At 37.5% G+C, this 72,089-nt stretch overlaps 1 protein-coding gene across 1 annotated transcript; it reads left to right on the forward strand.

The window, feature by feature from the left end:
* Positions 1–2,155: 2,155 nt before the first annotated feature.
* Positions 2,156–30,853, forward strand: LOC149181356 (E3 ubiquitin-protein ligase DA2L-like). The gene is made up of 8 exons (XM_089416582.1): positions 2,156–2,817; positions 5,080–5,131; positions 5,246–5,291; positions 5,408–5,489; positions 5,629–5,791; positions 5,889–6,012; positions 29,720–29,786; positions 29,966–30,853. The coding sequence occupies exons 1-8, from the start codon at positions 2,626–2,628 to the stop codon at positions 30,743–30,745; spliced, it is 1,506 nt and encodes a 501-aa protein (XP_089272708.1). The 5' UTR covers positions 2,156–2,625; the 3' UTR covers positions 30,746–30,853.
* The last annotated feature ends 41,236 nt before the right edge of the window (positions 30,854–72,089 follow it).

The raw sequence follows: 72,089 nt of genomic DNA on the forward strand, positions 1-72,089 counted from the left end.
CAACCACCATTCTCAATGAAACCTTGCATTGATGCCAATGCATGCATCATAATATTACATAGTTGCCAAGTGTGCATGACTTTCAATCCCCACTCCCCACCATCTTGTCTTTTATAACACTTCGTCATAGTTGAGTGATACCCATGGCGCGGATTTTTAAATTGAAGGATATGAGGGTGTGATTTGATCCATTTATGTGTGCATGTTTCACAAGATGATGTAGTATATTCTCTATGGTTGTAACCACACGTTTGACCACTACTTCAAGGTGCCCCATGACTTTATGTTAGGCCCTTATGGAAATTAAATATTGCCCAATAACAAAATACTCCTTACATTCTACCATTAATTCTAACTCTTTTAAACTTTATTTATAAAATTTTTAGTATATATAGTGTTGCAAACATCGACAAAAAATTGAAAACATCTCATTTTTTTGGAGCTGCAAAAAAACTTGTAGGTAAAAATTGCCCTTTTTTCTCGATTTTTGTTGTTTTTTTTTTTCCCAATTTTTTTTTTTCAATTTTGAAAAGTTCAATATATCTTGTATTTTTTAATATCTATAACGATTTGCCAAAAATTTACCATTTTTTCAACACTATTTTATATATAAGCCTATAACTATAACATTTTTAATTAAAGAAAAATTAATTATAATTATTTAAAATATGAAATTTAAGTAAAACTTAAATAATTTATTATATAAAAACTCTATTTATTTATGTTTCAATAACTCACTACTTTAATGGGCCTGGAGTACGCCCTAAAACTGCTTCTGCTTGGCTAAGAGCTCTCTTCCTCGGACGTAAGGAAACAGGTTAACGGCCCAAGACCCAGAGGCATCTCGCAGGAGTGATAGCCTGCTCCCTTACGGACCACCAGCGGGTTATTTCAGGTGGCGTGGTTTTCCTTGATAACAGTGATGTGTCAACTGACATTCGCGGATAGCAGCCAGAGATGGCTGTCCTCAATGTTGGTTTGACAAAACTGAGTTTGATAGGTTTTTCCACCTTTTGAAAAAAAATAAAAATAACTCACTACTTTAAAGAATGAATGAAAGAAAAATAATTATAATTGTTAAAATATGAAATTTATTTTAAAGAAAAATAATTATAATTATTTAAAATATGAAATTTAAACAAAATTTAGATAATAGATATCATTTTGGGATTCAATCCTACTTCTTCACTTGTGATGCAATGAGTGCTAAAAACTTAGATAATTAATTATATAAATACTCTATTTTTATGTTTTAATAACTCACTACTTTAAAAAATAAAAAAAAATTAATAATTTTTTAGCTATGAAATTATAATAATTTAATAATTAAAAAATAAATTTATGAATTATATGCCGGTGATATTAGATGCGAAGATATCTATCAACATTTAGAGATGGATTGATAGAACAAAGAACCATATTTATAAATGAAATATTATAAATAATCATAATAAAATATCTTTAATCTTTAAAATAATTTGAAATGATTAAAAATGATATAATTAAATTATATAAAATCAATACTCAACAAATCGAGAGCAACATTTTACGTACACACGTTTACAAACCTCATCTCTCGAAATGGTGTGGACGCAAATATTCGGTTGACCCTGTACCTTAAATTATATGAAAGCCATGGCTTATGGGTTTTCAGAAGCCTTTAGCTTTAAAAAAATGAAAAAAATAAATCTAAAGAACATAGCCATTGTCTTTCGGGATAAAATATTCGCATTTTTGCGGGGCCCGCCAAAGCATCTTGGAGCTTCCTTGATGGCCCTGTAAAGGCACATTTAATACGCAAACAATTGTACGTAGTAAAATGTTACATCGTAAATAAAAATCACCGCGCTGCGGAATTAACCCGCTCGTTGTTTTACGACGACGATCGGAAAAGGACCGCCCTGCTGTTCGCAGGTTGCACTCTCTACCGTCCGATCTCTGGAAACGGTACGGTTCTCGATGACCTTCTGATGACACGTGTCATACGGACCCGACGATGACGTGGCACCGCTAGAAAGGCCTTTCTTCTTTCACCGCTGTTTTCTCACCTCCCCGATTTTAGCGTTAGACCCGCTGGTAACTTTAATCTGCCTTTTTATTTCACCGTCGGCATGTCTGCTTTTCCACGTCAGGTGACGTACATTTTTTTACCGTTCGTTGGGGAAGAAGCCGGGGAGACGGGGTTATATTCCGTGCCTTCGGCTTCCGAAGGTTTTAGTGTGGGCAGCATTCTTCAGGTGTGTGCGCGCAGAAAATACGAAATACGAAGCGTAAGGGGCGTGGATCGACACCGGATTCGCGTTCTATGTTGCCAGAGCTATCCATTGACACCAGTTTTGGCGCATTCGGCGAAGTTTCCGTTACATCTAAGCAAAAAAAAAAAAAACTACTGCAGTACGTTGCTTGCGTGCCATCCCCGAGGTCCGAATTGCGGTTTGATGGGAAGAAATTCGGTCAGTTTGAACTTTTTGAAGTCTTTCTATCTTCAATTTTTCTGCTTTCCGACCGTCCTTGGCTCTGTTTTGGTGTCTGTTTGGGGCCATGGAAGCAAAGAAGAGCGGTGGAGAGGTGTGCGCCAGGAGTTCTAGGGCTTAGGAGGGAATTGAAGCGAGTCAGATTGAAGCTATGGGAAACAAATTGACCCGGAAGCGTCATGTTGTGGATGAGAGGTATACGAAGCCGCAGGGTTTGTACCAGAACAGGGATGTTGATCACAAAAAGCTTAGGAAGTTGATTCTTGATGCCAAATTGGCTCCTTGTTATCCTGGAGGAGAGGAATCCACTATCGATCTTGACGAGTGTCCCATTTGTTTTCTTGTAAGTCTGCAGAAATTCAATATTCCGTCTACTTTTTCGGCTTCTATGATTTATCTTTTGCTTCTGGTTGCTGCGCTGATGTTTTCGTTGATGGATAGGGATGGAGTTTGGGGGGTTTTGCGGGTTTAGGGTTCGATTAGAAGAGGAAAACTGGAGTAAAGTTCAGCTTACATTCTAAGATGCTGAAGGTGATGTGGGAAAAGACTTAGTCTACAGGGTCATATTCGCTTGTTTCTTAAATACTCCCTGTTTAACGTTGTCTGTTGAATCCAAACTAGAATGAAATTCGTTTGTTGTCTAGTACCCCCGACTGTTGCCACTGGGGGTATGCTGCGTTGTCTGTTCATGGAACGCCGCTAGTTGAAATCCTTTGCCTTGTTCTCTCCTGGAATTAGGCCCTGGTCACGTAGTGTTGTGCGTTCGAATGGTTTATTGAGGCGTTTTGGTATATGTAGTATTTTATGAAAAAAAGATCATGCTTTGATTTTAGTGGGATTCTAGTATTCAGGTCATTGCTAATGGAATTGGCGCGTAAGCTGTGGTACTGAAATTGCAAGATTCCGGGGGGATGTGATAGTCACCGAACGGTTTGCATATGGCATTAAGGCACGGGGAATAGAAGTCCTTGCCAAATAGGTCCGATTGTGGCATTAGATGTATGCAGTCTTTTTCTGTAAGACTAGAAGTCTTGTAATTTATAAGAGGTTCACTTGACATTTCAATTTAAACTATTTACGGACAGTTCTAGGGGTATCTGTAGCTTTACTTGTTGAACTGATGTCTCTTTGGATTCAGCTTGTTTACTTTACATATTGAGTGACTAGCGGCTTATTGAAGTTATGTTATTTCAATATACTTTCGTTGCATTGAAATCTGTGATTTCTGTTCGGAGAATCCTACTATGCTGTTTTTGTTATTAAAAATGCCCTGCAGAAAGGCCTTGTCCCATTTAAAAACTGAGGCCAATATGTTGACATGTTATTATGATAAAAAATCATATTACTGATTCAGATGCATTCCTTTTTTAGAGTTGTGAAGATTGAGCCCCCAATTACCACGTTATGTTTTTTACTTTCTGATCTGATTGTTGAGTGCAATATTGGAAGACAGGTGGCAAATATTGACTGTCGACCTTGTTGCCCATGCGTTGCCGAAGGACAACAAACTAGAACATCATTACTGACTGTAGATTAACTAGTGGGGACATGGTGCTTTCGGACGATGGGTACCTCATTTTCAGCAAACAAAGACATCCTTTTCATACACTGTATTCACAAAACGAGCCTCTTTTTAATAGAAATGGAGCCCACCAATTTTGTTGAGGTGTAGAAAGACTGTGCTCCATTAACAAAAAGAGAAACCATATTTTCAAATATGGTTAATGGTTAATTTTCAAGTAATTTTGTTCCAGAAATTATCCCATTGTCACTAGAGTTTTTTCTCTAATCCAGGAGTGCTATGTGAGAAGGTTGAGCTTCCCCATAACCATGTATTTAGATTTTTCTGACTGATTGGAGGTGAACAAGTGTAGACTGTAGGGATTAAAGGGTTCATTGTGTCATAGTGCTTTTGGTCAATAATGCATCATTATATATTTTCATGTAACTGTTGGATTGCTGGGTACCCCATTTTCAACAAACAAAGTCATCCTTCTCAAACACTGTATCACAGAAGGAGCTTCTTTTTGATCAAAATGGTACCCTCCTATTTTATCGAGGTGAAGAATGACCATGCTCCATTAACAAAAAGAGCAACCATATTTTCAAATATTGGTAATTTTGTTCCAGAAAATTATCCTATCTTCGTTAGAGTTTCTCCTTTAATCCGGGAGTGCTGTGTGAGGAGGTTGAGCTTCCAATAACCCCGTATTTAGATTTTTTTCATTGAAATTTCATACTTGTTCAGCTCTCTGTTTTAGTATTTATTATTAAATCCCATTTGTTTTGATTTTCTCTATGGATGGATACCTTTATTTTTAAAACCTTTGAATTTCTGTTATTATTTAGCAGAAGCACCCTCTTCTTCTTAACCCACATTGACTATTTCACTTTTTTCTTTCATAAAGGGGACAATATTGTACGAGGTAAATCATAATTTTCTCCTCTAGAGATGTACATCTTGCATTATGGTTTTATGTAATTCACATTCTATTGACAGCTCAGGCTATGTCTCACTGGAAAAAGAAGAATAAATTTAGATTTCATTTATATAAGATATCTGTGAGACATTCTGACTCCCTTTAAATGTGGTGCTTATTTACAGTACTATCCAAGCCTCAATAGGTCAAGATGTTGCCTGAAAGGCATCTGTACAGGTATGCAATATAGATCTTGCAGGTTATTGGCAATCTCAATTTTATATTCCATAAAGAGTATGCCCTGCAGTTCAATACTGGATCTAGTTGTTCACTGACTATAGGATGTTGCAGAATGTTTTTTGCAGATGAAGCCCCCAAATTCCAATCGCCCTACACAGTATCCTTGGACAAGATATAATTTTCACCATTTAGTTTAGTTCGAGAATTGGGGACATTTAGATCATTATGCACAAAATTAAGTTTTATTCATATGTTTTTTCTTAATATATTAAGATGTCCCTTTTGCAAAACGTCAAACTATGCTGTGGAGTATAGAGGTGTTAAAACACAAGAGGAGAAAGGCATTGAACAAGCTGTAAGTTTTTATATAGGACCAGCCTTCTGGGAATTCATTCATTTGCTTATGTATACCCTATTTTGTTATTAATTTGTGTAATTTATTTCTTGGGTTTATAGAAATAGACACATAAAATGACTTGTTCTTTTGTGTTTAGGAAGAGCAAAAAGTGATTGAAGCAAAAATAAGGATGCGACAACAAGAGATTCAAGCCGAGGAGCAGAGAATGCATATAAGACAAGAGGCTATGCATGCTGGACTGACACTATCTTCTGAAGAAGTTGACAGACAGGATCTTCCTGTTTGCAATTCAATACCAGGTAGTGCAGAGAACTTCTGATGTGAAATGGCAGCTGTCTGTAATTGGTATGTTGTTGAGCTGGTCTTAAAGCAGGTGTGAAAAATGTTGATTTTTAGCAGATACAAATGGGGTCAATGCCACTCATGGTTCCTCGTCAGATCCAAATGGGATTCATTCAACTCATGGTTCATCTGGGGTTGCTGATACAAGGTCCCAACCTTTGCCTGGTCGATACAACAGGTACATAGTAGCCTTCTATTGTTATGTGCTAAATGCTTGTTTTTTTTAGTTGGGTCTAATGGAGCTCTTGTTTGTAACACTGTCCAAGACACATGCTACTTTGCACTTTCGTCTTTTTCAAGAAAGGTTTAATAAATAATGTATCTGTGTAAGTCAACATATTAGTTTGTATCACCCATATTTAATTTAGTGAGGTCATGCTAGATTTAAGCAGTCACATCCAAGCAGTTAGAGTTAGTGACAATAGGCGTATATACTTTCTTTTGGGATCTGCCACATGTGTGATGTCAATGAAGAAGCAAACTATGCTTGGGATAAAGACATGCAAATTTCCTAGTTTCTCTGCTCATTTGTCTCATGGTATGCTGTAGGGAAAGGATCATATAGATTGAAACTTCATCCATTTAAGTCAGTACTTACATGTTGGGGTATCTGGATATAATTATGCATTGGAGAGTACAAACTCATCCAAACTAGTAATAAGATACCTGTAAAGATGCTTGGTTATAGTATTTTTTTTTTGTAGTGATTGTGACCAACTAGTAAGAAGGTTTTAGTTGAATGGGAAAGTTTGTGTGCAAGGAGAGAGAAGTTGATGAATTTGTCAACTTGAGGTCTTCTTTTGAAATCATGGTTGTGAGGAATTGGAAATTTGATGTTGGACAACGTTCATTTTTAGTTGCAAAGATGGCAATTAAATTGTTCTTGTATCCATCTTTGGTCTTCCTTATTCAATCTTTTAGATCATTCATATATCACTTACTGATTTTTCCAATAAAGGCAAAAGGATTGTTATTCTATTCATATTTCTTGTTCAATCTTTTTAAATCATGTTATGCAAACTTGATTGCTACTAGATATGCACACTATCCATAGCCTAATCAGAAATAAATTATATACCTTGCGTATTCTTTATTGTCCTTTCTTTCCTTCAAGAGAGTTTTGTGTCTTGGCTTTCTTGAAGGGATTTTGTGGCTCTTGGCCCTTAAGCAATTTAGTATCTTAGGTCGCACTCTCTTTTCTTAATTATTAGAGTGTAGTTCTTAGGTTAGATTTGCATTGGGTAGCAGCAAAACATGTGCTTTAGGTACTTGAGGGGAACAGTGGAGTATGATTTGAGATATCTTAAAGATGTGAAATGAAGTTGCAGGGGTATTCAGATTTAGATTGGGCAAGTAATGCAACAGACAGGAAGAGCACCTCAGGACGTTGCTTCAACTTAGTTTTAGAACGAAGCAGACTTCAGTGGCACTTAGCTTGATAGAGGCAAGCCGCAAAATACATGGTAGTCTAGTACTGCTAGTAGTGAGGCCATTTGGCTTCCCAAGTTATCTGTAGGATTGTTTGATTAGGAGTTGCATTCCATAGTAACTTACTATGATCATTAGAGTTGCATCAAACTTTATGAAAATTTGGTATTTTATGACAAGTCCAAGCACTTAGAAATTAGAGATCATTCATGTGAGATATGATTTAGAAGGGAGAAGTGGAGTTCCAGTATATTCCCATAGGTCGGCAAGGAGTTGATATTTTGATGAATCCCTTAGCAAAAAGGAAGTTTGAAACATTAGCAGACAATATGTTGAAAATAGTAGCAAGAAATTTATTCCTTGATTTGTGCCTTAATTCAAGGAGTCAAATTCAAGTTCCTTCTTGTGCATGCTCGAGTTCCTAAAATTTAGGAGTGACCCTAAAAATTAGGACGAGTTAAGTTGCAGTTACCTGATGTGTTGAAATTGAAAGTTGAGTTCTTGATTTTCTAGTGTGAGTTAATTGAGGAAAAACACAAGTGGTTGACTTGAAATAGGACGAGTTGCATGAGCAGTTAACTCATGCTAACTCTAAAATCATTCCTTATTTAGAAAATTCTCTAATTTTAACCATTGGAATTGCCTTTAAAAGGGGGAACGGAGGCACAAATTTAATCATTGTCTTGTGAGCACGAGTTGGTGAGACTAGACAATAGAGCTCATGGACTTGTGAGCAGGTTGCACAGGTTTGTGTGTGTGAGCTTGTGAGAGAGATTGTGCAAGAGAAGCTCATGCACAGGTTGGTAGAGGGCAGCAGAGACCAACAGTCTTGCATAGGTTTCAAGCTTAGATCAAGCAGGAAAGACAAGTGTGTCTTTCAGATTGAAACAACAGTATTTTGTAAGAGATCAATTGCTCAATTTTTGCTATCAATAAAATTCCCATCAAGCAGAGGGTTTCCCAGTTGCGTTTCATAGAAAAATTATGTTGTTGAAATGTGTGATTGTGCAATGTGTATTTATTTTTGTTCCTATTCTGCTGCAAAGTTTAGTAGAGAAATTTTGTGGTTATATGAAAAAAAATTATATTTCAAATTGTTCATATTATTAGCAGATCAAAATTTTGTGGATTTTCTACACAATATTGGGTTGGTGCTGAAGTCGTACATCAGATATGTACAATCATATGTAGCTGTACAATCTTCCTTGTAGGCTATTTCATCTTGATTTTTGTGCATATCTGTTTCTGAGCTGATTTTGATAACTGTGCATTCTTTAGCAGCTTATGGAGGTTTCCTTGTAAGCTTTGAATAAGAAATGAAAAGCTGATTTTTAAAGGAGAAATTACATGTGTATGTATGAAACTATTTTATGCTTTCACTATTTTCTTTTCCAACTATTGTGTGGTTGATGCTATATGGTTTGAGGTTAATTTTTGCATTAAGTCAAATTTAGAAATTCATTTGTTTAATTGTGATCACAAGGACAACAATGATCTATGGCTATAAATTTTTGCACATGAAACTAAAACTACATTGTGGGAATGGTTACCTACTTGGTTAGTAGTTAGTATCATGTCATGATTAGATATAAACCACATATGTCTAAGCTTCTAGTTGAGCTATCATTAAACATACACATATTTGTCTTGTGTAATCGAGGGGTCCAAAATTAGGGTATTATATATATTCTTATAGATAGGATTATCAAATCTTGCTCATGAGGATTGGGAACCATGGCAGGCACTATCATTCCCGTTGACAGGGATCTTCCAAAGATGAGAAGACTTCATTAAGCCAAATTGGAGAACTTGGGATAAAGTTTAGGAACAACAAAATAATTACTCCTTAGCCACAATTCTTGATCTCCTCCCTTATGCTTGTATCCTTTTAGTGGTGCTGGTATTATATTCACGATGTACTAGTTTAAAACCAAAATACTTGTAGGGAATGGTTACCTACTTGGTGAGTGGGAAGTATTATGTCATTCTTGAATATAAACCACTTTTTAAACTTCTAACAATGTTATCATTAAGCATACATATTGTTTATCTCTCATATCTAGGGGTCAGAATTAGGGTATCACATATATTCCTATAAATACAAGTATCAAATAATGTTCACGAGGATTGGGAGCCATGGTGTGTTCTATGCAATCATATCCTTAATGTCATTATTTTTTGAAAATTATTTGTGTAACAATATTTTATGTTTAAGAAATTAACCCAATTGCATGGAAAGGGTGATGGAGTTGCACATTGTATCTCTTACATAATTTTTTAGATAAGATTTGATCGTAAGCAATCTTTATGGTCTCTTTCTCGCCCAATACCACAATGGATGACGATAAAGAGAAAGTCATAATGGATACCCAGTCAAGAAGGGTGATATATTATTATATTCTAAATACCTAGTCAAGAAGGGTGATATATTATTATATTCTAAATCCAACATATATCTTAAAAGGGATTCATAATTTATTAAAAGGTTTTTAAATAGCCCATATTATCAAGCTGAGGTATACAAGTCAATTTAGAAGGGATAAAATGGAATATATAATTCCAAGTCCAAGGGAGTATTATATATCAAGTTAAAGAGGGAATATATTCAAAAGTTAAAACTCAATAGTCTCCAATCAATTCAAGTGATTTGATTCCAACAAAATGATAAAAATTGGAAGTGAAATTTTATTTATTTATTTATTTATTTTTCTCTTTCTCTTTTACTATAAATCTCTATAATTGGACTTTCATATAAAGGAAGGTTGGTTTCTTCAAACCATGTGCTTTTGAATAATAAAATTTAAAAGGACTATTATAAAGAAAGAGATATAACACAACATTTTAAAATGTTTCAACAAAGGCTATTACTATAAAATATTTTAACTTTAGATATACTATGAAAGGGTTATAAAAGTGATCTTTAAGTTCCAATTTCAGTAGTTTAAAGAGGGAATATATTCAAAAATTAAAATTCATTAGTATTCAAAATTCAAAATTGGACATAATTATTGAGAAGTAGCGAGTAAAGGTCTTCTTGACTCGTGCCTTAGTCAAGATAGGCCTCACTCAAGTCTTCCTTAGCATGCACAAGTTCTTAGAAATTAGAACGAGTCATGAAGCAGTTAACTTATGCGCTGAATTTGGAGGCTCAGTTTTGTGTGTTCAAGTGCTAGTTTATTTTTGGAAAGGGACGAGTGAGAGTCTCAATGTCTAAATGAGGCTAGGATGAGTTACAAGAGCTAGTTTGTCTCAGTTAACTAATTAATCAGAAGTCCGACTTCTAAAACTAACGCGCCAGATTTTGCTGAGTGGAATTGCATAAAAGGAGGCCGAAAGGCACAATTGTAACATTATTGTTGAGCACGAGTTTTTTGTGTGAGTTGGTTGTGAGAAGAGAATTTCCTTACAGAATTGCACTAGGATTTAGGAGGAATTCCTAAATAATAGGGGTTGTCCAGTGCTAGGAAATAGGAGCCAGACAACACAAGGAAATAGGGAGTAGAGGTCGAGTCTTGCAAGGAGTTTTCTAGCTTAGTCCAAGCAGTGAGATCAATTGTATTCTCTGTTGAAACAATTGCCTTGTAAAGAGATCAGATTGCTCTATTTTCTGTCAATAAAATTCTACAGCTAGCAAAGGCTTTTCCTAGTTGGGTTCCCTAGAAAATATTGTATTGCGTGATTGTGTTTTTTTAATTATGTGTGTATTTTGCTGCAAATTTCGAGTTGAGAAATTATGGGTCTTGTTGAATCGAAGCCAGTTTGAGTTGGTTCATCAAGTAGCTTCAGAATTTCAAGGAAATTCTACAATAATAGCACAATTTTCCAAATATTACTCTTAAGTTTCAAAAAAGGTTATTACTATAGTCTAGGGGATCTTAGGTATTACTATAAACTAGCGGGTTATAAAAGTTCAACTAGCGAATATCTTGAAAAGTTAAAATTCACTAGTCTCCAATCAAATAAAGTCATAAAATTTGGAAGTGAAAAAGTTCTTTTCTTTTCTAAATGGGTTTTAATAAAACTGAAGGAAGGTATTTTATAAAGGTATTTCGACCATGTGCTTGTGAATAATAAAATTCATAGGGTCTATTTAAAAAAAGGAGATTAACATCATTAACATCTTTCTTTGTTAGCATGAGAAGGAAAATTACATTGACATAGAACTTAGTGAATCAATTATTAATTCTAGAGCCAAGTATAATTGAAAAGAAAAGAACATTTTGATCTACAACTAACAAGTGATGATTATAAATATTAAATTTATATCCCAATTCAATTTTACAAATATGCATAACGAAAACATTGACATAATTATGTGTTCAGCTTGGATGGAAACATTCAGGATGTTCTTCTTAAACATAAATAAGAGTCTTTTGTCATTGTCCTATAAGAACAAGAACTTAACATAATGAAGTTGGATTTATCATTAAAATACCTTGCAAATATCTCAAAGATGATCCTTTAGAGTAATCGTAGGTCGATACAAAGGATGTATAAAGAAGTTGAAAAGGTTATAATAGATAAAAATGAAGAATTTTCTTGCCTTGAGAGCCACAATGAAGTTTTTTAGGATCCTATAACAAACATTGTTTGGATATAATTTTAGCTACAAATCTTGTGTTGTTTGTATATGTGAGTAAAAGTGATCAACTCAAATTTCGGTTTATTCTCTTGTAGTTGTATGGCCAAAGGTTCAGGAGTAATATCCTCATTCTTACACTAAAATGATAAGCATCAAATCATCGTCAATTTGCAACCGATCGAGCCCTTTCGCACTTTCAACCTATCGAGTCATAAGCTTTATTAGATCCAATGCCCAAACAGGTTCTAAACTTATAGTAATGCCTCCCTCTGCAGATAGACCCCCCCGGATTGCTTTTATGATCATTTCCTTAACAAGCCCTTTTGAGAAATCTAGTGTAGTAAGATTAGGCTTTGATTTCTCTGTCTTGATAATTACTTGTGAATGTTTAGCCCCCTTGGATTGCTTTAATGTCATTTCCTTGACAGCCCCTTTTGAGAAATCAAGTGTAGTAAGATTAGGCTTGATTTCTCTGTCTTGATAATTACTTGTGAATGTTTAGCACTTCTTATTACTTATTGTATCTTTTTCATCAAGCAATTATACAAATATGCAAAAAATAAAGATCACAAAGAGACAAAGAACACTAGAAATTAGGCTCCAAGCGAGGGCAAAACCCCATATTGGGGAAAACCTAACAATTCTTTTCTTATAGAATTAGATCAAAATGAGATATCCAAGACCAAGACCCAAAACTGCCACTAAAATGTCAAGTCCAACCCCCCTCCAAGTCACCTCCAAATCTAGTCAACATTGAAATTTCAGACCTGTAGTGGGAGGCCGAAATTTGGCCCTGTGGCAACCTTGGGAAATTCACCTTCTTCACAGAAATCATAGTCATACTTGCGAGTTGCTCCAATGTCAAAATTTCGGTCAAACTTGGAATTTTCTTTATGCTTTTGATTTCGTCCTTCTCTCTCTTTGGACTTGCATTTACTCTACTCTGCTGAGTTAAGATATATCTTGTTGGTCGAACAAATGATCTTTTGTTGGGTCGAACTTGCCTCTAATATAGAACTGTCTAGGAGGTCGAATAGGTGGCTCTTAGGGGCCTAGCCGACTTGTTCCAAGAAGGGCAGACTTTGACCATTTTGGTGGACTTTGACTCGATATAAAATTCAAAATACTTTTCCTACAAATGTCCAAATGGGACATGACTCAAGTACATTTTTCTTTGACTCTAAATAATTTTTTTTTGACTCTATAAGCATGGCAAACATGCTTTGACTAAAATAAAAATATAATAATGAATATATTAAATACATCAATGGTAGTTTACATTTCCTAGTAAATGAACTTTGTTCATTTCACTTTTGATCTTAAAAGCATGGCTACTTGTATGGAAGAAATAAGAAAATTAATGATACATTGATTAGGAGCTTTGAATTTTGAACCACATGCAACTATATCATTTGTCATGATTGATAACAGGAGGAGGAGGCAACATAAAATGATATATTTGCATCTTTCCAAAATCCCCAATAATTTATGATAACTAGGGGCTTCGACCCTTGATCCACATGCAACTATATCATTTTTTATTGATTAATGCTAGAGGGAGTTATAAACATTGGATGTTGGATTTGCATCATTTCAAAATCTCATATGATAATTAGGTGATTGGAACCTTGAACCACATGCATTTATCATCGATTGATAATAGGGGGAGTGGGAAACATTAAATGATATATATGCATCATAAAAAAAAATCTTCCAATAGATCGACAATCAACTTTCCTTTACTTGTTTTCCCATTGACTATTAGTGGTGGACCAAAGAATTAGGTGTGGTTCGTGGATAAAAAGGATGTCCAAGTTTGTTCTTTTCTCCCCTTCTATTGTGGATTCCAATTTATTGTCTTGGGGGCCACATGAATTTGAAATGGCTTGAAGACACTGATTTTCGTCACTATTCTAGGGATCTCAAAGTCTTCCTAAGTTGCAGGAAACGTGGCCCTAGGGGGCGTTTCGCCAGGGGAAACGAAACGAAACGCGTTTCCCCGTACCGTACACGGCCTGGAAACGCGTTTCCGGCCGTACGGCCACGTTTCCCGAAACGGAAACGTGGCCGTACGGCCAGAAACGCGTTTCCAGGCCGTACGGGCCACGTTTCCCCCAAAAAAACATTTGTTTTTTAATTTTTTTTTTTTTTTTTTTCTAATGTAGATCTCTTACATTTGTTTGCCCTAGTGTTGATATGCAGTTCATGGTAATGTTAAATTCTTAAAGTAAAAGTGATATTCTCCTTTATTTTTCATTTTCATCCTTTTACTTAAATTTTTAACATTACCATGAAATGACTCAGGATGTTTGAGAGTGGTTTCGCCGTCATTGGATTTCATATGGAGAAAGTAGAATTTTAGATCTTACTCAAAATCCAGCAGACTTATCTGTTTTTCAGGATTTCAGGATTGGGGGGATTTCAATGTTTCCATTGGATTTTATCATGTACTAGGGTATGGAACTTGTATTTAATCGAGACAACAAATCCCTCTATGCAGGGGAGACTCCCAATAATCAAGAGAATGTAGGGTACTAGGGTATGAAACTTGTATTTAATCAAGAGCACTAAGGTCATTCGACTATGTAGGAGGAGACTCCCAATCAACCACGAGACAAAAAATTAGAAATTTCTCGTGGCTGATTTTGGATATTTCTATTTTCATTATGTGATTATTCATGAGTAAATGTGATGTAAATTTAGATACTTATAGTCTATGCATTGACAATTGACAATTTTATCATAATGTAATAAATTAGAATGTATCATATATGCTTTATGATTGCACATATTTCTTAAATTCCTAATATATATATATATATATATATATCTATATCGCGTTTCCCCGTTTCCAAAATTTGGGGAGGTCGCGTTTCGTATCGCTTCCCGTTTCGGAAACTCGTACCCGTTTCCCCGTTTCGTGCAACCTTCAACTTTCCTTGAACTATGCCCTAAGTGGCATTTGATCATGTGTATCTCCCCTCACTAATGAGTTTTCCTCACTAGTTGCCTTTGACTTTTTTTTGTAGACAGTTTTTCATTGGTGCCAAATTGGAGTCTTGTCTCCCTTGCCCTTAGAACCAAAAGATCCTTACATGAACAATACAAAGGAAATTGATAATACAAAACTTGTCTAAGATGTAAGGTGCTCCTCCAATTCCAATATGAGTGAGCACAAAAATTGGAAATGTCCTCTTCAATCCTTGAGCAACTTGGTAGACAACTTGCTGCTCTTCCAATGCCAATCTGAGGGATAAATGGATTCTTGTATAAAATCAGATGCAATTTAGCTCCAATAGTAAACATAATTTACTAAGTAGATTAACTTGAAACAATCTAAATGCATCCAATGCAAAGTGAAATGAGGTAAAATGAGGCAAGGGAATGGTTGTAGGTTTAGTCTTTTTGTTTTCTTCATTATCTATCTATATAACTCTTTTATTTTGTTCCTGGGAACCATCATCAAGTTACATGTTTAGATTGGAATGGGTGTGGTTGAGTTGGTCTTGATCTGGTTTTTTTTTTCAACGAGTTTAGTCAAACTTGGTCAACTTCTAGTTACTTGGTTGATATAATTACATTGTTTTGTATTTTTGGTTGTGAAACTATAGGAGTCTTGACCCCCAATGTTTGTTAATTTATCAACCTTAACAATAGTCTAATAAGAGACCAACAATCATAGATCTTGAGGAAATTTTTGTAAAAAATATTCAAACTTTTAAGAATTGTATATAGTTTAAAAAATTGGTGATTAAAATTAAATTAATTTTATGTTGTAGAGTATGGGCGAATCTTTTTTGGGAAAAATAGAAATTTAGCCAAATTATGACTTCTTCCCGTGTTGACTATTGAGCATATCATCAACTTCAATAGAATGCGTGTGGACAAATACTAGTTCTCTTCAAAGCTCTATTGCAATTGTTGAGATAGTTATATATTTGATCATTAAAGGCATATTCAAGTAGTAGTCATTCTTGTAGAAAAGGATGGAACATGGAAAATATGTATAATAAAACCATGGTCAAGAATATAAACCTAGTTTTTGAGGTTCAAGGATTTGGTTGATCAATGTTATTGAGTGAAATGCTTCTCTAAACTTGACTTGAAATTGGGTTATCACTAGGATGACATTTGAAAAGAAACCTTCACACTGGATAGGGGTTGCATGACTGGTAGGAATTGTTATTTGAACACCATCTATAATGTTCCAAAGATTAATGAATGATATATACAAACTCATTATTGTTAAAAAATCGGAAAGGCAGAAAGATTTTCTTTATGTTGATAATTGCTTGTGGTGTCTTTATATTCTTATTAAATTTCTTATGTTCTCTTTTGTCGTTGTTCAATAAGAAATTACCAAAACCAAAACACAAAGATCAAGGACACTAGATGTAGGCATTTAGAGAGGCTAAAACCCCTATATAGAGGAAATCCCAGTCAATGAACTCTTCCTTCAGTGATTCATAATGAGATGGGCCAAGACATTAGACCAATAGACCTTCCTCCTCCACCAAGTTAGCCTTCCAAAATATTCAACAACCTTCAATAGTCTCTTCTTCTCCAACAACAGTCCAAAAATTTGACTTTACAGCTTCAAAACTTAGACCCCCAACAGAAGAATTTCGGCCCAGAAGTAGAACAAAAGTTTTAATCCTTCCAGCAGCTTAGCAGCTTCACACGTGTGAGAGAGAGAATTTCGATTCTTATGCTTGAGATAGACCTCTTCACCTTCTTCCTTGAATTTCACACTTTTAACTGCCCCAACAATTGCAGATCGAACTTGGTGAGTGAGTGCTCCAAATGAGGCTGAGTTGCTGCCTTTATATAGGAGATTTTGCTCCTCTGTTTAGGTCGACTTGGTGGAGGAGGCCTAGAAGAGCTAAAATACAATAAAATAATTTTTTTTCTTGACAAATAAATCCAAAGAAGGGTTCTTTACATTATGACATGGACAAGGACACTTGACATAAACCTTAGAAGCCTGCAATGGAGGCTTGGACGTATAAACAAACGACCCAAGCATGAAACCCATGCTTTAATAATAAAATTTCTTTTTCTTTCTTTTGATAAATGCATTACATCATGACTCAAATACAATTATGAAGACCGACACTAGTTACGTTCTTGAACAATTTTTTCTCACCTCAATGATATTCCAATCTATAATCTGACATGGGTTGAGAACCTACATCATGTTGAAATAGAAGCTAAAACTTTAGGTGAATTTGAAAATGTGTTCATTTATTTGCTAAGGAATTGAGGGCCTAGTTGGGGTGCATTGTATATCAAGAAGGAGCATTCATTGACTTGGAGTATTTCATAGAGAGAAGGTTAAGAGTTGAATGGCCAGCATCGAGTTATCTATTGACCTAGAGAAGATCGAGTGTCGCATGAAAGATTTAGTTGGCTATTAGTGTTGCAGAACCAATTAGGAAAGGGTAATTGATTTTTTTTTTAATAGAACGGGTAGCATTTTCATTAGATAAACTAGAAAAGGGTCAGGTCCCATAAAATCTTGGAGAGCAAGCTCTCAGAAATGTTCATCATTTTAACCTAAAGAAGGACCCTATTACTACCAACGTTATTTACAAATGAGCTTTGTACATAGCCTATACTGTAGACTTTCCAAAAAACCCCACCATATTCTATAGACCGACAAAACATAGATATAACTTAAAAGAAAACTTCTACCCGCTGCTACCAGGATCAATTTCTCCCAAGGCTTCGTCCGCAGTCGTAACCAATTCTTCAACACCGCCCACCCCAGGTTCCAGGTCCCGAACAACAGTGTTTGCAACACCTTCAGCATGAGGGACAAAGTTGTCCCCAAATCCGAATACTTTTTTCAACACCCTGATTGTTACAGTCTTGACTTTGACTTCAATGTTCTCCACCTTTTGACCCAGACTCATCGCGTCTGTACTCAAACTCTTCATAGTTTTCTACAATAATTCCATGTCTTTGCCGAGACATTGACTTCAATGTTCTCCACCTTTTGACCCAGACTCATGACGTCTGTACACCAACTCTTCATAGTTTTCTACAATAATTCCATGTCTTTGCCGAGTCTCGAAAACTGGGCATATAAAACTGCTATGTTCTCGTTGATTTCTTTTACAATTTCCTTTATGACATGCTTGCAGGAGTTGTCAACCAAGCCTTCTAAATTACCCGAGTGTCTCGACCCAGCTCCACTACCACTTCCGTTGCTTGTAGAAGCCATTTTTGTGGCGATTCTACCCTAAATTGACAAAATCTTGTGATTTACCGTCTGCAACCAGCTGTTATAAATAATAGACTGGTTCATTCCAACATTCCTTCTCGTCTTATCCTTCATTAATGCGAATCGATTCTGCATCATGGCGAAACAACTACCCTCCATCTCCTCCACCGCCGAAACTAGCCTGGAGCGAATTGCGATGGTACCTGCCCACCCCACGAATGGAACTGTATTAAAACTCTAGGTAAATAACCAAGGACGCATCGCCCACCTGTCATAGATCATGGCCTTCGAACTACGATTGTCACACCTGTTCCATAACTTCCTACCAACCACCCCAACTCCCAATGCACTGCAAAGGGCCATCAGGGAGATAACCTTAATAACTACCAGTTTGATGTGCTGCAGACCCATACCCCAACTGTACTGCACCGACCTGAAGAATTTATTTCGAATCAAGGGATGTGAAATTCTAACGGAGTGGTTAATGCGTAAGGAGCCTTGCTCTAAAGCCACCCTGATGTTGCCTTGTGTGTTCGCCACATGGTTGTTATCCTGCAACACTCAAAACATTTTAACCTTTTCAAAATTTTTTAATCAATAATTTATCCTAATAATGATTGGGGAGGATTCAACATCGAGGAGGTTCTCATTCTCGGAGAGCTTCAAGCATTTTTGGATTACCGTCATAGAATCACCAATGATAATCAAGTTCCTGATACCATTAGAAACGCTGATGTTCAGACCCTGCCAAAGGGAGAGAGCTTCTGCTTGATTGTTTGTGGCATTGCCTAGTCCCCATGCAAACTTTATTTCAGCCTTTTCTTCGAGGTTTACTATTGCCCCTTCCACTCTAGCCTCTCCGTAAAAGGCCAATTGATTTATAACTAGGAGATTGTGTTGCATTACTTTGATGACATTGTGTCTAAAGGTCTTGACAATGGGGTATTGTAGCATTGTATGTTCATATGTGTGTGTAGGGGCAAGAAACAATAATGCCAATGCTTTGATGAATTGAACAAGTGAACTTGCAATGCTTTGTACTTGCATTTTCAACCTTATATTGCCATTTGATGTGGACACAAATATATTGAGTTGATGGGAGCCTTGTTCACCCAATAGAAGACTTATTTAATGTGATGACAAAGAATTCGAACTATTATAAAGGGAAGTATGTGATTATGCAAGTAATCATTGGTGACACTCCCATTGGAGGCATCCACACCACAAACACAATGATTGCTATCTGGTCATTGTTGATTTATTCAATAAGATGGTCATTCTAGTTTCATGTAAAGGATCATTACTGGACAATAGAGTGCAAGCAATTTTTTGGATCATGTTTGAGAGAATTCTGGGTTGCCAACTTTCATTATTTTTCATCAAGACGTTGGTTTGTTTAATAACGCTTGGAATGCATTTTCACTAATGCACGAATGGATAAATCGAGATTGTTAATTGAATGGTGGTACATCTATAGGGAATATGCAACTAATGACATTGGAAGACTTTGTATGAATAATTTCCCTATATTTTCCGATATTCAACTTAAATACATCGAAGCAATACATGACGCCATTGAGAAAATTCCAAATTGAAACATGTTTGGGGTTTCAACTTAAGGCACCCCTATATCTTGCTTGTGGAGAACACATTGCCAAAGGACGGGTGAGAATTGATTGCAAATTGATAGTGTTACAACAAAATCTAGCACCCACAAAGTTTGTAGTCTCAAGCACCAAAGTTCTAACTTTGTGTAACTAAGTAAGGTTGCCCATTGTCACCTTGGAAGCTCTTCCCCACACTTCATGTTGTTTCTTCTCCAATGCTAGGGAGGCTTTCCTAAGGTAGGATTGTTAAGGCTATGGAGTGGAGGCTCATGGTGAAGTTGAAGAGTAAGCCTTAATAAAACAAAGGTTGTAGTATATGGAAGGGAATGGAAATGCAATAGTGGATATGGGAAATAAGGGAAAAGAAAGAAGAGGGAAACAAGGAAATGGAATGGGTATTGGACTAGTGCTTATCGACCAATTGGGCTAATGGCTTCATGAAGTATTGCATGAAATGATATAAATAGTTTGTTACAATCAACTACTAAGGTTGCCCACTGTCACCTTAGCATTGCTTCTTCGCACTTTACGTTGACTCTCCTCCAACACAAAGGAGGCTTCCCTAAGGTAGGATTGCTAAGGAATGGAGTGGAGGCTCAAGGTGAAGCTGAACAGTAAGCCTTAACAAAACAAGGTTGTAGTATATGGAAGGGAATGTAAAATGGGGTAATGGATATGGGAAAGAAAGGAAAATAAAAAAGAGGAGAAAAAGGAAATGGGATGATATCGAACTAGTGCCTATTGACCTATTGGGCCTATGGAGTATATGGAAGGGAATGGAAATGGGGTAATGGATATGGCAAAGAAAGGAAAATAAAGAAGAGGGGAACAAGGAAATGTAATGATATTGGATTAGTGCCTATTGACTTGGGCCAATGGAGTGATGAAATATTGCATGGGATTATAGAACTAGTTTGTTACAATCAACTACTTTGGTTAGGCTATATGGTAGAAAGGTCGAGTTTGCCACTTTCAACCATCTAATGGATTAAAGAACTTGTTGACACATTCATCGTTTAGCTGTGTAATTGTTTCACCACACCACATTCAAATCCATGGGAAAAGGAACATAAGATACTACCTCTGTCAAACATCAAGTATTTTCCCACCCCACATTCAATGAAAAAGGACCATCTAGAACGCTCCCTCCTAGTGACAAACCAATAACACCATGGTGCATATTCAGTAGGATGCTCCAGAAAGTATGACACATGAAGTAGCAATCATCTATATGTCAAGAGAGTGATCCCTTAAATAAAGGCATGAAAGTAGCACCAAACCATGATGACCACCAACCATGACCACCGACCATGACCATCAAATAATCATCTCTCAAGAAGAGAAGAGGCTCCATAAAGTTGTGCATTGTGTACCCTCCAAATCCATCCAAAAGCTCAAAGTGTCCCGCTGCAAACCTCATCAATGTGATGAATATCACAATGTGAAAATATGAGGTGCATGAAAAGTTTGTCTAGCACATTATAGAGTGCGTTGATGGGTGTAGGAGATGTTACAAGAGAATCATAAGTTTAATGATTGGTATCATGACAAACAATGAATCGACAACATAATTTAGGTGAGGGGAATCTTGACCAATGTTGTAGTAATTGTTATCGGGATATTATCGGCGAGGGGAAAAAATTGGAAAAAATCGTAACAAAATCGTAACAAAATCTGGAAAAAATCGTAAAATACAAAAATATTCATTTTTTTTTTCAATTTTTTTAATATCTAAAGTATCTACAACATAAAATAAATACATTGACACATAAATATGATAGAACTATATATAAGATGTGTAATATCATTTCTAGTGCTACATCACACATAACAGTGAATCATGTCCTGAATAGTAAGTCTTGACTCCTGAGTCCCAACTCATCCTCAAAAATATCAACAAAAAATATAATAATGTATCTCATATCATGAGTCATAATGTCATATACAATGAAATGAACCAAATAACTAAAGTCTAATACTACTGATTTCCTTTGCCCCTCTAGATGTAGATGCCGGTGGAGTTGGCAGTGGACTCTGCCGTGCTCTAGAAGTTGAAGAACTAGGAGTTACAAGAGGTAGACCACGTTCTCTACTAGTGATAGGGGTAGCTTGGGTAGGTTGTGTCACCTCCTCCCTTTGTTGCTCCTCCTCAATTTTTGTTTGTTTGTTTGTTTGTTTTTGGTTTAATTGGTTATTTTTGTTGTTGAAATATTTTTTCCCAAAAAATCGCGATTTTTTGTGAAAAAATAGCGTAAAAATGGGGCGATAATATCGCCTAACTCAAAAAATTCGCTATTTTCCAATTTTATTGTGATAATATTGCGATTTTCGCAACACTAGTCTTCACAAGCACCAAATCAACAAAGTAATTCAAGGGGAAGAATTTACAGCTGAGATATTATGTCTCTGGTTATTCAAATTGCTGAATAGATGGGAGGAAATGCCTTCAAATTGTATTTGCTGCCAGAATAAATGATGGGAGGAAATGTCGTCAAGGTGAAGTTGAAACTCTCAAGGCATCAGTGCTTGATGAAGAGAAAAAGTGTCAAACTTGTCACATATAAAGATTGGTTGGATCTCAAAGATAGATAAACTTTCGCAGAAAATCACTATATCATTAATTGAAGAATGTTATCAATTATTGAAGACTGCACCAAGTCAATTGCAAGGGCAGTTGCTTTGAAACCATAATAGGTAGTTGGCAGCAGAGCAACTGTAAAGAGAATTTCCTCTGTTGTAGTACGAGAATTTCCTCCTTCAATTATTCAAAGTTGCAGGCTTATTGTGTCCTAGTATCGACATTAAATTAAATCAGTTGACTTGACTTTTATGGATCGATATTAACATTGTTATAGTCTATAGATGATTTGACTGGGGACTCAGGTTGACTTTAACTCAGCTAAATGATTCGACAACTTGACCTTGGTAGACTTGATTAAGTAATTCAACATGGACATCCACTCTATCAAAATCAACTTCAACTCAACATGTCATTTCCATTCAATTGTTTGAATCTTTGATTGGTAGATAGGTCAACTTTTGTGATAACGGCAGGCTTAAATTTTGGAGGCTGTTGCAAAAGACATTGCTTGTAACTGAATACAGGTGTACTTTTTTACCCTCATTTTATGATTCCCTGCTTTAATTAAGGCCGAGTAATAAATTCAGAAAATGAATCAATGTATTTATCATTCTTTCTTTGTACACTCTTTAAGTAAGGCTCTGACATAGAGTAAGCAGACAAAGTCCAGATTTCAGTCAGGTTAGTTTGGAAATGTAATTCCTACCCTGTTGATATGTATTTGGAATTTAAAAGTTTGCATAGTCAGGAAAATTGGCTATGTAATTGCAGTTCATATTGATCAATACCATTTGCAATTTTATTTTCTTCATGTGATTCTCATTAAACTCTATTGTTTAATGAGAGTGATGAATCTATAATGACACCTTGAATTTTGACTCAATTTGATTACTAGGATTAGACCCTAGATCCGATGGTTATTGTTATCTCAGACCTTCACTCAAAGATATTCATGTCACTCAAAGATATTCATGTTGCTCAAAGAAGGATAACATTAGAGGCACTTAGGAATATTGCACACTGACACCACAACAACTCTTCCTCCCGCTTTAATAAGGTTCTTTTCCAGCACAAGTGGGGGAAACCCTAGAAAAGATTGTTTATGATTCCTTTAGAAATAAAGGCGCAGTGGAACTTGCCATGACCAGCGCCTAAGCCATTGAGCTATAGAGTCAATATCTAGGAACAAGAGGGTTTGAATATAATGGGGAAGACATAATTATGCCATAATTAGTTGAAAACATATTTTTCAGGTTATGCAGGGACAAGTGAGAGCCCTTGTACAAGATGCATGATTACAACCGTGAAATTACAGCCAAGTAATAACATGCAACTGTATGAACAATTAAAGAAATAGCCACAATATGAAATCCAAGATGAAATAGACAAAGTATAGGACAGCTGTTGTATAGAACGAACAGCCAACAATATATCATATCCTCACATTTAATTTCATCCCAAGAGAATGATAAAATACCACAGATAATCTTCTTCCTTAGTTAAAACAACTCTCAAACACAGAATGAACAGCCCTAGACAGAAAATTAAATCATCAAAATCCTTCAGTTATCCAATGTTACATAAGGTATTAGGGAGGGTTTCACCTCAATCCCGACATCTTCATGTTGGAGCAAGACAACCCTTCAAAGATTATTTCAGCATGGCAATCCTTGCAAAACCTTAGTCATCCATGAAAAAGAAAATAGAGAGATGGAAAACCTCACATTGAACTTGCACCTTAGCTTGTTCCTCCCAAAAGATCCTCAAGAAACCTTGGAAGGGAACTCCCACAACTCCAACCATGCCTGGCAGATGAATCTCTCATTTGTTTATATCCTTCATATCAACCTAATTCATAAAATAATACTAAGTGCGACTTAGAAGCCCTAAAAGTAGGGCTCTCCTCGTTAGAGCACTTGATTAAATTAAAAGTTGACACGTGTCACCTTTTCCTTTGTGATAGCTCCAAATATGTGACTCATGTCTCAATTAATGTGTAATGTCTCATAAAATTCCCCTTGGACATGCTTGAATTGTCCCTTTGAGGAGGACGTCCCTCCTTTAGGGTCTAGAATCTTGACTAAATCCATAAATATCATCCTTTTCATATGCTTTGAGTAGAACATTCCTCTTTAAGATACCTTCCTTGACTATTCAAACACTTCTGCTGCCAAATGCATCACTCTAAGCAAGAGTGTCCTTCTCTAACCCTTTAGTTGCCACATGTCATGTTCCAGGGTTCCTCCATGTGGGATGTTTTGCTCCTTTTGCCTCTGAATGCATCCAAAGGGGTTCATAATGCCCCTGGCACCTCTTCATGCAAAGAGCTTTCCTCCAAATATGTGTCAAAAGCCTTGGACAATGTATCTTACTATCCTTGCCCCCAAATACCTCAAAAGGTGAAATATGCTTACTAATGTGTGGAAACTCCTCTAGAGGAGTTTCTTCCTGTGTTCAACATGCTTTAACAACATCCTTGAAGAGGGTGTTCAACATTTGATGCCCGTTAATGTGTTTACCTATATTGTGTCATGCTTTGGAGTCTAGATAAGGTAGGCATTTATCTCCTTATGTTGTGTTTGATTCTTGTATCTCCATAAACCATTCTCTAGGAATCTTCTGATGTAGGATGTTCATCTTCTATGGCTCCCTTGCTACTCATATCATCTATTCTTGCAGTCTCAGAAAGGTCCCCGTGAAGCCATCAATGATCCTCCACACCTTCGTCCTTGCCCCAGATAATGATAAGTGCTTAGGAAGCTAGAACAAGGTGCATGGCCTCCACTTCTTGCACTCTGTAACTGCCACTGAACTCCAATGGTCTTCCTCTGTGTTGGTGAGATAAGAAAGGCCCATGCAAGAAAGGTCCCCGTGAAGCCATCAATGATCCTCCACACCTTCGTCCTTGCCCCAGATGATGATAAGTGCTTAGGAAGCTAGAACAAGGTGCATGGCCTCCACTTCTTGCACTTTGTAACTGCCACTGAACTCCAATGGTCTTCCTCTGTGTTGGTGAGATAAGAAAGGCCCATAAAAGTGCAAAATGGACCATGTATTTTCAAGGTATAATGGTTATAAATAAACCTTGTGACACAAATTAAGTCTGACATTCCATCTGGCATTGGGCTTGAACGGGGGATTTGTTTTGAATCAATTTGTTTATCAAAGTTATAGAAAGGGCTTAATCCACATCATTTTTGGTATTAGAGCACAAATAGGTTGTGATAATCATCAGTCTCTAAAGTTCTTGTTCAAAACCATTTTAGAAGTTATGGAGGACAAGGTCAAGTTGATTTTATGCTTGGAAAAGTTTTCCTTGCTCTTGATTGTCCAGATGTAAATCCTTGTTCAAAAAATTCAGGGTATTAACTATTGGTAGACTATCACCATACACCATAATGTGATTTGAACTTGGTGTTTGATTTTGATATCTAGTCGACTTCTGCCAACAATTTACAAGTGCAAACTACGATTGAAAGCAAAACAAAAATCTGAAGACTTAAATAATCTTTTTGTTCGGCAGATTGTATTGATCAATATCATTTGCAAGTTTTTTGTGTTTTTTGTATATGATTTTGTTAAACTCCTGTTTGTTGTGAGTGATGAATCTGCAATTAGGCCTTGTTTCATTACATCATTGTGATGTCCTTAACGAATTGACAACCAATGGACTTAGTAGCCTTATTTATTCCTGTAGGCTATAGTCCTTCAAAAAAGGGGATAAAACCTCAAAACCCCCATTGTGGGTGAGTTTTGGGTAAGTTGGGCAAAAAACCCGAGTCTGGGGGTTTTGAGTAAGACACACTCAACCACTTAAGAGAATGAAACCCCTCAAGGAAGTCTATAAATAAAGGAGACTTGGATTTATTTTGGAGCATCATTGTGGATCATCTCATTTTGTTTTTGAGCGTTAGCTCTGAGGGTTTTAAGATCCCTTTCCTTGTCAATTTTGGTGGTGAAAGATTCCATCGTAGTTCACTACTTCTATCTTTTCTCACTGTGTAGCATAGTCCTATCTGAGGCAACAAATTCTTGAGTAATTGATTTGGTACAGGAGTCTCTGGAAGGCACCAAAGGATTTTTGTTGTTGTTGTTGTAGTTTGGGCATAAGGGTTCTTGGTTGGTCATCGAAGTCCTGGGTTTGTTCATTGATTAAAGGAAACAATGAGCAATTGAAGTAGCATAATCTCGTGTTCTGTATCAAAGTGAAGTTTTGCAGATTCTGTTGGTCTGGGCACAAAATGTCGTTTCCTGTTGAGTAGCAAAGATCTGTGGCAACTGGAACAAAATCTCTCTTGTTAATTCAGGGACGCCACGTTTATGTAGAGAATCATAACCCTAGGTTTTAACCAAAATAACCTACAAAAGCTAGACACACCACAATTTCGCGAGTTAAATAATTGAAGCAGAGATCTAGGCCTTAACTCAGGACAAAAATCGGTCGGCGAGTCTGTGGAATCTCATTGTGACATATTTGGAAATGCAAGTCGGTAAACCAAGACGAGGACTTGTTGTAGCTCGAAAAAACGAATTGTGACATGGATGGATTTTGTGGGGACCATGATTGCTTGCATTTGAAAAGTACACATTCGAGTCATCACCGTGGGGCACCTTAGGCGGTCCAAAATTTTGTCTTATAGTAGAGTCTTGGATTGACCATAGTGCAATCGAGTCATCACCACATCCCTTGCAACCACAATCCTTATCATCGCAACCTTACCAACTAATGCTCTCCTTGACTAAATTCGCACACTTCTTTGCTATCTTGACAGATAACTCGACCAAGCAAGTGGCAAAACTATTCTTCAAAGAAGTATTCAGATTACATGGGTTGCTGAAGAACATAGTCAACGACCATGATAGAAGATTCATGGGTGCATTTTGGCAGGAACTTTTCAGACTAGTTCGAATTGAATTAACCCCTAGCACCAGCGATCATCCACAAACTGACGACCAAATGGAAATTGTAAATAAATGGATTGAAGGGTATTTGCGCAACTATGTGACAGGTCAGCAGAAGGCATTGATCAAGTTGTTGTACCTTGGAGAGCATTGCTACAACACCACGTGCCACTTATCCATTGGAATGACACCCTTCAAGGCTCTGCATGGTTATGAGGCACCCTCCTTCATTGATAGAATCTTTGGAGACAACAAGGCACCTCTTGCCAAGGATTGGATACAAGAGAGTCAGGACATTCTTATGTTACTCAAGGAGAATATTCAGGTTGGTTAGAATCAACAGAAGATGTACGCAGACCAGCACCGGACAAAGCGCAGTCTTGAGGTAGGGGATCTTGTTTTCCTGCGATTGCAGCTTATCGACAGTCTACACTCAAGAAGACTGTAGACTCTCGATTGAAGATGAAGCCAAGGCTTTATGGGCCTTACAAAATTCTCCGAAGAGTGGGTGAAGTGGGGTATGAGTTGGAGCTATCGAGTGATAGCAGAATCCACAATGTATTTCATGTGTCGTGCCTCAAGAAGGCTACAGACCAACAGGTCATCACCTCTGTTGAGTTGCCATCATTAGATGAGGAAGGACAATTGGAATTGATTCTAGAAACGATCATGGCCGTTCGAGAAAAAATAAGTTAAGGGGAAGGGTAATTCCGGAGTACCTCATCAGATAGAAGAATTTACCAGAAGAGGATGTGACATGGGAAGGGGAAAGGATTCTGCAGCACCTGAATTTGCAATTGCTTGAGGGCAAACAATTTCGGGCAGGGGGGACTGTGATGTCCTCAACGAATTCACGACCAATGGACTTTGTAGCCTATTTGTCCCTGTAACCTGTAGTCCTTAAAAAGAGGGGATAAAACTCCAAAACCCCCATTGTGGGCGAGTTTTGGGTAAGTTGGGCAAAAAAACCCAAATCTGGGGGTTTTGAGTAAGACACACTCAACCACTTAAGAGAATGAAACTCCTCAAGGAAGTCTATTAATAAAGGAGACTTGGATTTATTTTGGAGCATCATTGTGGATCATTTCATTCTGTTTTTGAGCATTAGCTCTGAGGGCTTTAAGACCCCTTTCCTTCTTGTCAATTTTGGTGGTGAAAGATTCCACCATAGTTGACCACTTCTATCTTTTCTCTCTGTGTAGCATAGTCCTATCTGAGGCAACAAATTCTTGAGTAATTGATTTGGTACAGGAGTCTCTGGAAGGCAGCGAAGGATCTTCTTATTTTTGTTTGGGCATAAGAGTTCTTGGGTGGTCATTGATTAAAAGAAACAGTGAGCAATTGAAGCAACGTAATCTCGTGTTCTGTATCAAAGCGAAGTTCTATGGATTCTGTTGATCTGGGCACAAAATGTTCATTTCCTGTTGAGCAGCAAAGATCTGTGTCAACTGGAACAAAATCTCTCTTGTTAACTTAGGGACGCTGTGTTTAAGTTACAGAATCATAACCCTAGGTTTTAACCAAAATCACTTACGTAAGCCAGATGCACCACAATACTGTGTGTTAAAGGATTGAAGTGAAGATTTGGGCCTCAACTCGGGATGGAAATTGGTCGGCAGGTCTGTGGAATCTCGTTGTGACGAACCTGTCATAGCTCGAAAAAACGAGTTGTGACGTGGACGGATTTTGTGGTGACTGCGACTGCCTGCATTTGAAAAGTACGCATTTGAGCCAGCGTCGTGGGGCACCTTAGGCGGCCTAGAGTTCTGTCTTACAGTGGAGTCTTGGATCGACCACAGCGCAATCAAGGGACTAGGGCCCATGGGTCAGGAGCAAATGTTAATTTAGGACATTATTATATCATAGAAATTTGGTATATGGGGTAGTGATTCATAGAGTGTTGAATTGACCAGGTTTGGTTGTGGATGTCTTCCATTAATTGTTGAATTGAATGTTCCCCATTGGAACACTGCTGAAGTCACTAGTCTAACTGTAATCTGGATATTGGATACGTTGCTATTTGATGATAAATTATTGAATCGCATTGCAAGTATTTTAGTTGTGTTCAATCTCTGGAAGTTTATTGAAGACCTAGCCATTTAAAGAGAAATTAAGGCAAAATTCTACTGCCTCATTACAATCATATCTTACCAACACAAGCAGCTCTATTTTATATGAAGGTTTATACTACCATTTCATGGTCAACTGCCAACCAAAATCAAAATTCAGTAGGGATATACTAGTGAATGTTGATAATTTCTGCTATGCATAGTGTGATTGCATTTATTTCATCTCTGCAACCAGTGGTATTTTGGGGCTTGTCTGTATTTTTGCATTAAAACTTGCTGAAGATAAGCGGCTGGATTGATATATCTTATAATCGCACAGTCTGAGCTTCGTACATAGACAAACAATGGAATTCTATTTTGCATATTGCCTTTGCTTGTAAATTTTTTTGCCCCTCTATTGTTTCAGGAAATTGGAATTTGAAGTAAATATTTTTGAAAATGATTTGACATTTAAAAAGCTAAATTTTTCATTTTTTCTTTTCGCATGAAGGGACGATGAATTTGACTTGGACCTAGAGGACATAATGGTTATGGAAGCTATTTGGCTCTCTATCCAGGTACGATCTATTCATGTTGTGCATGCATATAGATAAATATCTGCATGTCTTCTCTCAACAAAGCAATTTTAGGCAAACAAGCATACAAACATGTCGTAGTGGAATGAGTTCCTTTCAAAGAAAATGTCCTGTAGTAGTGGATGGCCAAGCATGATTATATGGTAATTTTCTGATCACAGGAGCATGGTGCACATAGAATCTCGGGACCCTCTTCTTTTTCCTTCGAAAACATTCTTTCGTCTAGACCTGGTCAAACATCTAGGCTGGGGGAAAGTCTTGAGTCTACTATGTCACGTCCAACATCAGCTGATTCTAGAGAGGTTGTGCCAAGTAGCTCTGTGACAGGGGGCCTTGCCTGTGCAATTGCAACACTAGCTGAAAGACAAGTACTAAATAGTGATTCAACATCTGCAAGGCAAAGCTCTCAAAATCATCAAAGTTCCAGAGACCCTGCTGGAAGTAGTGGCATAGAGGGACAGGAGGTTATATATCATAACCCTAACAGTGAGCCAGAATTATCAGTCTCCGATATACAGGAAAGAGGGCATGGAAACCGAGAGACAGAAGAGCAGCAACAACAGTTATGCACAGAGGATAAAAACAGTGTGGCTATAGGAGGTGGTGACAGACCTGAGGCCCATGCACCAGACAGTTGGATAGAGGTTTCACCAGAAAGCGGACGTGCACTTTCTCCATGTATAAGAGAAGGAAGTCAAGGCTCAATGTCTGATTGGGTTCTTGATCATAGTTCTGAAGTAGTTGAAGTTGGGACTAGTTTTTCAAGTAGTGTACCCTCTGCTTCAGACTTACCTTGGGAAGCACCTGAAGTTCCTCACAATACTGAAAATTATGCTGATCCACCTTCCTTTAATGCACAGCCTTATGGGGTCCCCGAGAGTTTTGAAGAACAGATGATGCTAGCATTGGCCATTTCACTTGCTGAGGCCCAAACGCGTTAATGAATTTATGGAATCCTCTGTTATACGGACAGAACACATTATGTGATTAGAAGCAGATGATGTCTTTCTATTACTTTCAACCTTCACACCTTGTTAGCATCATGCACATGTCTGGCAAAGACTGACTTGTCATTGACAGGACAGCTTGTTAGGGTGTCGTGTCAATGACCAGCCAGTTAGAAATTGTTTTTTGAGTTGGGGTTATCCATACATTCTGAAGATTTTGCTTGAAGGTCACAATTATGAAATCAATTATATGATCAAGGAACTACACTGGAAGATAAACTGTATTAATGGTGCTGCTAGACAAAGTGAATGTGCAGTGTGCCTTAATCTGTATGGAGTCTGTGCTGCAGACACCTATACATGAAAATTTTACGTGGTTGTTGTTGACCTTATCGGTCATCGGTCTTTAACAACTGCAAAGGAAAATCGGATATAATCTTCTTTGCAGATTGTTATGGTTTAGATATTGTATATGGGGTCTGGTGCTAGATTTTTTCTTGTTATGTATGAAATCATGAATAGATTATTGATCAGAAGTTGGAAGCTTGCATATTCAAGCAAGTTCTTTTTTTTTGTAAATTGTTGTGTCCTGTTCCTTGCACCATTTTGAAAGTTATGCTACTTCTATTCTCTGTTCTGTCAAAGCTTATCCTCCATGGCCAGGTAACTGCTCTTATAATTTTCATTAATTATGCAAATGCTAAATAGTTTACTTGCAATAATACTTCTGTGCAATGCTTCTTGCGCAAACTGTGCTCCAATTATTTCATTTCGAGAAAGATGAATTGATGTTGTAAGATAGAGATGATAACCGGAATGAGAAAGGTCAAACCATTCGTTTGAGCAAATGATCCTGTATCTGTCTGATTTGAATGATTCTTTTTGGTTAATTTTTAGCTGGTGAAACTCTCCGCCGGCTCAAACGTAACTCTCTGCTTATTTGGCAACAAATCATAGAAGCAAGGTAGTTTTGCTACTCTTTTTAAGCAAGAACAATGCATCATAACTGAGATTTATGACAAATAGTATGAACCAAAGTTAGGTCAAATACATGAGGTGCACCTTCTAGGGTATATGTTTGGACGATATATAAAATGTTTGAGCCAGGGACGAGGAAAATGCGGTATTTTATAGAAATGTACAATGCTGAGTTGCTATGAGAAATAACGGGACACTGAAAGCACACTGTGGACCGTGAAAACTATGAAATGTGGACGTTGTTTAGTTTGGGCATTCTACGAAAGGACGCTGATTAAAGGCAACTAGGATTACAAGTGAGAGAAGGGGATTTATGTACCAAGGTATGCACCAAAGCTAGGTGCATGCTAGGGTATATTTTTTGACGATATGGAAAAGATGTTGAGACCCAAAGACGAGGAAAATGCAGTATTTTATAGAAAAGTACAATGCAGAGCTGCCATGAGAAATAATGGAACACTGAAAGCTTTGATTTATATGATGTGAGCGGTGAAAAGCTATGAAAATGTGCACTTTTTGTTCAGTGTGGGCCTGCTAGGACACGACACTGAATAAAGGGGCTACGCATGAAAAGCGCAATTGGACAGGTGTAAAGCGACGGGCCACTAACAGATTACATATATATCTATAAACGGCATACAACGTGCATCTGTGCAACTTTTATTGTAAAGTTGGTAAAGACAACAAAATGTACTGCACCTTTTTTCTTCCATTATCTTGACGATAAAGCTGTGAGAGTAACATCTCTAGAAGAAGGAATTTCATTGAGACTATGATTTTGAGAGCAATCTTATCCATTTTGGTCTGTGTGTAATGAAATGGACATTTGATTGCAAGTACGTGGTGGAGCCCGTGGAGATTGAAGAGGAAATGGAAGCAAAATCTGCTAAGTACAACGGATTATCATACTTTCTGTGCGCAACGGGGACTGTTGATGGAACTATTTGCCTTCCATTGTGGGCATTTATTTATGCCTCACAACTATCTGCATATTCCTGATCGCTTGCCATCATTTATCAGCTCATATTTTTAGATTGCGTGGTAACACTATTATCATTTTGGACATTTTGCGGGTGCACAATGAGACCTTTTGATGGAACTATTTGGCTGCCAATGTGTGCACTATTTATGGTCAGCAAAATCAAATTTCAATTATCTGCATGATGCTTATTGCTTCACATTAATTATTAGTGCTTATTTTCAGAGTGTCTCCGAAGACTATGATCAATTTTAACGTTTTGTACCTGCTGTGTTACTTCTAATACCCACCGAATACTAACAAATTCTTTCATTAAAAATTTCTGACACTGAAAATTGACAAATTCTTTCATTAATTATTTCTTTAGAGTCCAATTGAAAATTTCGAACCTGTTATGTTTTGTTAATGCCCGCGGAAGTCGTAACGAGTTCTTATAAATGTCTTTTCAGAATAAAATGGGAAAAAATTATTCATTTTCTTAAGAATCTTAAAAGTATGTATACGAAAAATGAGGTGGTTTATTTGTTCCATATTTTGGAGAAGTTTTTGGCTTAGTTTTTCATCTAAACTTTCCATAATCAATATAAAAAATCAAAAACCCATCCTAAATCGCATGAATTATAAATTATTAAGATTTGGCCAAAAAAAATTCTAGCAAAAAACTCCATAACTCTCCATAACTTGTGTAGACAACACCCAAAAATAATCGCATGAATTATAAATTATTAAGATTTGGCAAAAAAATTCTAGCAAAAAACTCCATAACTTGTGTAGACAACACCCAAAAATAATCGCATGAATTATAAATTATTAAGATTTGGCCAAAAAATTCTAGCAAAAAACTCCATAACTTGTGTAGACAACACCCAAAAATAATAACTTGTTTAGACAACACCCAAAAATAATAACTTGTTTAGACAACACCCAAAAATAACATTATATAGAATATTAAAAAAATGTTTAAAATATATTCTTTAAAATTCTAGCAAAACACTCCATAACTTATTTAGGTAAGACCCAAAAATAACATTATAACTTGTTTAGAAAACACCTAAAAATAACATTATATAGAGAATATTAAAAAAATATTTAAAATATATTCTTTCAAACAATTTATGATTATTAGACAACACCCATATAGAGAATATTAAAAAAATATTTAAAATATATTCTTTCAAACAATTTATGATTATTAGACAACACCCCAAAAATAACATTATATAGAGAATATTAAAAAAATATTCAAAATATATTATTGAAACAAATTATATATTATTTGAAACAAATTATGATTATTATTTGATATCTCCATGGTTTCTTTATTTTGATGATGGTATTTGGGGTACGTTGGTTGGTTATATTTGATTGAGATATATAATTAAGTTCACCAACATCCACTCAACCACTTACTCAATGAGAAATAACAATATGTAAATGAAACTATATATAGAAAATATGTTAAAAAAATGAATAATATTTTTTTGGTGAGGTGAACCTTATTAATTTCAAAATCAAGTTATTACATCAAACGTTTCTGTAAGCCATTTTGGTCTCTTGCATGGGAGATCGGACCATGGTGAAAATTGTGCCATTCTAAGGGACATGAGAGGCCACTGGACACTAGAAAAAGCAATATCAAACAAGCCTATACTAGGACATTGGCTTATTTGGCCATATACTTAGTCAACTACAAAAAGAAATTCATAAATTTAATCCATCAGAAAGTCAAGGGAGCGGTTTAAAATTTGAGCCAATTATTAGGATAGGGTTGGTTGGGTTTGTTGAGGGTCTAACAACGGTTGGAGGAATGTCGAGATGCTTTTCAATCCTCATCAGCGTGCGATCCGTCATTTCTAACTTGCAATCATAATGTTTCATGTGTCCATGCATATGATCCAAGGTTTCTAGTATGTCCCTCTTAAACACCTGACTATCTAGTAACGTGTGCCCCAAGAACTTCAGTTGCCAGTACAAATTGGCTGTCTGCATATACTGATTAGCTCTGCTTCGTGTATTATCAATGTTTGGGATCCATCTTGTCCACTTTGCCAACACTTTTGGATCTGAGAGGAAAGTTCTTTGAGATGAGGCTTCCCCTTCAGACCTGGTCATTTCTTCCTACACATGCACATGAATCTGCTCCTTGTATATAGGTACAAAGCCTTATGTAAACAAAGAGCTTACTTTGCAGGTTCTCTCCTCCTCATAGTAGGCCACCCCTCTCCTCACTTGGCCTCTCTGTCTTAGCATTGTGAATACCACCTAAGGGATCTGGACTAAAAAATAAGAGCTATTCTATGTTGTGATAACTTCTTTGCTAATCCACTACTTGTAAGTGCTCAGATATAGCGCAATTTGTGGTCTGTAAGATGGCCAAAGGGGCACCTTGTCTAGGATGATGAACATCATTTGACGCCTTTTCCAAACCCCTGCTTCTACCAACTTCCAAACACCAATTACTTTGTTCAACCACTCGCTGCACCAGCTTGGCTTCAAATCACGACCGAGAGAACGATGACACAACCTCCACCCAACCCACACAACTTCAAGAGGACAGGGCCACAACCTCCTCCCAACCCATGTCGAAGGATAATAATCATTATATTGGTCAAAGCTAGGGGCATCTGACAGTGTTACACACCATCTTTCACCCAACAACCTTCCAAACCGTCCCCAACTCCACCAATACTTGGTAAGGATAACAACATGAGACCAACCACACCAATAACTAAGAACAACATACACCCAATAAACTACAAAACAAACTTAACTAACCCTAATCACACAACAATTATTGCCACTGAAGAAATTCGAGGCCAACTTCCCTTCAAGCCACGCCCCTTGCTCCATTTCCAGCGTAATAAATGTTAAACAAATAAAGGAAATTCCCAGCTTCCTTCAGAAACTCAGAGGAGGAAGGGGGTCCCATGAAAGGATTGGAGAAAGAATGAACAAAATACAGACACGACAGGGACATGCCCAACTCCAAAATAGTAGTTACCTAAATGAGATGAAATGAGGCTTTCTCATAATTGTCTGAACCACTTAGTAAATTGCCATTTGGTGTCTCGCTCCCTCGATTGAAGACTAGATGGTTCACGTTCCGGGTAAGTGGCTTAGTCAACTGGGAGGAAGAATTCCTAGACTTAAACCCCCTCACCAACTGCAGATACCATTCTTCCTTGACACAACAATGTCAGGGGTGGAGTGTTTTTGTACTCTATAATTTTCCTAGTGTTTGTTTGTTCTTTTCCTTGCAATGCGTCCTTGCCAGTGTCAGTTTGGCCTTCAAACCAAATTATCTCCAATTCCCTCTAGGTACGGACATCCCACCTATATGAATTATTATAGGCATGTATAACATTAATGCCATTCTCCTTGCACGCGCAGAGCCACTCCCCCTCATTCCCTCCACGTCCCTTCATTTGGCCCAAGTTTGGAGGAATTAAATGTTTATTACACATCGCGAAGGCGTGTTGCCACGTCCCCTTGCCTATTGGCTAGAAGGGACCAAGCGAGAGGCAAAAGTTGCACCTATCACCACGTAGAAAGCATGCAAACATGGAAAGTGATATCTGCTAGGGTTTCTTTGTATTCAAAACCAAAGGAGACAGACCCTTAGATGAACTTATGTACATGCATACTCAAAAGACATTTTCTCTGGTTAATTTGTTCTACATTGAACATATCATTAAAGAAACTTTGAGGTCTAAAATGGACTTTCCAAGGAATAATAAAAAATAATAAAATAACACTGTTGCTTCATCAAGTTTTGGAGGGAAAAAATAAAAAACTATTTTTTCAACTCATATTTTGAATTATCTTCCAATGATTTTATTCAAATTCCGAGCGGGAACACTTGTTGGATGCCTAATTTAATTTTTGATCCAAGGAGTAATTCATGTTGCATACTTTCGGTGGACGTTACACAAAAAATGGGATTGCAATAAAAAGTATGTAACATGGGTACTCCTTGGATGCAACATTAAATTTCACTTTTAATGAGAGCTTCCATTTGAAATTTGAGTAAGATCATATGGAGATAAGTTGAAAATATGAGTTGAAAATGTACATTTTTAAATTTTTTTTTTATTTGTTTACCTTTTTACTTCAAAAATGGTGAATCATCCCCCATGGTCGACATCATCATATTGAAACCTATTGATTTTTATAAAGTTGATTTTTGTTGTACATTTTTTTATCTCAATTTTTTTTAATGATTGCATGATAGTCTCATGTTGTTCCATGGTGAATTTTTCCTGAGTTTACCATCCTCTCTTTGGTATGTTGATGACTCCACTATAAGGCACAATCACCCTTTATCAATATTGTGTGGATGATCTCTGCCCACGCTAGTTTAAACCTTGGCCAAGAACTCCATTGGAACAACACAAACCTTGTGCCCACTTGCAATGCATACCTTGAATTTTGGTTATCTCGATTTGAACAAGAGGACTTCTATTAGATCAAGATAAAAGTATATGAAGTGCTTCTTCTCATGAGCAACATATGAATTGAAATTCTGACCAATGACAAAATGCCACCTGGGATTATACTTCATTTTGCATTCCTTATGTATTAAGCTATGATGTCCTTCTCTACAATATGTTTCTCTAAATGAAGAGCGAATTCATTGGTTGCCTTCCGCATGTCCTTGTCCATAATGGCACTCTTGTCCTTTTTCTTTGTTCATGCCCTTCTCCATCATTCTTAGCATCTCCAAATGTACACTTCCTCTGCTAAAACCCTCAAACTACATTGGATTGTATGGCAGAGTCAAATACAAGTCGATTCATGTCAAACTATATATGTAGTTCCTTCAGACCAGATCATTGGGAATTAATGCTACATTTTTCCCTCATCACACCAAGTATGGTACACTATTCAAATCTATAAGAAAACTAATCTAGAAACAGATAAACACCATGCCTTCTATGCGATCTCTGCTACAATATGCCCAAGCAAGAACAAGTAAAATAAACCGAAAAATATCGAACAACATTATTTAGATCACGAGCCCAATCATTAATTGTTCTACTTATTCACCTCCTTTGATGCCAAATACTATCTTTATATAGTCATTAAGGCCATGGAAATACCATGGGAATTTCTATGGTATAGAGGAATGACCATAAAAATGATGGGGTTGATATGTGAAGCCAATTTCCATTGGTAATTAGATGAAAATAAAAATAACATCAAAATCATGATATTACCACAAGTTTTTCTGTTGATACTTTAAGCCGATACCAAGCCTTGGAGAAAAACCGAGCCTTGGACTATGATGCATGGGATGGAGAGGATTAGGGAAAAAAATAAATCGTAGTGATGCAAATGCGAATTGCACCCAGGAAATCATAGTTACGAACACATATCGAGCTTTACTAACCAACATCTATTGCTGAAATTTCATAAACAATCATAGAATCTTCATATAAAATTAGTGGCCTTCATAAGTAGCATACATGTGTCTCTCATAATCAACTACGAAACCTATAAGAGAGATAAATTAGATCACTACATAAGTAAATCTTTATTTATTAGCATGTTTCTTGCATCATCAACACTAACTTCTAGTAGTTACAAAGCTCTGCTGCTTCAGTGTTGACATCAATGGCAACACAAAGCAATGCCAACAATCTCCCCTTTGGCATTGGTGGAAGCCACTTGCTACAACCAGATTTGTGATTGATGTCTCTCTCCCCCTTTGACATCAATGACAAAGGGAATATTCTGTTGCACTCCTAGTATACCTTCAAGTACCAAGATAATTTGCAAAATTAACATTTTCTAACTCCTTTCCCTGCTAATACTTGTGGTTGCTCCATGTGTTGTTATTTCATGAGGCACATGCTAATACCAATGTTATTGATAAAAACACTTGCTCCACCAAAGAATGCTCCACACCTGTAAATCAATCATTAGAAACCATAATCCTACAACTAACTCTTATGGATCCTACAAAACAATGTGACATCAATGTCAGAGAATGGCAAACAATTGTCGATCTGTTATTTTGTTGGGTATGTAGAAATTCCCACTGTAGATCACATGATAATGCAATATACTAAAGCAAAATACTTTATCTACTTCTACAAACAAACTTGCGGAAGCTTAATTGATTTTGAGCAAGATCAAATAGAACACATATAACAGATGAAGAAGAAACAATCACACATGAACACAAAAGAATACTCTGGGGAAAGACTCAGCGAAAAACCCCGATCTTCGTATTATCATACAAGTGGAAATATCTCCGGATTACACAAAGCTTTAGCTCACAAGCTATCCAGCTCTCAGTACAATCCCTCAATACTGCTCATAGACTGAATAGACACAACATATGCCTTCCTTCAGTCCTCCAAGCCTCCTATTTCCTTGCACAGTTTCTCCTGGGTCCTCTGGCTGCCACCTGTGTGAATTCACCTCTCACACAACTCACCAAACTCAGAAATAACTGTGCAATCCTCAAGGAATGAATTCCTTCTGCATGCAAGAGATATCCTCAAGGGAATATTCCTGCAACTGATAGTACACTGTCCCATCCTCTGATCTCAATTGGGTCTCTGACTGAACTGACATGCATGAGTTATTTATGAGAGAATATTCAGTTATCTGAAGTACACTAGTTACATGCATGCATGCATTAACTAACTGAACTCACAATCAGTTCCACAAACTGTTGGAACTAATCTAACTAGACTTAACTCAGTTAACTGAGCTAACTAATTACAACTCAAGGTACAACTCATCCTAATCTCCTTAATTAAGGGATAACTTCCTCAATCAAAGGGATAACTGTTGCATGGCTTCACATAGACTTCATGTTTGATTTTCTCTAACTAATTAACTCAAGATGAATTAATTAATTATTTTACAAACAACTGCCAAGATCAAATTCGAATTTTAATTCTCAATTTTAGTTCAGGGACTAATTAAAATTGGAATGTATCCCAACATGCTATTTATAGCAATGTTATTTTCAACACTTCTATATTTAGCATTTCTTGTTGCTATTTTCAACACTCCCTCTCAACAAGAAAGTGATTATCTGTAACCCCGATCCTGTCTCTGTGGAACTCAAATTTGCATTTTGACAATGCCTTAGTCAAAATATCTGCATCTTGCTCCTCGGTTGAAACATACTACAACAACATGATCCTCTTCACCACAGTCTCAAATGATGATACCGGATATCAATGTGCTTGGACATGTCATGAAACACTGGATTCTCAGAGAGTTTGATACAACTCTGATTATCGCAATAGATCACAGTTGGATCCATCCTCTGATCAAACAATCCAACTAGAATTTTCCGCATCCAAATGGCCTCACATGCTGCTTGATTGGCAGCTATGTATTCAGCCTCTGTTGAGCTAAGTGCAACTGACCTCTGTTTCCTGCTGTACCAAGAAACTGCAGCTGAACCAAGGTTGAAAATTCCCCCTGAAGTGCTCTTCCAATCTGATGGACTCCTTGCCCAATCTGCATCTGTGAAGCCCTGAAGCTTCACTCGTTCTGTTCGCTGTACCATAATCCATACTGAGATGTGCCTCTGAGGTATCTCAGCGCATGCTCCGCTGCCTTCCAAAACAACTTGGTAGGCTGAACCATAGCTTGACTCAGCTGGTTCACTGCAAAGCACAAATCTGGTTGTGTGTTCACTAAATACATCAATGAACCCACAAGATGCTGATAAACAATAGCAGATACTACCTCACCTGAAGTAGCATCCTCCTTCCTCCAGTTACCTGCTAGAGGAGTCTGCATGGGCTTGCACTTCTACATGTGGAATCTCCTAAGTATCTCATTAGCATACTTGCCTTGAGACACAAACACTTCCCCATCCTTCTGCCACACTTCCATGCCTAGAAAGTAGTGCATGAGACCCATGTCTTTCATCTCGAACTATCTTGCAAGGCTCTTCTTGCAAGACTTGATCAACTGATCATCACCTGTCAATATCAGATCATCAACATAAAGAACAAAGATCAACTGCTTAACTTCTACCATGATGTGGTACAGGTTTGCATCCGCTTCACTCTTTGTGAAGCCCAACTCGGTGAAATAACTGTCGATCCTGGTGTACCAAGCACACGGTGCTTGCTTCAGCCCGTACAAATTTCTCTTGAGTCGGCACACATGCAACTCACGATCAAAGGTCTCAAATCCTTCCGGCTGCTCTATGTACACCTCTTCCTCAATCTTGCCATTGAGGAACACAGTCTTTACATCCATCTGATGGATCTTCCAACCCATCTGTGCTGATAGTGCCAACATCGATCTGATAGATGAGTACCTTGCTACAGGAGCAAAAGTCTCATCACAGTCGATCCCCTCGACCTGTGAGAAACCTCGGGCAACAAACCTTGCCTTATGTTTCTCAACACTACCATCAGCTGCTTGCTTTACCTTATAAAGCCATCGGGAACTCACCACTGACTTGTCCTCCGGTCTTGGAACAACATCCCAAACACTATTCCGAACTATGGAGTCATACTCCTCCACCATAGCATCAACCCAAACTGGCTACTACACTGCTTCCTCGAAGGAAGATGGTTCAGTCTCTATACATTCCCCAACCAGGGCCATGTAACCAGTGTACCGCTCAGGTGACCTCCTCTATCTGCGTTGAGAAGATCGCTGTCCCACATTCTCTCTCGCATCCATCATCAATCTGTCAGCTTCCCTTGAGCGTTTCCACCCATATCTGGAAGACTCTGCATGAGTGGATGTCTCCACTCTTGGATCCTCTGCATGCAGCTGCTCTGCATCAGTGTGAGGCTCCTCCTCCTTAGGAACCAAAAATTCCACCTCTGCATGAAACTTGAGCACCCTCTCACGGGAAAATCGCATGGCCTTCTGCTCGTCGAACTTCACATCTCTGCGTACCACTGTCCTCTGACTGGTAGGAAAGAACACCCGATAGTTGTGGGGTGTATTAGTGTACACCACAAGTATCCCCAACTCAGCTGTTGGCTCTAGCTTCTTCCGGACATCTTTGGTCACATGGCAAAATACCGATGAGCCAAAGATCCTAAAGTGACTCACATCTGGGCTCTTCCCGGAGAAAGCCTCCTCTGGTGTCTTCATCCCCAGTGTACGATGCAGACTTCTATTCTGCAAGTATACTGCTGTATTGCATGCCTCAGCCCACAAATGAAGTGGTAGGCCTTGGTCATGCAACATCGCCCGAGTTGCTCCCATAATTGTTCTATTCTTCCTTTCGGCTACCCCATTCTGCTGTGGGTTATGGGGTGCCGTCAACTCCCGTTTAATTCCTTCTGCTGTGCAGAAGTCCTTAAACTATTGAGAGACATACTCTCCACCATTGTTGCTTCGCAAGGCCCTTATTCTGCAAGTATACTGCTGTATTGCATGTCTTAGCCCACAAATGAAGTGGTAGGCCTTGGTCATGTAGCATCACCCGAGTTGCTCCCATAATTGTTCTATTCTTCCTTTCGGCTACCCCATTCTGCTGTGGGTTATGGGGTGCCGTCAACTCCCGTTTAATTCCTTCTGCTGCGCAGAAGTCCTTAAACTGTTGAGAGACATACTCTCCACCATTGTCGCTTCGCAAAGCCCTTATTTTATTTCCAGATTCTTTCTCAACTAAGGTTTTGAACTCACAAAACCTTGAGAAGGTTTGATCCTTCTTCTGCATGAAGTAGATTCAACATCTACGAGAAAAATCATCAATAAAAATAACATAGTACCTTTGTTTAGCGGTGGAGGCTGTCGAGAATGGTCCACACACATATGTATGAACTCACTCCAGGATTGCTCCAGCTCGACTGTCTCGATCCTGAAAGGAATATTTTGCATACTTACCCAAGGTACAACCTTTGCATGTATTCACTTTCTCCAGTTTACCCTTGGGAAGTCCGGTAGAAATCTGCTGCATGATCTTCAAGGCCCCATGGTGCAAGTGGCCCATTCTTCTATGCCATAGCTCGCCAATATCTTGGTTTTGCACCAACTCTGCTTTGGAACTCAATGCAGCACAATCATCCACCTCCAGCGTGTAGAGATTCTTTACTCGAATCCAATCCTCTTGGTATGTCCAGTGCCGATGTGTTTAAGGAATTCCTTTCCTTTACTAAAGACTACATCATATCCTTTGTCTTCCAACATAGCGACGGATACCAGGTTCTTCTTTAGACTAGGCACATACTTTACATCAGTAAGGGTGAGAGGAGCTCCATGCTCCCTTTGAAACACAACTATGCCTCGACCTGAAACATGATACTTTCCATCATCGCCCATCTCTATGCGCTTCTGGAGGTCCTTCTCCTCCACGGTACTGAATAAACTCTTGTCGCCGGTCATGTGGAATGAGGCTCCACTATCCAGGTACCAAACTGATCCGGACTTAAAAAAGAACGCAACAAATTACAGAGATAACCATAAAGACAGATATGCAGTGGAAATAATGCTTCATTTCATTAATGTAAAATACTGAAAAATGCTTACAAACAGTAATGGAAATAAACCAGCTAGGGCGATGGTAGCCTATTTCTGAGAAGAGATGTGGTGGCTACATGCCTCTGAACTGTCTTACAATGAGGCTCGAGGGCCTATTTATTGTTGAGAAACAATGGAAAACCCTTAACATTCCAAAACCTAACCCTAGAAGATGAAACGCCAAACTGTGGGCCCCGTTTGGGTAAATTGGTACATCAACTTCCAGGGGTCGTAACTTTGGCATACGATTTCCATTTGACGCGTACAATAGCTCGTTAGAAAGATCTATCCGAGCACTACCACTTTGGGAAGGGAAACATTCATCCATGGACCCATGTTGCCCTCAGATTTCCCAAAAAATGCCATTTAGGGCCTCAAAACGGCTCCGGAAGTTGAGGATATGAAAAACTGCTAAAAATAGTAAGTTGTGCTACAATTAAGGAAACTGAAAATGCTGAGAGAAATAATGGTGGGGGTCCAGGTGGACTTGGCTGGTGGCCACCAATATCCACCTGGATCATTTCTCCCCCCTTAGGAAGCAATGGTCCCCATTGCGTTGAGTTCCTCCATGAGATGAGGAAACTTTTGCTGAACTTGGTCCCTGGTGAGCCACTTGCCTTGGTGAAGGAGTTGGCCTGCTTTGACAACTCGATACAGTTGGATATTCTATTGGCGAGTGTTCTTGATCTGTGTGTCCATGATCCGATCAGTTGCATCTTGTTCCATGCAATCTGGATTTAATTCTGTGGGTGTGCGCTGTTTTGCAATGTCAGATATGTCTAGCAATGGAGGAAAGTATGGCCGAAGGCGGTCCACATTGAACACTGGGTGCAGGCCAAGGAATGGGGGAACGCTGAGCTCAAATGCATTGTCTCCCATAGCCTTAGTAATGGTGCAAGGACCATATCGGAGTGGTCTCAGTTTCCGATAGGCTCCAGTAAGGCGTTCCTCTTGCAAATGCAACCAAACTTTGTCGCCCACCCGAAACTTGTGTGGCACCCGATGTTGATCATGTCGTTGCTTGTAATTGGCATTTGATTTCTCCAGAATGTCATGGACCTGCTGGCGAATATGTTGGATGTGCTCAATGAAGCTGGTTGCCTTGTCTGTTTCGGACTGGACATGAGCCGAATCTGTGTGAGTCGCTGCAAGTGGCATGGCCACATCAATGGGGCATAGTGGCTGGAATCCCAAGCCCACCTGAAAAGGGCTATGGCCAGTCGAACTGTGAAGGGCTCGGTTGTAGCTGTGCTGAACATAGGGGAGGCTCTCGTCCCATGTGCGTGGATGCTTTGAGTTGTACATGCGTAGAATGTGTACAATCATCTTATTGAAAACCTCTGTCTGGCCATCAATTTGAGGATGGAAGGCTGTGGACTTAGTGAGTTTGGTGTCCAGCGTTGACCAAAGACTGGACCAAAATGTACTGAGGAACTGACTGTCCCGATCTGAGATGATAGACTGTGGGATCCCAAAGTGCATCCACACTCGTTCAAAGAAGAGTTTTGCAGTGGCTTCTGCTGTGATATTCTTCTTGCAGGTCGCCATAATGGCCATCTTTGAGAACCTGTCGACAACCACAAAAACACAGTCATTTCCATGCTTAGTGGAAGGAAGGATTCCCAAGGTCGACTAGGGGTAGGTAGTGGGGCATAGAGGCCTTGCTTCTTGATGGTCGGTTTGGCAATGGCACAGGCAGTACATGATCTGATGTACTTCCCAACATCCTATGAAAGATTCGGCCAATAGAAATACTTTTGCAGTACTGCCACCATTTTCTTGACCCCAAAATGCCCAGCAACCCGACTGTAGTGTGCTTCCCAAATCATCTTGGCACGCTCGCTTGAAGGAACACAAAGGTGACCCAGGTGGCATAACAGGGCATCCTCGAGGTGAAAATCTGGAACATGCCGACCCTCCAAGAGTGTCTGGTATGTGTGGCCGAATTCTGGGTCGCTTTTGTAGAGAAGTGGCCAATCAGAAGTCTCGTGCCCACAAGAGTTGAGCACGGTGGATAATGCCATGATCGGTGGTCGACTGAGACAATTTGCAACATTATTGGTGCTGCCTTTCTTATACTTGATATTCAAATGGAACTGTTGCAGGTATGTAGACCACTTCTGATGGCGATCATTCTGCAATTTCCCTTGGGTCTGTATGAACTGTAGGGGTCGGTGGTCTGTGTGGATGGCCATTTCCTTCCCCAAAATGTAATGCTTCCATTGTCAGCAGGCCTGCACAATGGAATACATCTCTTTATCATAAGTGGGATACTTCCGGACTGTGTCTAGAATTGTTTCACTGTGATATGCCACTGGACGCCCGTGTTGAGTAAGGATTGCCCCAATAGCATACTCGGAGGCATCTGTCTCGACCTCAAATGGTTGTTGTAAATCTGGTAACGCGAGTACCGGTGCCATGCAGAGGCGATCTTTCAACTCTATGAATGCCTTCTGTTGAGATTCAGACCAAAAGAATTTTGCTTTCGCTCCACCCTTGGTGACTTGACTCAAGGGCCAAGTGATATGAGAAAACCCCAACACAAACCTGCGATAGAAGTTGGCAAGACCTAGAAAGCTGCGGAACTCTGTCAGAGTGGTTGGAGATGGCCAATCCTGAATGACTTGGATCTTGGCCGGATCCACATGCACTCCCTGTTCATCAATAATGTATCCCAAATACTGAACCTGGGTCATGCCAAAAGTGCATTTCTCCAAATTGGCACATAGCTTGTGTTGCCGCAGTGTTTGGAGAACCTGTCGGATGTGATGGAGGTGCTCTTCCCAACTCTGGCTAAAGATCAGAATGTCATCCAAGTATACCACTACAAATGAGTTGGTGAATGGCTGCAAGATGTCATCCATTAGCCTCATGAAGGTTGCAGGAGCATTCGTCAATCCGAAAGGCATAACCAACCATTCGAAAAGGCCCTCCTTGGCTTTGAAGACAGTTTTCCACACATCAGAGGGTTCGATTGGTACCTGGTGATATCCTGACTTCAGATCGATCTTGCTGAAATATTTCGCCCCCTTCAGTTGGTCCAGGAGGTCATCAATCCACGGGATCGGGTACCTATTATGGACAGTGATCTTGTTCAGTGCCCGATAGTCAATACAGAGTCTCCAAGCCCCATCCTTCTTCTGTACCAACACGATCGGGCTCCCACAAGGCGATGAACTCAGACGGATGTGACCTTTCTACAGGAGCTCCTGAATCTGCCTCTTGATTTCATTGTTCTCCAGAACGGAGCGCCGATAAATTGGTCCATTAGGTAGCGGCGCACCTGGGGTCAGATCGATGGAGTGCTTTACCTGACAGTGCAGAGGAACCCTTGCGGAGGAGGTGAAGATGTCCTCGTACTCCTCCACGACCTTGTCCATCTGTAGCTGTCGTGCGGAGGGGCCCTGTCTGGAGGCTGTGGCCACCGTCTTCTTCTTTCCTTGAGGGCGTATCATCAGGAAAACAAATTTCCCGGTTTTGGAAATGAGCTTACTGCATTGTTTTGCAGTGATCAAAGAGATGGCGGTAGGCGGTGCTACCTCTGGTATCCTGTACAACTTATTTCCCAATGTAATAATAACAGCACGGGGCCTTGATTCATACACAGCATGTCGCTTCCACAAGTATGGTTGTCCTAATAATACATCACAAAATTCAAGGGGAGAAATGTCACACAATACCTCATCTGTGAAGGGCTTGATGTTGTATGGAAGGCGACACTGCTGGCTCACGCGAAGATCTCGTCCTTGGTGAAGCCACCCGATGGTGTATGGTTGGTGATGTGCTGTGGTCGGTAAGCCCAACCGCTTCACGACCTCTGCCGAAATGAGGTTCTTTTGGCTCCCGCTATCGACAATGAACTGTAGCGGGGAGCCCTTTACCCACATCTGGGAGTGGAAGAGACGCTCCTCCTCCTCTGGATCTTTGGGTTCATTTCTCTGGATTTTGGCGGTAGCAACAGTGGCGTTGGGATCCGCATCAATGATCTGCTTCCCTTTGTCATTCCCCTTGTCGGGTTCTGACTCAGAGTCGGAACATGCATCTGATTCTGAAACCTTTAGCTCAGCCACCAACGACTGCTTGGCCCGACACTCACTTGTGTTGTGAGTGGAGCTCTTATGGAACTCACACCATTTTCCCGTGTCCTTTTTCGGCTTCGCGGCGCTGTTCTTTGCTTGCAGCTTTGACGGGTTGTCTTGGGCTGCCCCACCTTGGCTTTGTCCTTTGTTCTGTGGTTTAGGGGCACCTTTCCCTTGCTTCAGATTCGCAGATCCAAAGTCTCGCTTCTTTTGTTTAAACTTCTGCTCGACCTTGATGGCATATCGGTATGCTGTGTCGAGCGAAGAGATGTTCAAGAATTCTATTTCTTCCTGGATGTACTTGTGCAGGCAGCCGCGGTACTTGAGTATCAAATGCTGCTCAGTATCCTTGATACCAACTTTGTGCGAAGGGTATGGAAAAGATTGGTGAACTCGGCATGTCTTGGTCCCTTCCCTGCCGCAGTGTGGTCCACTTTATGTATTCATCCTCATAGCTTCCGACAGGGTAGTACTGCTCCTTGATGGCATCCTGGAATGAATTCCAGGTGGGTGCGGCTGAAAATAGTGAGCCAGTATTTTCATCCTTCTGCTCGGAGTATGTTTCCCACCAGTCCTTGACGTGGGGGGCTGCTTTGAGAAGAGAAAAAACAATCTTTTCCCGACTCGAAAATTCATGAACAGAAAAATAACCCTCTAGCAAATTTAACCATTTATCTACGACATCTTCATCTATCTGACCCTCGAATATGGGGATTTCAAAATTAGCTTGTACCTTAAAGGGCGCGGCGTTTCCAGAGTAGCTACTAGAAGCGGATGCGTTGCTTCTGGGTAGCCGCTGAAGGCTCTGGGCAAAGCTGTCCATCATCGCGCTCCGTTGTCGCTCGAGGGCTTCTTCGAGCAAGATTTTGATAGGATCTCCTGCCCCCTCGTCTTTCTTCTCATCCGCCATGGGAGGCCGTCGGGATTTGCGAGGCTGGTCTTGCAAAGGTTCGACCAGTTCAAGCCCTAACTCCTTATATCTCGACCTTGTTGGGGATATGCAAAGAAAAACAGAGAAAAAGTAGACTGCTCTGATACCACTGATCCAGACTTAAACGGAACGCAACAAATTACAGAGATAACCATAAACACAGATATGCAGTGGAAATAATGCTTCATTTCATTAATGTAAAATACTGAAAAATGCTTACAAACAGTAATGGAAATAAACCAGCTAGGGCGATGGTAGCTTATCTCTGAGAAGAGATGTGGTGGTTACATGCCTCTGAACTGTCTTACAATGAGGCTCAAGGGCCTATTTATTATTGAGAAACAATGGAAAACCCTTAACATTCCAAAACCTAACCCTAGAAGATGAAACGTCAAACTGTGGGCCCCGTTTGGGTAAATTGGTACATCAACTTCCAGGGGTTGTAACTTTGGCATACGATCTCCGTTTGACGCGTACAATAGCTCTTTAGAAAGATCTATCCGAGCACTACCACTTTGGGAAGGCAACATAGGTCCTATGGACCTATGTTGCCCCTAGATTTCCCAAAAAACGTCGTTTAGGGCCAAAACGGCTCCGGAAGTTGAGGAAAAAACTGCTAAAAATAGTAAGTTGTGCTACAATTAAGGAAACTGAAAATGATGAGAGAAACAATGGTGGGGGTCCAGGTGGACTTGGCAGGTGGCCACCAATATCCACTTGGATCACAAACACAACCCACCATCGATGAAACCATGCATGCGATGAGGGTGAAATCCAATTCGAACTGTGAGGCCAGTGCCTCACCATCTAATCCTTTCGAGGATCCCTTCTTGGATTTCTTTTGTGGACAATTCATAGCATAATGGCCCACCTCATGACAATGAAAGCATCACACTTTCGATTTGTCAATCTTCTTCCCACCATGGGAAGAACTCGATTTGGAATGGGAAGCCTTCCCTTTCCCTTTCCTCGCCTTACTCGCTAAGGCTAGATTTTCTTCATCATCATGCTTTGATGAAGAACCATCTCTGGTGCTTCTCCTTATCTCCTCCTGCATCATATCTGACCACAGTCATTCCCAATCTGGCAGTTTCTCTCTTCCATTTACTGAGTCTTGGTAACTATGCCATCTCTTAGGAATACTGAGGAGAGCAAGACTCACCATGTCATCATCGATTGTCGTGATTCATACACTTCCAAGCTCATCCCTGCAGGTGGTGAGATTGTTCAGATATGTAGAGATCGTGTCGCCCTTTTCACACTTGATTTTCTGAAGCTTGTCTTTCAGCGCCAACTTCCTCTGATTTCCGCTGTTCTGATATAGATCCTTCAATGTTTTCCACTTTGAAAATAGTGTCTCCTTCCCATGGAGACTCAAGACAATGTGGTCTTGAACTCCCTCCAGAAGAATCCTCCTTGCTTTAGCCACACATTTCTTCCATTCCGCCAATTCTTGGGCATTAACAGCTACTGGCTTGGGGACTTCTTGATCAATGAAGTCCTTCAAACCGTTGTCCTCTAATACTGCTTCCATGCGATCCTTCCAGGCTATATAATTTGAGCTGCCATCCAGGGCATACTCGAGTCTCAAACCATTGAACGCCATTGGTGAAATTTGAGATGTGATAAGAATTCGATTTCTATAATCAGGAACTTCAAACTTCGAACTTCTCCCTTCTTTGTATATTGTTCTCTGCTTTGATCACCTTTGCTCTGATACCATGTAATAATTCCCATTGTAGATCACCTGATAATGCAATATACTAAAGCAAAATACTTGATCTACTTCTACAAACAAACTTGTGGAAGCTTAATCAATTTTGAGCAAGATCAAATAGAACACATATAATAGATGAAGAAGAAACAATCACACATGAAAACAAAAGAATACTCTGGGGAAAGACTCAGCTAAAAACTTTGATCTATGTATTATCATACAAGTGGAAATATCTCTAGATTACACAAAGCTTTAGCTCACAAGCTATCCAACGCTCAGTACAATCTCTCAATACTACTCATTGACTGCATAGACACAACATATGCCTTCCTTCAGTCCTCCAAGCCTCCCATTTCCTTGCGCAGTTTCTCCTGGGTCCTCTGGCTTCCACCTATGTGAATTCACCTCTCACACAACTCACCAAACTCAGAAATAACTGTGCAATCCTCAAGGAATGAATTCCTTCTGCATGCAAGAGACATCCTCTAGGGAATATTCCTACAACTGATAGTACACTGTCCCATCCTCTGATCTCAACTGGGTCTCTGACTGAACTGACATGCATGAGTTATTTATAAGAGATTATTCAATTATTTGAAGTACACTAGTTACATGCATGCATGCATTAACTAACCGAACTCACAATAAGTTCCACAAACTGTTGGAACTAATCTAACTAGACTTAACTCAGTTAACTGAGCTAACTAATTACAACTCAAGGTACAACTCATCCTGATCTCTTTAATTAAGGGATAACTTCCTCAATTAAAGGGATAACTGTTGCATGTCTTCACATAGACTTCATGTTTGATTTTCTCTAACTAATTAACTCAAGATGAATTAATTAATAATTTTACAAACAATTGCTAAGATCAAATTCGAATTTTAATTCTCAATTTTAGTTCAGGGACTAACTAAATTTGGAATGTATCACGAAATGCTATTTATAGCAATGCTATTTTTAGCACTTCTATATTTAGCATTTCTTGTTGCTATTTTCAACACGGTATGATCCTCCTGAACATATTCTATCTTTCTTGAAAAAATATTTGGTTCTTGACATCTTCAAGGAAACTATCTCCATTGTCTGGGCTCCTCTTGCTTTGATAAATGTCTAACTAATATTTCCTTTCTTCTCTTGCGAATACAGAAAGGTGTTGCTTCTTTCATATTTTTCTTGTTTGAGTATCAACCTTTGTGCAACTCCCCCTAAGATTATTCAATATCCTTATTTTCTTGTTTTAGCAGTGCTCCTTGTGAATATGCCAAGTAATAATGGATTGCAGTTGGGCCTTACTTCCTTTATTTAGAATCTGAAGAAGAGATTGCCTTCAATCTCTTATTTCTTCCTTTAATTATCTTCAACACATATACCTAATATGGAGTTCTGATTCCTATTGCTACTAGATTTTTAGTGTCTTCTTCTATAATTTTACATCCTCTTGAAGTGAATATGACTACATGTCCTCTATTAGTCATTTACCCACACTCAAAATGTGGTGCTTTATCCCTTCAACCAATAAGACATTATCAACATTTTTATTTTTAACATCACGACTGGCCCTACCTTTTCCTATCACCTTGGTTGGCGCATTGTTTCTAAGAATAACTATGCCACCTTTGGTTTTATTTAAATATATAAATATGATTTTATCTATATACATATGATGAGAACATCGAATGTCTATGTACTAATGATCATCTTTCTCTAGTGCACATAGTACTAGGCTACACTTCACTTGGTGCTCTTCCTTTTCCTTCCATATTTTGGTATGTTGATTGCTGATAGAGGTGTATTCTTCTAGCTTTTTGTTAAATAGTTCCTCTTTTTATTTCTTATTCAATTTCCTATTCTAAATAGGTTCTTTTTGTTAGTTGAATTGTCTCATGGACTTGATCCTACACTACTTTTCCATGTGTCCAAACTTATTGCATGTATAACATCTTATGTAACTAGAGAAAGGGAAAAATAATAATGTCTTCTAAAACCATTATACATATATGGTTTTTTTCCTCATATTCTTTTCATTTCCATATAATTTGCAATATATAGCCTTATGCCCAAATAAATTACAAGAAAAACAAAATCCATGAAAGAAAGTTGTATACTTGGGGCTCGATGATCTTCTTATGGGGAATATTCTTCCTTGACTACTTGCTTGAGAATCCTTCTTATGTTGCATAATATGATTGTAAGTATTGAACCATCTGCTTCTACATTTAGCTACAATGTGTCCAAATTTGTGGCAAATAAAGAACTCAACATAATCCATCAAAGGAGAAAAACAATTTTTCCTCCTTTGGAAGCTTGTAATTCCACCATACTCATCCTTGGGTGAAAATGGTCTTCTTGAAAAATTCACTCTTCTTGGATGTTGGTTCTGCTGCTTGCTTCCTTTATTTTTGATCACCTTACTTTCTTTATGTATTATGATGTTTCTTTTTCTTTGCCAAGGTTTTCAGATGCTGCCTTATTTCCTTCTAGTTTGTCTACACATGCTAATGAGTTGGACTCTCACTTTGTTGTTTCATGAGAGACAAGAAATGATTTATTTGAGGGGAACCTTTCGCAGTTGAGAAAATTATCCAAAATCTTGGCACTATTATGAAATTTCAACTATTTGTTATTTTCTTCTATATCACTCTTTAACGAAACAACCTCAACTTCTAATATTTCACAGTGACCCTCTCTTTCTTTTAGCTGACTACTTATTACTTCTTCAACTCTTCTTGCCTCTTCTAACTGAATTTTCAACTTAATAATTTCTTCTTGAAGTTCATTTGTCTTTTCTAGATCAGTCCTTAGAGATATGATTTCAACTAAAAGTCTCTCACAATGACTTTTTATTTATTTATTAAGTTGTTCAATCACCACTTTGTGGGATCTTTTAACTTCTTCTTGATGTACATGTATGAATATATAATTTTCTTTAATTCATCCACATCCTGATCCCTGTTCTCATATATATGCAACAAATCCTTGAGACTCGTAATTTTTTTCAAAGGCAGAGACACATTTCCTTCTGAAATCAACTTCCTTTTCTAACATTTATTCTTTTGAAACTGTAACACCATCAAATATGAAAGGAACATATTATTATGCATGGCTACACTCATATTCTGATAGAATATAATTTTCTTTAGACATGTTTAATGTGTTCTCATTCCTATGCTCTTGATCATTATCATGTTTCCTAGAACAGGAAGAAGGAAGATGGCTTAGAAACTTACCTAGATATTGAACTTCTTCTTCATATACAATGCTTTCACTATTATCTCCTTTCTAAGGGGCTTACAACCTGTCCCATACATCCTTTGGATTTTTCAGCGTGTCCCATACATCCTTTGCAGTTTCATTATGTCTAATCTTCTCAAATTTTGAATTAGGTAAACTATAGAAAATTTCATTCATAGCTTGAACATCCTTCTGCAATTCTTGCATTAATGGGGGATTTTTAGTATATCCATTACACATAAATTCCAAACATAAAATCCAAGAGATATTAATCTAGATTTCATCCTTTCTTTTAATACTTGATAATTTGCATCATTAAGCATAAGCACACCTTGATGATACATGCATTTCTCTGCATCCGATTGTCCTTTTGTGAAAGTTGTTGATACTACCACTACATCTGATACATTAAATTACTTCCTATGAATTGTCTTCTTCTTCTAAGATTTATATTTCTTGTGCTTCCTTGCCATAATTCCTTGAATCTCCTTCTAGCTGTTAAACTAATTTCTAAAGGACCTGCTCTGATACCAATTGTTGGAAATACTGAGAGGGGGGTGAATTAGTATTTCAACAATTATTACAAATTTATATTTTTAATTTCATTCACCATTCAATTATATATGCATCATTAATAAACACATAAAGAATTCATAAACATCATACACATAAACACATAGATTTTACGTGGAAACCCATAAAGGGAGAAAACCACCATTATTCTTCTCTTTTTAAATCTTTCTTTACATTTGTTCACTGACATCGGCTAGTAGGAAGCACCTATTCCCTTGCAATGTTTCATTGGCACCCACCAACGTGAAGCACCTACTCCCTTCACTATTTCGCTAGCACCTACCAGTAGGAAGCATCCACTCCCTTCATTGTTTTGTTGGCACCCACAAACAAGAAGCACCCACCCCCTCATAGCTATTTTATAGTACCAACCAGCTAGAGGCACCGACCCCTAAAATTAGTGTGGACCTCCATAATTCATCGTTGCCATTAACATTCAAACCCTAGCAACAATAGAAACTAGCAATGCCCCAAATCTTTTAAATCAGAAGACATATACAACTCTTGTAGAGCAAGAATTAGCCTTGTTATACATAGAGATCAAATTCACACTCTATCACACATTAATATAAATAGCTCTATTCTGCAATCATTGCACATTCAATTTGGATAAACTAGGTCAAACCCTAAAATTGTTCCTTGACCAATCTTTGCTCAATACTAACAATTTTGAGCATGGATTTCTGTTACAAAATGTATTACCAATAAGTAGATCTGATCACTATATAACAAGTCAAAGAGGTCCAAATCATCACTTCTAGCGGGAAAAATGGATTAACAAACAAATTTTTAAAGTTGGTTCAAATCAATCTCAATACATGGTAATAGATTACACAATTCATAGTCTCAACTAGATCAACATCAAACTTGAATATCATATTTCACTCAAAATCAAAGACCTAATCCCACTTCGCCTATAACGTCCATACTACATATCAAATTAGAGGTAAATGCACTAAATCAGACTTACCCACGTAGCGGGATTATTGGATCACTCACGCACTAAGTCGATTGATTTGTTAGATATATACTTCAAGTTGTAGATCGGATCATAGCACACAAGAATCCATCAGTTAGGGGAAATTTTAAGGATGCATTTTTTTCATAAAGTTTAGAAAACTTGGCGAATCGTACTAGTCCCTAATATGCAAACTATAAAATCTTTGGAGATATTTTTGTAAAAATATTCAAAGTCCTAATGATTTTATATAGTCTTTATAAAATATTGGCAATTTTTAGGATAAAATAATTTGATAGTATAAAATTTGGGCAAATTCGTTTTACAAAAAAATGGAAATTAGCGAATCATTTTTTTGGAAAAACCATGGAAAATTAGCCCACCTACGAACATTAGCCCCTAAAATTTTCCTTGCTATCAATCCATAAGAATTCATCTTCAAAATAAATTTCATTAAATCACACTAGACATATTTCAATCAGACCAAATCATTAGAACATAACACATTCACTTCACACATTGTAGACTTCGTTTAATTATACTTTTATGCATTGAATCATAGACATGGACCCTACATTAGAATGTTGATCATTTGCTTGTATGCAGACCAGGTCATAAGCTCCAATGCACCACAAATCATAACACAAGCTTAGTCATGTCAAACTATACACTTATTTTCTTCAGACCATATCATTCAGAATCAATCCAACTATTGCCCCTCATCTCACGAGGTCTAGTATGCTATTCAAATGTATAAGAAAACTGGGCCAAAACAAGTAAGGAAAGCAAAATAGATCAAAAAACATTATTTATGTCATGAACTTAGTAATTAATAATTCCACTTTTTCACCTCCTTTGATGTCAAACACTATATTTATATAGTCATTGAGGCCATGGAAATACCATGGGCATTTTCTGTGGTATAATAGACTAACCATGAAAACCACGGGGATAACATGGGGAGCCAATTACCATGGGTAATTTAATGGAAATAAAACTAACAACAAAACCCTAGAATTACCATGAGTTTTACCATTGATGCTTCAAGTTGATACCAAGCCTTGGACTACATTGCACGGGACAGAGAGGATGAGGGAAAAAAATAAATCGTAGCAATGCAGACACAGATTGAACACAAGCAATCTGAGTTACGAACACATATTGAGCTTTTCTAATCACCGTCTGTTGCTATAATTTCATAAACAATCATAGAAACTTCATATCAGATCATCGACCTTCACAAGTAGCATGCATGTGTCTCTTATCATCAATTGTCAAACTTATAAGCGAGATAATTCAGAGCACTACATAAGTAAATGTTTATTCATTGACATGTTTCTTGCATCATCAACTCTCACTTCAAGTAGTCAGTCACAAAGCTATGCCACTTCATTGTTGACATTAATGCCAAAACAAAGCAATGCCGACATTTTTTTGTGTTGCAATGGTTTATGAGTAGATGCCATTGGAGATTTGTCATGATTATCACAAAGGTGAGTGTTTGTCTATGAATTTAGTTTAATGAAAGAGGTTGGTTGTAAAGATAGAGGCAATTGATATTATTGTTTGATTCAATTGTTGCAAGTTGTAGTTATGGACCAAATTTATTTCAATTAGCATCAAAGAGATCTATGAATAAATAATAAAGGAGACTGAGACCTAATTGGATGTAATGCATAATATAGCATTTAGGATTGTGATGACGATATTGAGAATTAGCTCTTACTATTGTGCATGCGTTGGGGTACTTTATTTGTGTGTATATGGATTCAAGGAGCTCACACATGGAGATTTGAATAATAAGATGTGGTTTTAAAGATGTATGGACCATGAATGTCGTTCTATGTATTGACAAGAGTACATGAGGAAGCATGGATTAGGTGCTTGTTGAAATGTTGATTGCATGAGATCATATACAGTATGCATTTGTTTACATTATCATTTTGTGAGATTATTTTTTGAATTCCATGGGTGAGATCTATGAATAACTAATAAAGGAGACTGAGACCTAATTGGATATAATGCATAATATAGCATTTAGGATTGTGATGACGATATTTAGAATTAGCTCTTACTATTGTGCATGCGTTGGGGTACTTTATTTGTGTGTATATGGATTCAAGGAGCTTACACATGGAGATTTGAATAATAAGATGTGGTTTTAAAGATGTATGGACCGTGAATGTCATTCTATGTATTGACAAGAGTACATGAGGAAGCATGGATTGGGTGCTTGTTGAAATGTTGATTGCATGAGATCATATACAATATGCATTTGTTTACGTTATCATTTTGTGAGATTATTTTTTCAATTCCATGGGTGAGGTGCACCCACACTTAGGATGTCACTAATTCTTTTTGGTATATTTGAGAATAATGGAATTGTATGTTCACAACTAGGCATCTTTAGAATATGCTCAATCATAATAGGTAACTTTCCACTAGAGAGATCCTTTGTAAGTCTCTTTCCTTGGAGTAAGTAATGAGTGTATTCACTCATTCATTGAGATAATGGTTATTGGTAGGATTCAATTTCTTGTGTCTCTAGGTTTCAAGGTTTGATGAGCATGCAAGCATTCCTTAGAATTGCATATTAGCAAGGCATGTCTAAGTGCTAAATGGAATTGAAAATAAATTTGGATAAGTATGGAAACAAGATAAGGGCCTTCATTTGGTATGTCTTATATATATTGAACACTAAATTGGATGATGGACATTCCTTGGTTATGGGCATGCAACAATGGTGCCTTAACTTGGGGTGAGACACCTTATTCCATGATTAGGGGTGCGTAGGAAGATGTTTGTTCACCACAAGTTGAATGAATGGATGTTCAGAATGATGTGGAAAACAAGGAAGGGAAATAATATCCTTGGACATTGTTCAATAGGTAGTTGGACCATTGGATGCATGAGATAGATGGGATGCCTTGGGTGCTTAGGCCAAATGTGCAGACCCAAAGGTTGCAAGACTTGACAAACATATGGATGAATTACATGTTGAGTCCACTTTGGATTTGGAGTGGATTGCAATACACCTTAGAAGAAGGAAATGACAAGGAAATCATCCATTGTATAAATAGGATCCCTCCTTTGTGCAAATTCAGTGAAAAATAAGGATTCATTAAACAAGGGTTAACAAGTAGGTTTGTGGTTGTGGAAATTCTAGGATGGCACAATATAATACTTGGGCATTCACTAAGTGAATGTCTTAAGATATAATACCTATAGGACATAGACCTATGAATGTTTTAGGAGTTGTATTGACAAGTGTTGTAGGAAGTGTGCCTTAGATAATTGTAGTATATTAAAGAGCCAAAGACAGTTGGTCATACTCCCTTATTGTATGTCTGTGACACTCATCATATGAATAAAGTTAAGGCATATACCTTGGGTGTCACCCATATATTTATATTTTGGTCTCTTTGTGATTTTTAAAAGTACTGTCTCTTATGTTATTTTGAATGGCTAAGTATTAATGAAAATTGGCTAAGTGTAAAAGTGTAGTTGGGATGATGTAAGGCTAAGATTGGATGCATGTTTATTCTTAGAGAGGTTGGTTGTGTTGAACTTGGTTGCAAATTTAAAAAAATTGTAGCTTAAGGTATGTTAATTTTTCTTTGGGCTATATTGTTCTTTGCTTTGATAATTGTATTTCATCATTTACATATAGATTTCACCCCATAGCATCATAATATTTTTAATATTTTTAACATTATTCAACAACATATGAAATTATATAGAAATAACAACATTATCATCAATGCAACAGAACATAAAGGAAGAATAGAAGAAAAACATTCACACGTAGAGACACCAGGATTGGTCAGAGACTAGGGAAAAACCCACTATGGGGAAAATCCTTTCAAATTATTTTTCTTATTAGATTTCCATTGAATGATTTAATAAAAGAGAGAGTACACTAATCCATAGATTCAACCATAATCCTATATAGAAATATCAACTAAACAAAATTCATGAGATGAAGCCAATAATGTTAATAATCAAATCCCTGCTTCAAATACCTGCGATTAACTGTCACTGTATGTGGTCAACTGCTGAAACCTGGTCAAATGATAAAACTAAACCGTAGGTCTCAACCGCATGGATAATGTGATGTGTTTGCGAATAAAAGGCTTCAACCACACATATGAGCTATCCTGCATGTGATTGCAGCTAAAAATTGCCTATGACAAGCTTGCGGTTGTGACCCAAAAACCCTAGATATGTGTGTGAGTTTCAAATGCTACAATTTCAGGCCTATGCAAGCCAATCTCCATGAACTGCCTTAGACCTATGCAAGCTAAAACCAAACAAGACAATAGAAGAATGCTTCATGATCATGTACAAATGAGGTTGAGGTCACTTGTATTTATAGGCTTCCAAGGGTGTCCAATTTTCTTTAGGGATGACCTAATCAAATGTGCATATGTGGGATTTAATTAAAAAATACACTTCCCATTGTCTAAATTGAGCGCCTCAATAATAAAAATTGGTCCTCTCGAAAAGAGGAATCTCGTCCCGTGGTTGGATTTTATCACTGAGATACCAAATTAACACTCCCTCTCAGCTAGGGAGAAATTCCAACTGCATCATGTAATCATTGCAAGAATCCTATCATCAAATCATATCCAATCTCAAGTATCTCATCATCAAATGTCATCATTGCTTATTTTTGCTCATCTCTTCATTGTTTATGCTCATATGATGAACATTCTAGAATCTGAAAGAAGAAGAATTTGATATCGAAGGGGAGGCTAAGATACCACCCTCTATCCATCGGGGAGCCACTGCTACCACCTAGAATCACTGCCAACGGGGATCCCAAAGCTAGTACCAAGGAAACATCAGCAGGGAGCCAATTCTATGACCTGCATCAACACCAAAGAGCCTAGCTCATATCCAAAACAATATCAGGGGGCATGTCTCAACATGAAACCACACCGGGGAGCTTAGTCTCAACCCAAAACAAACATCAGGGAGCACATCCTAACCCATAATCTCATGGGGGAGAGAAACATCATCCACCCCAAATCGAACAATAGGAGTTATCGCATAGGGGAACACATCTCAACTGATACTATTTCCCACTGATCTTCCAAAAAATGACCCTCAAGAGTCATGTGGTAGAACACTTATATCATAATAATCTTGGGTTATACACCTCCAAGCACTCTCTCAACCCCTTGTCCAGACAAGGAGTGGTATTCCCAACAAGCCCAGCTTGTGGATATGATGCCAACTGGGGTATACTATGCATAAACTGAGATAGGGGAGAAACATCTCCAACCCTATGGTTAATAGATAGGGGAGGAACATCTACCACCCTATTGTCCATAGATCCCTCAACCCAAGAAGCTGTCCATCTCAATTCCTCACCCTAGGAGCTTAGACAGGGGCGGAAGATCTATCTCAACTTTCTCAATCAGTGCTACTCTCTGTAAATTAAAAACATATCATCGTGCTCATATTTTGTATCAGCATAAAAAATAACTGAATAGTTTAATCATCACATCTCAATAGCAACAGTCTCCTGTTTATGCAGGACACCAAATTAAATATTATTTAGAACAAAAATATATATCGCAAAAGGAAAAGGATACCTCATTCATCCTCCCTCTCATGGAGGCAACAACCACAAGCCTAATCTTGTCTCGTACAACAACATCAAATGAAGATATATCAGTCCCAACTATATATGGGATTTTATTCTAATCAGATCCCACTCAATAGTATCTCAATGTATCCATGTCATATCTAGAACCCGCTGAAATAGCTCTCCAAAGAGCTTCTTTAACCTGCCTCACAACTAACTATGCTAACAACATTGTACCCAACCTTGGTCGTGCTTAAAGCTACAGACTTCTCACCGAAAAACATCATGGCTGATCTCATACTAAAGCAACACCCAAATGTGCTCATCTCATCAATAACGATCCCAAACAACATCGATACATCCAAGCAATCACATATCATAGGAAGAATATATCAGACCAAAAATTTATCATCCCATGCAAATATCTCAAAGCGTGTTTGATGGCCACTCAATGTGTATGAAGTGGCTCAATCACGAATTTTCTCAGGTTGTTCTATGAAAAACATATATATATGGATGGGTGTTCACATAAAACATCAATGCTTCAATCAATTGTCGGTTTCCAAGGCAAGTCCATAAATATCTGTACATAATTCAATCAGAGTGACTAAGGATTTGCATTTCCAATTTCCAACAACTCTTCAATAACTTCATGATATACATATTTCTTTTCAAACTTCATAAAGTAATTCATCATGCCATGATTCATCATTTCAAACTTCAAAGGCCAACTCCCTCTTACTTTGATCATTAGAGGCTTATTACCTGTCATCAACATATAAAGCCACAATCAAAGCCATACCTTGGACCACTTTTGAAGTATTGGTTTGGATGGGCACATCTTCTTGGATTCACCAGATAAATGTCAATGCAGACACACAAGGATCAAGAAGATTGCTTCATATAATGATTTCTGCAAACATAACACTCGACCAACCCAATATGCTCAACCTCACACAAATAGATAATGTGCAATCAAATCAACTAAGTCATCTTATCAAGTCTTAGAAGCGAGATCGAAACTAAATCAAAATCATAAAAGTTTCTTCCAATATTCCAGTGACAAACTTTTCAGACCAAATGTCAGGTAGAGCTCACATCCAATACCAAGTCATGACTTCATCTATTGTCACATCAACAGATTGTTATTAAGCAATATCAAAATTCATCAGGTCATCCATATAATCATAACATGAATTATTTCTGTAAATGCATATACCAAGGATAAGCCACAACTCTTTATACTTAAACCAATGTGCCAAAGCCAATGAAGCCAATACAAAATCAATGCCAACATTAATCACTGAGGGTCATTGTGCCCACATAGCATTGTCATCAAGGCGAACCATCAGTTATAAAACCCTATTTTTTTTTTTATCACAATGAGTTTAATCAATCTGTAACCCAAAACATATCTATGAACTATCAAGAATCAAGTCAATTTTCTTAAGCATCATCAATCATCCAAGCCAATATGCTCATTTATACTAAGTCAAGCCAATAAGCCAAATATTTTCAAACCCTTGCAATTCTTATTAGATACTATCATATACTAGCTTCAATGATAAAATCAAAATAACATAATTATATGCATATTTTGGCTTCTTGCAAAAAAATGTTTAGTCAACACATTCACTTTCTCTATAGTAAGTCAAATATTCAAACTTCCCTGCTCATAGGACATTCTATTGTCTGTTCCATGTCTGTAGGATTGTCATAATCCAAGTGCACTTTTGATTTCGTACATGAGGTTTCAGATTTTGTGACCTACAAGCACAACCACACCCACAGACCTTCTTCCGTGCAATTGTGAGGCTTATAACCACACTCTTAAGCCTTCTTTCATGCGGTTGGGGATTAAACTAAGAGAAATCCTCTCTTCTCAGGAAAGAACTTACTGCAAACCAACAATATTAGATATTTGTATATTTATGTCAGAAATATTACTTCAATTGTAAAGAATCTTCCACATATTTAATGAAAATGATAATAGGTGTATGGATCTTATGGAGAGTCTCCCTCTTAATGAGCATCCACTTTAGACACCATCATTCAAAACATCAACTTGTCTATCATAATACTATCATGCATTGGGAGAACTATTAGATCATGAAATCAAACTATATTAGGTTCTAAAACATATATCCATCATGACCATAACATGTTAACATCAACTACTTCATCATCACATAAGAACATGACATCAATTTTTTCATCAAGGGCTAGAGTCATATGATTAGGACAACTGACAGATGTATCATCATACTTCAAGGATCATAATCACTTCATATCATATTACTCAACCATTCAAGGCTTCTAGATTTATTAGATAGTCCAATTTAATAAGATGAACTAGGTCAACAAAAGGTCTTGAATATCAATCTTATTTACACTTCTATCATAATAGTTATCATGCTTATCACAAGCATTAGCAATACTATCAAGATAAATGCATCTAGGAAATCCATCATGTCTGAAATGTGAGATGCTTTTCCAAACATCAAATATACCAATATATCAAAAATAAATATTTCTAAGGTGACTTACTATGACATAATAGAATGTAAGACATTTTTTCAGTACCAAGTGCACCAACTCATCATATGTACCATGAATAAAACTTGTTTTCATATTCATATATGAGTCATTCACGCAGGTGATATTTCCATCATACCTTAGGGCTTACCTTGCCATCCAATATTTCAGCTAAAACATAACATTGAAACGGTGCACCATACATACCTTGTAGTATTCGGATACTTGTGCACCTTGACATTGGCAGTTGGAGCACTTTGTCAACTTTTCATTAGGTGCCTCTTTTCCTTTTCTAGCACTAGCTCTTCTCTTCCTGCACTAGCCATATTTTCCTGCACCTCAGGTGATCCTTAAGAAGGACCCACTTATCAAATATCATCAAGAGGTTAGAAGTATCAAAATACTCAAATATACATGTAGGAAGCATAATCAATGATCAAATCAATAAATCTAAACAAAAGTAAAGACATTAAGGAGTAACATAAATCGAAAAGGTACTTATCTTTTAACGAAAGGAGATCATGTCCTCTTGAACCAGTCTTTAAGGGTCATTACTATCCATTATCCATATAACAATGATGCCTTCAACATATTCATCGACTTCATCAATGACCAAGGCCTAATTGAGTCTATCCCATCTAGGGCTACATCAAACCTGACACAAGTGCTTGAACATCTTCACACTGATCATGCTAGAGTTTCCAGATTGCATATCTTAAATTTTTGACATAATCTAGGCTTTCTTCTAAACCCTAACCTCATAATATCAATCAAGCCCTAATATCCAGATTTCCTAGGGTTTCGTTCAAACCCAAGCATTATTTTAGGTCTCCTCCATATTCTCTTGCTTCCATCAATGATATCTTCTTAGGGGTGATCTCAATGAATTTTCTTCGATCCAACTCTGATACCATGTTAATTTTTCTTAGGGATATATTGTTCTTTACTTTGATAATTTCATTTTATCATTTACATATATAATTCACCCCATAACATCATAACATTATTCATATTTACAACATTATTCAGCAGCATATGCAATTATATAGAAAGAACAACATCATCATCAATGCAACAAAACATAAAGAAACAATAGAAGAAAATCATTCACACATAGAGACACCAGGATTGGTCAAAGATCAGGGAAAAACCTACTATGGGGAAAACCCTTTCAAATTCTTCTTCTTATTATATTGTCATTGAATGATTTAGTAAAAGAGAAAGTACAATAATCCATAGCTTCAACTATAATCCTATCCAACAATATCAACTAAACAATATTCATGAGTTGAACCCAACAATGTTAATAATCAAAACCTTGCTTCAAAAGAATGTGATTAATTGTCACTATCTGCGGTCAACTGCCAAACCTTGTAGTCAACGAGCGAAATTTGCAGTCAAATGATAAAACCAAACCATGGTCTCAACTGCATGGGTGATGTGATGTGTGTGCGGATGAAGGATTTAGACACATGAATGAGTTATCTTGCATGCTGTTGTAGCCAAAAATTTCTTGTGACAAGCCTGTGGTTATGACCCAAAAACCCTAGATATGTGTGCGAGCTTCAAACCCTGCAATTTCGGACCTGTGTGAGCCAATCTCTGTGAACTGCCTTAGACCTGTGCGAGCCAAAACCAGACAAGATAATAGAAGAATGCTTCATGATCATCTACAGATGAGGTTGAGGTCACTTGTATTAATATACTTCTAAGGGTGTCCAATTTTCTTTAGGGTCAAACTGATCAAATGTGCACATGTGGGATTTAATTCAAAAATAAACTTTCCCTTATCCAAATTGAGTGCTTCAATAGTCAAAATTGGTCCTCTCAAAAAGAGAAATCTCATCCCATGGTTTTAATTTGTCATTGAGCTACCAAATTAACAAGGCATAGTTATTGGAAAATCCAAATTGATAAGTTGTATTTTGGCTATAGTAAGCACATGTTGGTCAAGTCCTTGTGGTCAAGGTAATATAGTTTTGCAAAACCAAGGAGAACACAACAATGAATCTTAGATTTTTGATAGGTGGTATCAAAGCTTACTCTTCACCTCCTTTTTGTAGAAAAGGTGGTATCAAAGTGTAACTTCTATAAGAAGTTAGTTTCATAAACTTGTTGGATGCTCTTCACCATGTTCAAAAAGGAAGAAATCGATTGGGAGAGTGGTTTGACAAATTTGAAATAGATTTGTGATATTTTCTTGGAGAAGAATTTATTGGGAAAGTAGGTCACTCATGGAGGCAACACCTAGAAACACAAATTTTAGAATGACCTTTCTTCTAGTATTTATCCATTATTGTATCAGTAGATGGAGGAGATAAAAGAAGGTGGAAAATTATTTCACACAGTTATTGTTGCATGTTGCAATCGATTCAGGAGCAATATGGATAGGTGTCCCACCACAACTTAGAGTACACTTCAATGGAGTAAAGTTGCACACGACAGTCATGGAGGATGCATTTCAGACTATCTTAGGTTCAAGAATATTCAATTCTAGATGTTACCCTACAAACCTTCTAAAGATGACATTGCATGATACATGTTACACTTCATATTGTATGAGCTTCCACGTTGTTCTTTTCATAACATTAATGGAAATTTTTAGCTAGTAATTTTGAGCATTAGATTGACTTGGGGTAGTAAATATTCATGGATAAATTTATCTTAATGGAATTTAATCATTTAATGAATTCCTTTGGTTGGGGGACATCTTGCTAACTACATATAGTCACTAGGATGTAGATGTTTCATGACGTTGTTTGAATTTCCGAGTGACTATATGCGATGATGTTGTATTATTTATGTCATTATGAGGGTTTTTATCCATGGATTTTTTGTGTTGGATCTGTGATAGGGACATGCTTGATGATTCTATGGGTTACCAATTTATTATGTCCCATTCTTCTGTGTTGTTGCTATGATGGGGTGATGCATGTTGCCTTGGTGGATTTCCCTAGGTGATATGATTTAATATTGTACATTTGTTATACATGATCACTTAGGTGTAATGTGTTCGATGATGTTAGTACTCTTGTTGATGTACTTTTTTCATAATTTGGAGTTAGAGGAGACCGCTACTTATTATTTGATGGTGATCAAACCTTTTTTAAGGCGTGGTGAGGTATTATTAGATTATAGTCCTTTGATGATGTACTGTAGGTTTAAGCCAAGGTTGGGATTTATGTCTTGTTGTTATCATGGTGGTTTTTATAGGGAGGAAATATTTTATTTGCATGGTACATAACTTGTTGGAGCACACCAACCCCTATTGGCACACATGTTCATGTTGATTTAATTAGTTGGTGAATATTGGGAGGTTGGACTCTAGTTTTATTAGAGCATCAACTCTTGTGCACACATGCTGAGGTCTATTTAACCATTTAATGGTTATTTTCATCATTGTGAAGGTTAATTACTTGAGTTTTCTACTTCACCTACAAATTTCTCACACTAGGAGGGGTTTATTTGGAGGAGACTTATGATTTTGGATGGAGCACTCTTCTCTTGGGCACAATCATCAAAATTTGCATGCATTATTTTAACATTATTGGAGAGGTCATATTAGACTCCAAGACTGTGAGGATGAGCTTGTGTGGGCATCCTACCCACTTGGTATATACACTCCAAAATTAGGTTATATTTTCCTGAATGTTTTGGCTCAAATGGTCGAACCAGAGTGGTGGTGGAGGGCGGCCTGGAAGGAAAAATGTTTGTGGAAGGCGAAGCTAGTGGTTTGGTGCATCATGGCAAACAAAGTTCCAACCTGGGAGGTTTTACAATAGAGATTCAAAAATTGGCCCAGGGTGGTGCTCACTATGCAAAGGGGATAATGAATCGATTGACCATCTCTTAGTGACATGCCCATTTACTCAACATGTGTGGAAGGACTATAGTTCTAGTCTAGGTTTATAATGTACGTGGGAAGGCCCCACATTTGCTGCCTCTTGGGCGAGATGGGTTCAAGATAGGGAAAATAGAGTAATCAAAGCCCTTCCTCTTATAGTTGGCTAGGGTATATGGCTCGCCATAAATAAGGAAATTTTCCAAGGGATCTCATCCTTCCTAGGGAGGATTGCATTGGAGGGCTAGCCATCCTAAAACATTTTCCTCAAGAAAAATACATTCAAGTGGTTAGGGATGTTCCTAATTTTCTATGCCATGAGGTTTCTTTGATGGGGCATCCCAGGGGGTTGGAAATCAAGCAGGAGGGGGTTTACTCTCAATTTGACTGAGCAACATTGCTTTCATGTAAAAATTGGCATGGGAATCAAAACAAACAACTAGGCAAAGTCACTAGCATGCAAATATGTGATAGCCTTTTCCATTGAAAAGTGTTGTGACAAGATTCAAATTTTTGGTGATTCATTGTTGGTGGTTAATTGGGTTAATGATGTTCAACACTGCATAAATATTAATCTGGTTAACATTGTGGAGGATATTCACAGACTGATACTTTCTTTCACACATTTCTCTTGCAGGCATAGTTACAGGACAAGGAACCAGGAAGCCGATGAGATTTCTAGGGCAGACTCTCTTCTGGATAGGGGGCTTTTGCAGATAATTGAGTTATGGGACTAGGAAAAATCATAATTTTACCATAGGCCCTATATGGACAAGATTCAACTGATGTGAGGCATGGATTGGCACATGCCTTTTTATGGGTTTTAGTCATCAAATTTATTACTACAAGTTTTTGGATACAAGTATTTTTGGAGCGTTGTAGCTCTACGATGCGATTTTTGTTATTCCTTTGTCTCAAGAGGACATTATAGAATTTTCTCTACTAGTATTAATACTAGTGTTCATATGTACTCTCATTATGGGTTGTAGATAACCTTTTTTCCTGATAGGATGGGGGAATCATCCTGAAAAATGCACTATCTACTTGGTGCATATGGTAAATGTAATTTTGTTTTTACACCTGAATGAAATTACAATTTTTTCCTTGGAATTTTTTTTTATTGGAGAGGTTGGCACACTTCTCTAGGGTGTAGTCTATATGGAGATTATTTTATTGATTTTGGTTAGTTGATGTAGTTACATGACACATTTTTCTAAGGCCTACCTCCCCTAGGTTATCTCTTATGATTATTGCATGGATATTTTAGCTACACTTGGAACCTTTTGACCTTCATTGGAGATCGTTCTCACCTCTATGACTTGGAACATGTGCTATTTTATTAGAGGTGGTTATAGTGTAGATTTATTGAGAAGCATGTGGCATATTTAGAGGCCAACATGTGTGTCACTTTGCATCCTCTTTCTTGGTCTTGTTTCTAATATCAACACATTATTTTGGAGGGCACACATGTGGAGATAGTCGACTTATTAGTTTTTTCGTTGATTTCTTCCTTTTGGAGCACTCCATGTAGCTGGTACTTTGCACATTCATCCATGGAGTTGGTTGAATCAAGGTTCACAAATGGATTGGTTATGTGTAATGTGTGGAACACTTTATATTTTTGGATGGTTATGGAGCATTTTCCTAGGAGGAATATTTTATTGTTTGATCACTCATACATCTTGGAGGGCATACTTAGTGAACTCTTTAGGTGGGTCTTGGAGTATATCCTCTTATTTTGAAGTTATTTTATTATATTTTTACATGCATGCATCTTGGAGGGTGCATTCTATGTGGACCTATAACATGTTGACTTGGTTTTGATGCTTACTTTTAATTGTGAACCCTCTCTTGGAGATCATCAATATATTTTCATTCATATTTTTGGTTGAGGGTGAGTTCACTTGGAAAGGCTAGTATCCACATATCTATACATGGTAAACCATGGATTGAGGAGGGATATAAATACTCCCCTTTTAAATGATTTGTTTGACTTTTCATGGAATTATTTAGTAAATAATATTTTTTATTATTATAACAGAGAAGATATCGCCTCTATAAAGAGGAGATTTCCTTCTATTTTGAAGCTTGTTGAGAATTTGGGTATTGAAGAGCTTTCCCCTTGGCTACATTTTCACATCATATGATTAGAGGTTTATGGAATATTTGAGGCATGGATCTTTTTGTATGTGAGGATTAATATTTGCAATTTATATATGTATTGTTTATTATTGTAGGAAACCATAGTAATTTGTTGTGAAGGCCTTGTAATGATCTGTGTTTCATTTGGAGAATGTAATTTGAGAATATCACTCTTATTTTGATTATTGACATGTTAATATTACTCCTAACAAACGTAGTTGTTGCTAGCATTATATGGCATCATCTTCATAACAATATTTTAGAATGGAACCCATAGATTTTCAAGGTTTATTTTTTGCAATATTTTTTAGCAAGTTAAGGCTTATTTGTGGCATGCATATCAACCCTTATTGCCTTACATTCTCATGCATTGGCCCTATTTTATTCATACTACCTTGAGTTAATTTTTCCCAAGGTTTTACTAGCCACTTTTCTCTTGGGTTTTTCTATCTTCATCTTTTGTTCTCATACCATTTACTTTATCCATCCATACTGAAACAATTTAGTTTCCTTAGGATTACTCTTCAATAAACCACCATATGTCTCCACTCTATATCCTTAGAAATCCCACCTATAGGGAAGTCACCCTTGAGTTTGAGAAGAGTCATATAGAAGTGATATGAGGAGTTACTATGGTGACAATAGGTAGCCTTTCTGAATTGCACAATACTATCTCTTTTATGTTTGGGACTTTATATCATATTTGTCACTAGATTTTGTTGTAACATCTTGGTACCATTTCCAAGGAAAAATCCTTTTCATGGAGACATTTGTAGATCAACTACATTATTTGATGAGGGTGTATATTTGAAGATTAAGTTCTCATATTGATTATTCCACTGGAGGAAGAAAGCTATTGTTCCTTGTATATTTTAAGAGTTGTTTTTTAAAAGGATGAATAAAGAAATAGTATGAAGGCATTGACAATTCATCTTGGTGGCTCCAATTTCTTTTGTATGAGATATGAAGTTATGTGTTTGAATTTCTTAAACAAGCCATATAAGGCATGTTTGAGTCTATTTGTGTGCTTACGAGATCATGTTGGGATCTTATATAATCTTAATGGAGGCCATGAATGATATCAAAACTTATACATGTTTTAAATCAAGGTTGAACCTTTGGATTTGATAAAAAATGAACATAATTTATTTTATAATCTATGCAAGAGATGGATTGAATGAACCTTGACTATTGACAAATGAAAAAGGCCAACATTGATTTTTTTTCAAATTGTACTTACATCTCATGAAATATAATTGGATCAACATGGGCACATACTTTTACAATATAGGAGCGTATGTAATTCGAATTTAGCCATGGATGGCCACCCCAAAGGCCAAAACATTGGGTGGCAGCCCCAAATAAGCCAAACAAAGAAAAATTAAATGTAATTGTGTGCTAAAAAGATCTTGTTGGGACATTATATGCTATTAATGGTTGTCATGAATGATATGAAATATTTATATAAGTTTTAAATCAGGGTTTAACCTTTCGATTTTCTAAAAAGTTAACAATTTTTTTTTTTTATAATCTATATAAGATACAGTTCACATAAACCACAACTAGTGACCATTGAAAGGGGTCAATGTTAAAAATTATGTTTGCATATCACAACAATCAACTTTATTATCCTAGACATATACTTTTATAATATGGGAGGATTTCAAAACTCAAAATTAAACCTTGGATGGACTCCCCAAAGACCAAAATATTAGGTGTTCAAAACAAGCCAAATGAGGTATGATTGAATTCAATTATGTGCCAACAAGATCCCGTTGGGAACTTATATGGTCCTAATGCCTACCATGAATGATAGGAAATCTTATACATATTTCAAAGTAGTGTTTAGTATTTTATTTTCTAAATGGAAAACACAATTTCTTTTATAATTTGTGCAGGACATGACTTGCATGGACTTCGACTAGTGACCAATAAAATGGATTGACATTGAAATTTTTGCAAATTATGCTTGCATCTCACGAAAATTGACCAAATTATTCTAGAAAAATAATTTGTTGACATGTGAGGGCTTAGAACTCAAAATTATGCTATGGATGGCCTCCCCAAAATCCAAATTATTAAGTGCTTGAAACAAGCCAAACAAAGTTGGATTGAATCAAATTGTGTGTCAACAAGATTTTGTTATGAACTTATATGATCTTAATGGCCACCATGAATGATATGAAAAATTATACATGTTTTAAAGCAAGGTTCAACCTTTGGATTTTCTTAAAAGAACATAATTTATTTTATAATATATGTTATGTCTTGCTTGGATCTCAATTAATAACCAATGAAAGGGGGCTAATGTTGAATTTTTTGCAAATTACACTTGTATCTCATGAATTTTAGCCTAATAATTTTGGACATATACTTTGCTAACATGGAGTGGTTTTAGAGCTCAAAAGTGAGCCATATATGTCTTTCCCAAAGGAAAAAAAATTGGATACCTAAAACAAGCTAACAAAGTTAGATAAAATCTAATTGTGCGATGAAAAGATCCTATTTGGAACTTATATGGTCGTAGTCACTACCATGGATGATATGAAATATTATAAATGTTATTAATATTCAACCTTTGGATTTTATGAAAAGTAATTTTATTTTTATTATCTATGCAAGACATAGCTCACATGGTTCTAGACTAGTGACAAGTGAAAGGAGAAATCACTAATTCTTGCCAGCTATCTTGTATCTCATGAAATTTAATTAGATCAAACTAGCCATTTTTTTTATATGGGAGGATTTTATAAATAAAAAATAACCTAGTAATGACCTCTTCAAAGGCTCTTTAAATTTTTTTTTCTAAGATCCACTATGAGGTAATGTTGAAACTCTAGTTGAGCTTCTCTTGATTTTGATAATAAGTATCTCTATCGAATAAAACCGACCACATGAAGGTGGAAGCTCATCTCCTTCCCATCCCCAAGAACATCAATGCCAATTTCCCATACAAATTTATTTATCTAGTGGAAAATGAATGAAATTAACATGATACAAAATCTAACATAGAAATCACATAAAGCATAAAAAATTAACATTATATAATAAATCATAGTGAAAAACATAATCATGTATCTCCAAAATTAATTCAATAATTCAATAACATTAATATTCTTCTTCATCTTCCCCTTGGGCAAGCAGGGCCGGGGGGGAGAGCTCGACTGGAAAGCTCATGTAAATCGAAGTTTTATGATCAAACTAATTCGAGTTCAAATCCCCCTGAATAACCCACATATATGGAAGGGCCTACTTAGGCACCTAGGGGTTATAGTGGTAGTGGTTAAAGTCGACCCATGTCACATGAGTATGA

This window comes from Pinus tabuliformis, chromosome 3_2 (assembly GCF_031772625.1).
Source record: "Pinus tabuliformis cultivar Carrire ecotype Pingquan chromosome 3_2, CPIR1, whole genome shotgun sequence".
NCBI classification, from domain to species: Eukaryota; Viridiplantae; Streptophyta; class Pinopsida; order Pinales; family Pinaceae; genus Pinus; species Pinus tabuliformis.

Coding starts and splice junctions, on each gene's coding strand:
- LOC149181356 (XM_089416582.1), top strand. CDS start 2,626: ATGGGAAACAAATTGACCCGGAAGCGTCATGTTGTGGATGAGAGGTAT. Junction 6,013..29,719: donor TTGCCTGGTCGATACAACAG/GTACATAGTAGC, acceptor TTTCGCATGAAG/GGACGATGAATTTGACTTGG. Junction 29,787..29,965: donor CTATTTGGCTCTCTATCCAG/GTACGATCTATT, acceptor TTCTGATCACAG/GAGCATGGTGCACATAGAAT.